Source organism: Pseudorca crassidens, chromosome 2, assembly GCF_039906515.1.
Source record: "Pseudorca crassidens isolate mPseCra1 chromosome 2, mPseCra1.hap1, whole genome shotgun sequence".
Lineage (NCBI taxonomy): Eukaryota > Metazoa > Chordata > Mammalia > Artiodactyla > Delphinidae > Pseudorca > Pseudorca crassidens.
Window position 1 is genome coordinate 21,494,930 of NC_090297.1, and position 65,753 is coordinate 21,560,682.

Sequence of the window (65,753 nt, forward strand, 5' to 3'; positions counted from 1 at the left end):
AGTAACCTGCCTGAGTGCCCCCCCCGGAGCTGGGCCAGGACTCAGCATTGTGTCTTTCTGAAGGCCATTGTCAAGGAGAAGTCCAAAGGTGATTAGCATGTCCGGACTTGTTGCACTAGTGAATTCTGGTTTGTATTCATCATTCTGTCTCATACTTTGTAGACAAGACAATTGTGGTCCGTGAAAGTTGACAAGGGCCAGGATGGGTGAAAGGAGATGGGGGCGAGGAGGTGGTGACAGGGAGGGAGAAAGGGGGTGATGGATGCTTTGGGGGGGCTCCTAGTTTGTACGCTATGGGCTCCAAGTACGTAGGAACTGGGTCTCTTCCACTGCAGTGTCCTTAACACTTGGCACAGTGCCTGACACAGAGTGAGTGCCCAGCAAACCGCTGCAGAATGAAAGCAAAGATTTATCCTGCACAGGCCCAAAGGGATCCTGCGGTAGGCAGAGGATCTCCTTAAAGACAAGTCATTGCCAGTGTCATTCAGCTTGAGAATTGCTGAGGCCTCAGATCTAAAATCTGGGGGTAGAGCTGTCCATTTCTCTCTGGCCTTGATGCTGTGCAAGGCAATATGATGTCTAAGGATGGTGTTTGCCCCTGGGGCAGGCTGCCCGCCCTTAGGAGGAAGGAAGAACAGGGGCTGTGAGCCCCAGAAAGTAAACCCTGCCTCCACAGTTAGAGCATCTCATTCTTGGCTGTTGTTTGGCTCTTTCCTCTTTGCTTCATGCAAGTCCTTAATCATAATAATAACGGACATTGACTGAGTGCTTACTATGTGCCAGCGTCATGTTAAACTCTTTCTGTTCATTATTTCATCTAATCTCATAACAAAAACCCCCACGAGGTAGATGCTATTATCATTCTCAGTTTACAGGGGAGGAAACTGAGGCACAGAGAAGTGAAGGAACTTGTGCCAGGGCATGCAGGTAGGAGATGGCAGGGCAGGTTTGAACCCAGGTCTGTGGGACTCCAGAGGGACATCCCTAACCACTCTGCTCCACTGCCTTATTGAAAACCCAGCCTCATCTGTGCTAGAGAATATTGAATAAAAGGTTAGGGGCCTGTGTTTACTTGACCACAGTGTTAAAGGGGGTTGAGGTCCCCTCTCCGAGGCCTGCATGGCAGTGACAGTGGGTATTATCAAGGGCTCCCCAGGGAAAGAACAAGTGGTCCAGTCCCTCCTTCTCATGAAAGTTGGGAAAGGTAAAGGGACAGGTAGATGGGCGGAGACTAACCTCAGGTTCAATTCTACCCACATATATTGAGCACCTACTGTGTGCCAGGCACTGGGGAGGAGAGATGAATTAGATGCAGTGCCCGCCGTGAAGGGGCTGAGGGATACACGTTTCTGTCTCTGGGATATCAACTCTACAGACTGGGGTGCAGTTACCAGGCCTGGGAGAGTGTGATGCTTGAGACCCCATCCCCTCCTGGGCAGAGGTCCACTCCATCTGCCCCTCAGTGAATGGCCCGAACAAAGGCAGGACTCAGCTGAGGCCCAGTGGTGATTATCAGGGCAGGGGACTCAGCTCAGCTTCCGCTCTTGGACACAAGCTGTGCAGACAGTGTTTGAGGTGCAGATAGTGCCTCCACCACCTGTGTCCCCTCTTCCACAAACACTGCTTCTCTGGGGGCCTGGGGCAAGCCAGCTGAGGCAAACCATTGCCACCTGCAGGGGTGGCGCTGGACCTGGGGATGGGAGCAAGCACGAAGGAGCCTCTTACCCACCTCCATACATTTGTAATCGAAGAAGAAATTCTGGATTAGAAGTGGGGCTGGGCAGGGGAGGCCTGAGGACAGCTGGCTTGGCCTTTTAGTGACCAGCTTTTGTAGTTCACACATGGCCACTTCCCAGGGGTGCAGATCTCTCTAGAAGGCTGGTCTGGTATCGAGGCTGGTACACCCACTCAGACCAGAACCACAGCACGATTGGTGCTAGAACCAGCCCTAGCTTTACTACCAAACAATTTCCAGGGCCTTTTTGCCCTCCCCCTGCCTAAGTCCTGGCACTCTCGTTCACTGAACAGGCCTCCCAAACCTCAGATCCTCCCAAGGGCTTGGCCTTCCCTTCCCCCTCAGAAGGCATGTAGGCTCCGCATGAAAACTGCCTACCCTGTCCCCAGAGTTTTCTGAGGGAAGGGAGGCCTTGTTGACCCCCCAGAAGCTGCTGTTACACCGTTTCCCCAAGACAAATGTCTGGCCTTCTATCCTGCGCCTGAGGGAGACTACTCTAGCACTTCTTTGGAGAATGGAGATCTGGCTTCTCCATCTCTGCCCAATCAGGGAAGTAGTTGGAAACTTCTCTCACCGAAAACAGAAAGAATCTGCCTCCCCAGGAACCCTGAGAAATAGAGCCTGAGCATTCAGGCTGTGACAGGAGTAGCAGCTCTGCTGGGAAGGAGTCCCGGAGGAGGAGATGTCTGCGCTGGGTTATGAGCTTCAGAAGGACATTCTAGGCAGAGAGAACAGAATACGCTGAGGCTCAGAGGCAAAATCAGCTAGTTTTGCCCCAGGAGCTGTGATGGCCTTTGGGGGAAATGCGGGTGGGGTGTGTGGATGAGGCAGCCCAGAGCCAGATCTTGTGGGGCTTCTCATAGCCAGCACGACTCACAGCAGGACAGAGTGTTTTCTGAGAGACGTTTATTCTGTTTTACCTAGGTCATTGCCAAGTGTGAAAGAGGAACCTCTGGACTGCAGCTGGAAAAGGAAGACAAGGAGGAAGGAGGGGGGTCCAGGGAGCTGCTAGCTACTCCTCATCCGCTCTCTCCTTCCCTCTGCTTTCCATTTGCTTGTGGACAGTATAGCCCAGAAGGGCCCCAATCTTGGCCATGAGGGCACTGCCACCGTTAGCCCCTGTAAAGCAAATACAGTTGGTGAGAGAACAACCACCTTATAGCACAGGACTGTTTCTAGCCTTGCCCACACCCTTCACCTCTCACTGCTGGGGTGCAGCCTGGTCTGTGTCTTCCTCTCTGCCCCCTCTGAGAAGGGCTGTGTCCTTTTGGGCTGGTTCTTTGGGCTTTTGCCATCCAGAATTGAGGGAAGATGGAGGGTTCAGAAAGGCAGAGGGGCAGTTTGTCAGGGGTGGTTTTTCTGTAGGATTTTGGATGCCTCAGAGGGGGAGAGGAAAAAAAAAAAAAAAAAGAAAGGGCTGGAAGAAAGAGAGAGAGAGAGAGGTGAAAGCACGTTTTTTAGAAGCACCATTCTGTGCTCTGTATCCATCCCCTTCATGATGTTCAAGAAATGCAAGAGCAGGGTTGGTATGAGATTGAATCGGGTCGCTTCACCACATTTCCTTGGCACTCTGGTTCTCTGGGATTGAAGAGATTCATAAAATGTTAAATTGAGGATGTTTATCCTGGTTAACGCATGAGGAAACTGAGAGACTTGTGACTTGGCCAAAGCATTAGTGAAGGCTCTGGCCTTAGAGTCTGAAAACCAGAAGGCAGACTGACTGGGTTTGAATCCTGGCCGTGGTGCTAACTATATGGGAGAATTTGAGTAAATTCCTTAATCCCTGGGTGCCTCAGTTTCCCCATTAAGTGGTGGGGATTAGAAGAAGCCCCACCTAGTAGAGCTAAGTTAGCCTGTGAAAAGGGCTCAGGACAGAAAAGAGGGCCACCTGGGCCGGCCCACACTCACCCAGGCTCTGCAGCGTGGCCACCAGCCCCCCGGCGGGCACTCCGCCCCCGTTCGCCACGGCCGACCAGCTCATCAGCGAGGCAGCCACCGAGTTGGCGGCGATGCCTGTGCTCGTGAAGCCCAGCGCGGGCAGCGCCACGGCCATGAGCCCTGGAGGAAGAGGAAGCAGTGAGGGACGCCAGCCGCAGGGCCCGCCCCACCTTCCGGGGCTCCCCGCCCTCCAGACCCACCTCCTCCGACGGCCATGTAGGTCAGCGTGCCCCAGAACCCGGACTCACTTTCTTCTGGAAGGAGAGTGGGCAATGTCCAGTGGGGAGCAGGGTCCCCCTACTCTGTGCCTGATGCTCCGGACCACCCCCGGAGGTGGGGCCACCATCCTCCCATTTCGGAGAGCCTCAATGAAGGGAAGGGACTTTTCCCAGGGCGCTCTGCCTGGTACAGAACTGGCATGAACTCATTTAGGGAGAATGGAAGAATTGACAGAGCAGGGATTCGAATCTGGGACTCTAGCTACAGGGACCCCGCGCCGCGCTGTCCATTGGAATAGCTTCTCTCGTTCAGAGGCACGCCTGGGTCTCGAAACCAGGGATCCTGAAACTCTCCGCTTCTTTATCCCGGAGTCCCCAGGTGCCCCAGGATCCTTACCTGTCTCCTCGCAGACGCAGGTGTTGAGTAGCAGGTAGCACAAGACGAGCGATACCGCCTTCTGCCGCATGGTGGCACAGCGCAAGGCTTTGTCGCCGTACTTGGGATGGGGGAGAGGGAAGAGACGGTCCCCAGAGCCCTATTGGAGCCACTCCCGCTCTATTGTATTCCCTTTAGATTCGAGGAGGAGTCCACAAAAAGCAGCAAGATGCTCTGGACTGAGCCCAGGACCCCTCTAAGGAGCCGCAGGCTTTCCGTTTCCTCACGGCACCAGCGGGCTGATGTTCCTGCCACACCGGTGGTTATGAGAATTACAGGATGGAATCCTCTCTGGTACAGTGCCTGGCATGCACTGTGCACTCAGCGGAAGTCAGCTAGTATCATTACTGTGGTTTCTGTTTCTGGCTTTGTCTGGTTTTGTCATAAGCAGGATACCTGGGGCTTCTCTGAGCCTGTTTCCTTATCCCTAAGGTGGGCCTATTAATAAAGCCTATTTCGGAGGGTGGCTGTGAGTTTTGCAACTGTTCACCACTATATCCCTAGCAATTAGAACAGTGCCTGTCACACAGAATGTTCTAAACGATGGTTGATGATAGATTTATTCTCCCACTGCATTGAATATTTACAGGCCCCAAACACTGGCTTCACATCAACTTCCTTTCTCACAAAGAAAGCAGAGAGGGGTAAAGGAGCTTGCCCAGGGTCACACAAGAAATTGTGCAGCCTAGACACAAACTCAAGACTGCAGAATCCAAAACCTATGCTCTTTCCATTACACAGCAAAATAGAAACACACTTCCCTTCCCCCACCACAACTCACCTCTAATGTGAACTTTGTCCGCTCAAAGCATTTTCCTTGAATTGAAAACGACCAAAAAACCCAAACAACTTCCCCTCTACTGAGCACTTCCTCAGCACTTTATGGTACAAGGTTATTTATACCCATAGCAACCCCATAAAGTAGGTACCTTTGTTCTAAACCACACGTTATAGATAAGGAAACTGAAGCTCAGAAAAGTAATAATCCGAAGCCTGCTAAACTAGGGAGTAGCAGTCAGGATTTAAAGCCACAATTGACTAATGCCCAAACCCACACTTTGAATATCTACTTCAGATCACTTCATCTATCCTCAAAGATAAACTCACTGTCACATTAGATTCTGCAATAAAGGGGTTTCAGAAATCGTCCAGTCCTTTGGACAGGTAGCTTGATTCTCATTTTACAGATGAGGAACTAAAGCCCAAGGAGGTGAAGTGGCAGGGTTAAGGCCAGAGACTGCTGACATGGCAGCTATAAGCTAAGTTTCATGACTCTTGGGGTTTTGCAACCCAACCCCCTAAAAGCCCACCAACACATCCCCTCAGACCAGTCTGAGTCCAGGGCACTCAGGGGTGTAGACTCCCTGAAGAATGGGCATCCCGGCTCTCATGGCATGAGCCTCAAGGGCAGGCAGCCTGGCAGAGGTTGGCAGCTTGACACCCACATCTCATAGCTTCTGGGTTTACCTTTGAGGAGAGCAGAGAAGGAAGCTTCCTGCCTGCAGCCTGCTGATAGACGGGAACAGCAGTGAGGTAACAGCTCTTAGGCTTGTTTTTTATAGCCCTTTCAGATTGCCCCCAGGTGGCCAATCCCTGTCAGAGTTTCTAGTTTTGGTTTCCCGGAGCTCTGCAGAATCTTTTCTCTTCCCCTCCAGCTCTGCTCAGTGACAACATCTCTGCTGAGCTGCCTACTGGCCAAAAAGTGTAATTCAAGTCGGAGACTTTCCGAATAGCTAAGAGTATTCAAAGCAGGTCAAACTAGAGTGAGATCCACAGCCCTACTGGGCTTAGTGAAGCCCGATCACCAGCTCCTCCTGGGGCAGAAGGTCTTTCACAGTTTAATTCAATTAATAATAATGCCTACCACTTATTGAGCACTTGCAGCATACAAGGGCCAAGAAAGACATCCAATCCCACAACAGTCTTGTGAAGTACTAGAACTGTTTATAATCCTATTTTGCAGAAGAGGAGATTAAAACTTGTGGAAATGAAATCACTCCATTCCATTGTTCTCTCAGGCTGGCTGCTTCTGGGTGATGGGCATATGGTAAGACCAGTGAAGCCCATGTTCATGAGGCCATTGTCACATATCCTTTGCCATAAAATGAGTCTTCTGGCTCTGGGTAATGGATTGAGCATTCTTTCAACCTTTGGATGGCGATGCTTGCAGAACTAGAAATGCAAACCATATTTGGAGTACATAATTCCAGTAAGGATGAATCATTGCTTTCTGCAAGGTGGAAGGGGGTTGATACAATTGACCTGCCCACGGGGGGCTGGCTGCCCTCCCTGACCAATGTTTCTATGCTGCTGCCTGCTGCTGGCTGGTTGACTAATTGTTGGCCGTTGTCAGATCAGCCTCGATGAAAGGGAGCCCAAGTTGTTGGGTCCATTCATAGTCTCCATCCTTGCCACTATGGCCACCATTTTATGGGTCTTTTGCAAAGCAACAGGGTGGCTAACTTTAGAGGCTGGCTGACATCCATAAGATGGGACATTTGGCCATCTGGCTGGAGAGCCTCGATGGTCTCTGGTGAGCATTAATGTGAGACACAAGATCTGCATACTTTGCACCCACTCCGATAAGTTCATCTATATGCCCCTTACCCAGACCTGCTTGTCTCTGAAATTCTGCTCTTTCTCTTTCCATGCCCTTGACCAACTGGCCAAGCCATTTGCCAGTTATTAGGAATTAGTGTATATCTGTGCTTCAGTCATATCTTCCTCCATACAAAAGGAAGGACAAAGTATATTGCTTGGAGTTTTGCCCCCAGGGAGTTTACCGCCGTCCTACAGGGCTACCCCCACTTGGGGTTGTAATAGAGTGGTTCATTTCCAGCTTGTGCCTATACTGACTTGCGTGTAAATTGGCTTCTACTCCCTTCCTCCTTTATCAGTTTGCTATAGGGAACCCTCCATGAGGCCATAGGTATGAATTAAAGCAGAGGTGTCAGATCAACAGGGTTAGATGCCATGAGAGTCTGAGCTACCTGTTCATTTGATTTACTCATGCCTCTGAACTCTTTGAGCCCAGCCCTGAATGTACCACTTCCATCATATTGGATTGCTGCTGTGCCTGTCTGATAACATCTAGCTTTAGACATACAGCCACCTGACATCTGGTGGTCACATGCTCAGTCACTACTGGGGCCCAGTGACACATCAGAACCTTTTTGTTCAAATGGACCATGGTAATTATGGCCTTACTCCAGAATCCTAGGGGTCCTCGCTGCAACTCTCCTATTTGAGCTTTCAGAGACTCCCCACAGAAACTTTGTCCACCACAGATTCCTCAAGCAACATTGTATCTGCAGGATCATATAATCCAAAGTGGCCGCATTGCCTGTTTTATGATCTGAACCTGCTATACAGTCCTCTGTTGGTCTGGGCGCCACTCAGAATTGGCAGCTTTCCAGGTCACCTAATAAAGGGTTGGAGAAGTAGTTCTAAGCGTGTCTATTCTGTCTCCAAAATCTAAAGAGGCCCCCCAAAACTGTGCATTTTTCTAAGAGATATGTGAGGTGAGATAACTTGTCCTGGCATGCCCCAAACCACTGAACCCCTAAAAATATTCCCAGTGTGGCAGGACCATGAATCTTCATGAAGTTTATCTTCCACTCTCTGGCAAATATGGTGCTTACCATTTCCTTTTCATGTCCAATGAGCATGATGTCATCAATATAGTGGACCAATATGATGTTCTGTGGGATGTCAAGGTGATCAAGTTCCCTGAAGACTATAGATAACAGAGAGCAGGAAAGTTAACAAAGCCCTGAGGGGAGAGAGTGAAGGTGCTCTCACTGTCCTATTGTGATGTAAAGGCAAACTAACTGCCTTTGATCATCTCTTCTCTCGGGTATTGAAAAGAAAGCATTTGCTAAATCAATAACCACACACAAGTTCGAGGTTGTGCTGATATGCTCCAGTAAAGATACCACATCCAGGAGAACATCTCTGATTGGGGCTATCACAAGGTTAAGTTCACAGTGATCTACCCATCTTCTACCTGATCCATCTGTTTTCCTGGAGGTGAATTGAATGGGGATACGATGGGGAATCCAAGCTCAGCTAAAGTATTAGATCAGAAATAATACTGCACAAATCAGCTATAGGGCAGTGTAATGGTTAATTTTACGTGTTAACTTGGCTAGGCCACAGTACCTGGATATTTGGTCAAACGCTACTCTAGATGCTGCTGTGAGGTAGTTTTTACATGAGATTTATATTTAAATCAGTATACTTTGAGTAAAGAAGATTACCTTCCATAATGTGGGTGCGCCTCATTCAGTCAGTTAAAAGCCTTAAGAGCTAAAAAATCCTGACGCCCCCTTGGAAGAGGGAATTCTGCCTGCGGTCTGCCTTCCGGCTCAAGCTGTATTATCAATTCTTCCCTGGGTCGCCAAGTGGCCAGCCTACCCTGAAGATTGTGCACTTGCCGGCCTCCACAATTGCATGAGTTAATTCCTTAAAATAAATCACTCCCTTACTATATATGTACACATCCTATTGGTTCTCTGTTTCTTTGGAGAACTCTGACTAATACAAGGAGTTTCAGGAGCTTCTGCTTGGCTTTTCCTATCATTATATCCTTTACTCTGCAGATCGTGGAATCAATGAAAGGATTCTGTCAGCTTCTTTGGGACCCATTGGACTTAAACTCCATCTATATCACCTGCGCTCCTTTACCCCCTGCTCTAGCCAGAGAACTCTGTTTTGTGTCAATTCAGACTCCATTTCTTTAACAATCTTTCAATATTCTGAATATTGTCCTTTTTCCAATGCACAGTTATCCTGGTAAATGACAGCAGATTCCTTTGGGGAAGGATTGGAGGAATATTTACTATATATAATTATGGTATCACTGGAGAGTTGTTTCTTTAGGGGGATGGCCTCTGCTGTAGTCAAGGGGTTCTGGCTCTGTGAACTTAGATCTAGAATCTAGATGAGGGACTGTGGTTATCCATTGTAGCAGCTGATGTCAGTCGTCTGCTTACCAGCTCCTGATTTTTTAAAAAATATGAAAATAGAGGATCCCCCAGTCAGCGGTCCATCCATTCCGTCTCCATAACAACTTGCCATAGATTCCTGCAGATCGAGGCATCCTCATTGTCACTCTGGCCTTGCTGCCCTTGACAGTAATTATATTCACCTGGTCTTGGATGCCACCTCTGCCATTCTGGAATCCCAACATTAGTATTGATATTAAGGGTCCCAATTCCATGGCAGCATCTATTACTCTTAATCCCAGGGTACCCAAAACAGTCACCACTGAGCTACTCAGAAGTGCTGGTGTCCCTTTTATCAGTGAGTTCCTTTTTGACTTAGTGCAGAGGGTGTCGTGTGGGCCCTCCTAGAGAACATGGGTGCTGAGTGCTTAGATCTTACATTCCCACCTCCCTAAACTTTCTGACCTCTTCTTTTTTTTTTTTTTAATTTTTAAAAATTTTTATTTATTTATTTTGGCTGCGTTAGGTCTTTATTGCTGCGTGCGGGCTTTCCTCTAGCTGTGGCGAGCAGGGGCTACTCTTCATTGCGGTGTGCGGGCTTCTCATTGCAGGGGCTTCTCTTGCTGCGGAGCACGGGCTCCAGGTGTGCAGGCTTCAGTAGTTGTGGCTCTGGGGCTCAGTAGTTGTGGCTCGCAGGCTCTAGAGCGCAGGCTCAGTGGTTGTGGTGCACGGGCTTAGTTGCTTCGCGGCATGTGGGATCTTCCCGGACCAGGGCTCAAACCCTTGTCCCCTGCATTGGCAGGCGGATTCTTAACCACTGCGCCACCAGGGAAGTCCCTGACCTCTTCTTAATACTCTACCAAGGAAGTTCTAGCATCTTGACCTCATTTATTGTAGGTCATCATCCTGCTTTAAGGAACCATCCTTGCAAACTATTAAGATCAGATTTCAATCATCTATTGCTGAATAACCACCCACCCAAAACTTAAAGGCTTAACACAACAGCAATTTATTATTTCTCACAATTCTGCAGCCTGGGTTAGGCTCAGCTGGGTGTTCGTACGCTTCATGTATTGTTTGTAGGTGTTGCAGGAGGCACAATGTCCAGGATGTCCTTTTCACTTACATAAATGGCAGCTCAGCTGGGATGGACGGAACATCTGGGGCTGGTCAGGCATCTCTCTTTCTCAGCATGGTGTCTCTTCACAGTGTAAGGGCGTCCGTGTGGTTGGATTTCTTACATGGTGGCTGGCATCCAAGAGGGAGGAAATGGAAGCTGCCAGTCTTCTCAAAGGCCAGGTCTGGAACTGGAACAGTGTCACTTCTACCATATTCTGTTGGTTATGGCAAGTCATAGGCCAGTCCAAATTCAAGGAAAGGAGGAAAATAGACTCCATCTTCTGATGTGAGGAGTGGCATGTACATAGAGGGAAGGAAGGAATTGATGGTGACCCTCTTTGGAAACTACCAGAGACCAGCTCAGGCATCCTTGCAAGCATATGAAAGCCTGACTTACTCAAGTGTGGTCCATGACAATGTATTCCCCATTAGCCAGTCTTATATTCTGCCATGCCTGCCCCCTCACTGCCATGTCTAAAACTCCCAAGATCACTCCCACATATATTAGCCAGGCCTTTCGATTCCTTTGATGTGTAGCTTATTTTTCCTGGGTCAGGACTTAAATCTCCCCACTTAGGATTTGCTAGGAACTGATCCCAGTTCTTTGAGTGTGTTTTGGGAGTACATTTGTATTAAGGAGAACAAATATCTTATGAAGGACCTGCTTCATGTGAGATCATTGTATAGTCTCAAGGAAGTGAGAAACTGTTATTCCTTAGCAAGAGGGCAGGGGCTGCTTCAGCCACCCAGGAGAACTTATGAGATACAGATTCTTAGGTTTGTCTACCCTGATGTCCCTAGCCCAGGTCTCAGGATCCTACTCTTTCCCTATCAGGGCCTCGACTATGACGGAGGAGGCCTACTGACACTGTACATTTAGAGACCTTTGAAACTCTGCCACTTATAATGTGATTGGCTGTGATTTCTTTTTTCTACATAGCCTTCCCTTCACCACAAGTGAAAGCTTTACTAATTGTGATGCCAGCTGAAGGGCAAAGTTATTATCACTCCATCTACTACCAACAATGAGATTCCTATTGCTTTCACATGGGTGAGAAATTCAACTACAAAATCACACCCCGGAGGTCTGTTTTCTAGGACCTCTTCTGGTACTAAATGTCAACCTATGTTCCTTAGAAAATGGAGCCTGAATCAAAGGTTGTACACTGATGCTTTCTTGGGTGTTACAATCCCAAGGAAGCAAAAGTGAGGGGGAGAACAGAAGTGAAACAAAAAGAAGGAAAGAAATATAAGATCTTACATTACTTAGCTGGCCAGAGCCCCACAAAAACCAAGGCCAGTTGCTCAGTCACATGGGATCTCTTCAAAGAGGTCACATGGAACCATTATGTCTTGAAATAGTCCATAGTAAGGCAGAAGAGTGAGGAATTTATCTGTCATCAATTTTTCATTGTCCAGTCTCATGGTTGCCAACAGGGTCTTAACAGTCTGCCCTTTGGAACCGTGTTAACTCCTTCCACTGGGCTGTTGCTGGGGAAGCCAGAGCCTTCATAAGCCCAGTTGGGTCAGACATGAGTGCCAAAGCTTCTGGTGTTCCTACTGTAGCAGGCTTAATTGAGTTCATGCCAAAGACTAGCTCTTGCCTCCTGATGATGCTGAGGCAGCCAGTAACGTTCGGCAATGAGGCAAGGATGTTGACTGCTGAGAGACATCTAAACTGAATCTGGTACAACTAAAGGAAAGACTTTGGCATTTACTTAGAATGAGATGGGAAGCCATTGGAGAGATTTGAGCAGAGGAGTGACATGTCTGAAAAGCTTTCACAGGATCACTCTGGCTTCCCAGGAGGGCAGGGACAGAAGCAAGGGGACCAGTTAGGAGTCAGTTGCAATAATCCAGATGTATCCATCAGGGTTCCATCAGAGAAGCAGAACCATTAAGAGTGGTAAGAATAAGGGATTTATTATACATATTTGATTATATGCAATTATGGGTGCTGGTTACACAGTTTATGTACAGCTGTTGTTTGTGCTTCTGCTGTTGGGTTAGGAGTCAGCAGGGAAGTCCTAAATGATGGGTGTTCTGAAAGACGGACATGAAGTGGTGGAGGGCAAGGTCAAGCTGGCACCCATGAAGATGAACTGGAATCTATGAGGACAAACTAGACCTCCACCCCCGCATTTCTCTCTCCCCACCTCTAAGCCTCCAATTTTGATGATGACCGGCAAGAGAATCTGGTGCCTTTCATCAACACACACCTACCCTGGAGCTGGAGAAGCTGGGGCGGGGAGGGGGTGCTGGAGGAGCTATGGCCCAGCCGCTGCCTTACACCGACAAGGGGAGCCAACAGATCAGTGAAAACATGTATGAACTGCAGCAGCACTTGACCCTGTACTAGCCTTCCAAGCGTAAGCATGTCTACAGCTTCACTTCCGCCTCCTAAATCCTGCCTAAATTTCCCTCTGTGGTCAATTCTCATCCAAAACTATACAAGAAAAGGAACTCTGGGAAACATAGTTGCAGCTTGGTTGAGTTGACGTAATACAAAGCCCACCACACCAGATGAGAAATTGAAATGGCTTGGACCAGAGTATTGGCAACAGGGGTGTAAGAAGTGCTTGAATTCTGGAAGTATCCTGACTATCCCTCACTATCTGAATCTATGTGGTTTCTGAGCTTGGATGGTGAGCTCTGATGTGAGAGTGGTCATGTCACCTTGAGTTTGATGAGGGAGAAGCAAACAGGCCCACCACTCACTTCTACAGGGCCTGGGACAATGGTATAAATGGATGCTCACCTACCAGATGTCTAAATATTTAAAAACTCTAAATCAAGACAAAAACCTATTATTTAAGGTATATTCTATCTTCATACCTTAACAAATATAGTTTCATAACAACAAAATGAAAAATATGTATAGAAACCTATGGTTTTTATATGACTGAAAGTCTGTTAAAATGACTGAATATTAGTACATACCTGGGTGTTCTACTGGTGGACTGGAAATACTTGGATGAGGAGTAAGAAAATATGTACACAATTAATAAATTATGTATTTATTCCATTTAAGAAAGAAAAAAAAAAGGAGGCTGGCCTGGCACTCCGAGCTAGGTCATGTTATTAAACATAAATGACCACACAGAATACCAGTCTTAGACAAGATTGCTCTGACACCATGATAAAATGAGACAAAACAAGGCCACTTTATATTTTGTCTAAGCATAGACAACAAGTCAAAATATCAAACAACCCCACCTTAGCTAAAATGAGTGACTGCTACTTCTTACCAATTAGTTTTACCCTTGGGCTAGTCTCTTCCTTCTATAGATCAAACTTGCATCCCCAATCATAGCATTGTCCTTGCTTTCTATCTTTTTTTCTTTTTTAAAATATTTATTTATTTATTTGGCTGCGCCAGTTCTTAGTTGCAGCATGTGGGATCTTAGTTGTGGCAAGTGGATTCTTTAGTTGTGGCCTGTGAACTCCTAGTTGTGGCATGCAGGATCTAGTTCCCTGACCAGGGATGGAACCTGGGCCCCCTGCATTGGGAGTGCAGCATCCTAGCCACTGGACCACCAGGGAAGTCCCTGCCCTTGCTTTCTGACATCCAATCTAGAGCAATCCCTCACTTTCTTAGACCTTCCCCCAAGTCACTCAACCTTAGCCCAGATCCTATAATAGGTTCTTCCTAACACCCTCTGAGACATCCTATGATTCCCAGTGATGTGTATTCTCCCTCACTGCTGGGAGTTATAAATCCAATTCATTTAACTACAGGTGTGTTTCTGCTGGTCTTTGGCTGAAGGGTACTGACACACCTACAATGTATTTTTCTTGATTTTGTTTCAGCAAAATTACTAATATTTTTTCATAATTAAAAATTTCACATAATTTGTGTTCTCTTGACAGCACTGGAAAACTATAACCTGTGGACCAAATCAGGCCTTTTGCCCGTTTTTGTAAATAAAGTTTTATTAGAACACAGCCACATTAATTCATTTATGTATTGTCTATGGCTGCTTTCATGCTACAATGGCAGAGTAGTTACAACAGAGAATGCAATGACCAACAAAGCCTAAAATATTTAGTATCCCTCCCTTTACAGAAAAGTTTACCAACCTCTGATTTAAAGAATTAAAATTAAAATGTAGGGCTTCCCTGGTGGTGCAGTGGTTGGGAGTCTGCCTGACGATGCAGGGGACACGGGTTCGTGCCCCCGTCCGGGAGGATCCCACGTGCCGCAGAGCGGCTGCACCCGTGAGCCATGGCCGCTGAGCCTGCGCGTCCGGAGCCTGTGCTCTGCAACGGGAGAGGCCACAGCGGTGAGAGGTCCGCGTACTACGAAAGAAAAAAAAAAAAAAAATTAAAATGTAATTGTTTTCAGAATACACAAAATTTGAATATATTTTCATCAAAAGATTAGCTAAAAATTAATATTTTATTATATATTTTAAAATTTAAAAAATTACTTCAAAAGATTTAAATCATATATTACAAATAAAAAAGCAAGCTATACATATTAATATAACATTTTTTTTTTGCGGTACGTGGGCCTCTCACTGTTGTGGCCTCTCCCTCTGTGGAGCGCAGGCTCAGCGGCCATGGCTCACAGGCCCAGCCGCTCCGCAGCACGTGGGATCCTGTCGGACCAGGGCACGAACCCCTGTCCCCTACATCGGCAGGCAGACTCTCAACCACTGCGCCACTAGGGAAGCCCCTAATATAACATTTTAAATCAAAATTTGAAGCTGATATATTTTGTTTTGGTAAAGTTTATCAAATCTTATTTTTTTAAAATAAAACTTTCTACCATTTTAGTATTCAATATCTATCTAAATGCTAATAGAAAGAATTTGTACTATGCTTCACATATAATCTAGAGCTATACATACCCAGGTGAGTAATAATTGTTTAATTGGAAAACATCCCTTTGCTGCCATGTGCAGCTGTTGTGAATGTTGAGGTAATTTATGAGTACGTCTCATTTGGAATTGAAACTGGAAGAGAAGCAAGAAAATGGATATTGGGCACTACCGGCAAATGATGCTTTGTCATGCAAGGATTTATAACTACATTCATGCTATCGGAGAGGAAGGATTTGGCAGGTCAACCAGTTTGTTGTTTCTCTTACCTAAGCTCTTCCATCTCTCAATCTTCCCCAGACACTGTAGCCGTGTCTGTCCCTGATGTTGGCAGCAACGCAACCTGTAAACTTTTACAGCAATCGACACAGTCAACTTTTGTTTTGAGGACATAGGGCAAGAGATTTTAGAAGCATTCCCCAGGGCCTGAATGGTGCTAGTCCTAGAGCGGATGTTTATGATTACGAGCTGTGCTGTGCCAGTGCTGGGCTTCGGATCCTGGGAGTCAGAGGCACTTGTGTGTTCTTTATTTGATGTGTGTTTGTGATATGCAGGGTCCCCTAAAACACAGGGCCTAGGTGGAAGGCTGGTTGTAGTAGTAAGGGCTCAGATACTGAAGGACTTTTCAAAATAGTTATCTGTGTCTTTTTGGTTTCTGAGTTTGGATAACAGGAGTTCAACTAGTGAGGGATACGTAGCCTTTACTGACTGTCCAGATGTGAGATATGAGAGAAAGAGAGGAGTAAAGGATGACACCAAGATTTTTGGCCCAAACAACTGGAAAAATGGAACTGTTGTTAAAAGAAAGGGGGAGGACTCCAGGACTTTTTCTGCCAGTTCAACTCTACATGAACTACCCTGTGGAAGGAATCTGGGTGCCTGGATGACAACAGAGAGCACAGCCACCAGACGACTTGAATGTTAGTCCTTAGACCGTGATTGTCAGTTCAGGCTGCTATAGCAGCAGACCATAGACTGGGTGGCTAATCAACAACAGAAATTTATTTCTTACTGTTCTCTAGGCTGTGAAGTCCAAGAGCACGGTGCTGGCAGATTCAGTGTCTGATGAAGACACCTGTTTCCTGGTTCCTGTCTTCTGTGTCCTCACATGGTGGAGGGAGAAAGGGAGCTCTCTAGGGCCTCTTTCGTAAGGGCACTAATCCCACTTGTGAGGGCTTAGCCCTCTTGACCTAATCACCTCTCAAAGGCTCCACCTCCAAATACTATCACACTCAGGATTAGGTTTCAACATATGAATTTTGGGAGGACATATTCAGTCCATTGCAATTATACAAGAGAAAAAGAAGCTTCTATTTCGTTCAAGCCACTGAGTGATTGTTCATTCTCTTTGTAACAGCAGCCTAGCCTTAGGTCCTCACACCCAACCCAGTCCAGGAGCAGTGGAAAAGGAATGGTTGGAGAACGTGACTCCTCATGTTTGAGGGTGGCACCGGGAGCAGTGGAACATTTTCTCCAGTGGCCTTGAGCAGAGTAGGTGTGGCACATATTGCTGGCAGGCATGAAGAGGAGGACACAGTAGCAAGCCACATGGGCAGATGACTTCACACCAGGTAGGAAGGAAGATGTCAGTAAGGACAGATGACCAAGACTAGATATTTCTTACCCTGCTCCATTCCACCTGTGTTTGTGGTTCAGAAGACTCCTAGAACTTAGATGCAGGCCCTGGGAAGTGTGTGGGGAAAACTCTAAATTATTCCTCCTGCTATGCCTATAGGCAACTTTCAACTTATACACTGGATCCCATCCCCACTCACCTACTCAAAGACTTTGCTCCTGCAAGTTTCTCCTCCTTCTCCTGTATCACTAATTTCCCCTTTACTGTCATAACCCCTATTTGAGAGAAAGAGGTCAAACTTCCCTTGACCCCCAGGCCCCCCTTCAATTATTATCCTGTTTTTGTTTTCCACTTTTTCTAAATGCTTCTCTATACTCCCTGACTCCACTGCCTCACCTCTCATTCTCTCTCTTTCTCCTCTTCTCCCCCCATTCTGTCTTTAACCCATCCCAAGCAGGCTTTTCTTCCTGCCAACCCAGTGAAACTGGTCATGTCAGGCTCACCAAACACCCTTTACCACAGGTGATCACTTCTTTCTTGAAGCCATTTCTTCACTTGGCTTCTGAGACTCAAAACTCTCCTGGTTTATGGGGCTTTCCTGGTGGCGCAGTGGTTGAGAGTCCGCCTGCTGATGTAGGGGACACGGGTTCATGCCCCGGTCCGAGAAGATCCCACATGCCGCGGAGCGGCTGGGCCTGTGAGCCATGGCCGCTGAGCCTGCGCGTCCGGAGCCTGTGCTCCGCAACGGGAGAGGCCACAACAGTAAGAGGCCCGCGTACCACACCAAAAAAACCCAAAACAAAACAACTCTCCTGGTTTTCTTTCTTCCTAACTGGTTGTACCTTCTCAGTCTCATTTGCTTATTACCACTCTCTCCTTCCTTCATCCCATCCTCAGTTCCCAATCTATTGTTTGGAGCTCCAGGCCTGTCTTTGGAATTCTTTCTTCACTCTTCCCAGATGATCTCACGGCTTTTGAAACCATCTACATGTTCATGACTTCCAAGTTACACTTGCAGCCCTCGCTGATACTCTACACCCCAGGTCTGTATCTCTAACTGCCTATTCATCTTATAATCATCTCAAAATTATGGCCAAAATGGAAGCTTTGATTTTCCCTTCCAAATTAGCACCTCCATGACTCTTCCCATCTCAGTAAATGCCATCACTTTTTACCCAGTTGCTCAAGCCAAAAACATAGGACACACATCCTTCATTCCTCTCTATTGTTCACACCAATGTCCAATTCCTTGGCTGGCCATTTAAGTTCTAGTCTCGAAACTTATCCCATCTTCATGATCTTGGATTTGGTAATAGTTTCTTAAGTGTCACAACAAAAGCACGGGCAACAAAAGGAAAAAATAGACAAATTGGATTGCACCAAAATTAAAAACTTTTATGCATCAAAAGACATTATCTTATTACTCAGCCATAAAAGAGAATGAAATAATGCCATTTGCAGCAACATAGGTGGACCTAGAGATTACCATATTAAGTGAAGTAAGTCAGACAAAGGCAAATATCATATGATATCACTTATATGTAGAATCTAAAAAAATGATACAAATGGACTTGTTTACAAAACAGAAGTAGACTCACAGACATAGCAAACAAACTTATGGTTACCAAAGGGAAATGGGGGGAGGGATAAATCAGGAGTTTTGGATTAACATATACACACTACTATATATAAAATAAACAATGACTTACTGTATAGCACAGGGGACTATACTCAATATCTTGTAATAACTTATAATGGAAAAGAATCTGAAAAAGAATATACATATATACATATATATTATATATATATATATAACTGGATCACTTTGCTGTACACTTGAAACTAACACAATATTGTAAATTAACAATACTTCGATTTTTAAAAATGTTTTAAAAAGACACTATCCAGAGAGTGAGAAAAAACACCCCACAGAATGGGAGAAAATATTTGTAAATTATATATCTGGGGCTTCCCTGGTGGCGCAGTGGTTGAGAATCTGCCTGCCAATGCAGGGGACACGGGTTCGAGCCCTGGTCTGGGAAGATCCCACATGCCATGGAGCAGCTGGGCCCGTGAGCCACAACTACTGAGCCTGCGCGTCTGGAACCTGTGCTCCACAACAAGGGAGGCTGCGATAGTGAGAGGCCCGCGTACCGCAATGAAGAGTGGCCCCCGCTTGCCGCAAGTTGAGAAAGCCCTCGCGCAGAAACGAAGACCCAACGCAGCCAAAAAATAAGTAAATAAATAAATTTTAAAAAAAAAAGAACTACTACACGTTAACAACAAAAAACAATCCAATTTAAAATTGGGCAAAGGATTTGAACAGACATTTCTCCAAAGAAGATGTACAAATGACCAATAAGCACATGCAAAGATACCCATCATTAATCATTAGGGAAATACAAATCAAAACCACAATGAGAAGAGCTCTTCAGACCCACTAGAATGACTATTAAGAAAAATAATAGGAAATAAGTGTTGGCAAGGATGTGGAGAAGCTGGAACCCTTATTCATTGCTAGTGGGAATGTACAATGGTGTAGCTATTGTGGAAAACAATTTGGATTGTTCCAATATGTTTAACTTTTCCTCAAAAAGTTAAACATAGAATTGCCATATGATCCAGCAATTCCACTCCTAGGTATGTATCGCAAATGATTGAAAGCGAGGACTCGAACAGGTACTTGAACATCGATATTCATAGCAGCATTATTCACAGTAGCCAAAAGGTGGACAAAACCCAAATGTCCAACAATAGATGAAAGGATAAACAAAATGTGATATAGACATACAATGGAATATTATTCAGCCATTGAAAGGAATGAGGTTCTGATACATTCTTCAATATGGATGAACCTTGAAAATAAGCCAGACACAAAGGGACAAATTTGTATGATTTCACTTATTTGAGATATCTTGAATAGGCAAATTCATGCAGACAGGGGTTAGAATAAAGGTTACTGGGGCTGGAGGGAGGGGGAATTGGGGAGTTATTGCTTAACGGGTACAGAGTTTCTGTTTGGGATGATGAAAATGTTCTGGATATAAATATATAGATGGGTGGATATAAATAGTGATAGTTGCATAACACTGTGAATATATTTAATGCCACTGAATTATAGATGTTAAACTGGCAAATTATACATATTTTACCACAATGAAAGAAAAAAAACTTATCCCAAATCTGGCCACCTTTCACCATCTCTACCTTTTTCTCCTGAGTCCCAGGCATCATCACCTCTGGTCATCTAACTGGTCTCCCTGCTGCCATTCTCATCTCAGATCAGCCAGAGTGATCTTTTAAAATGTAAATCAGATCGCACACTCTGCAGTTCAAAACCGTCCAATGACTTAGCATAACCCTCGAACAACATCCAAACTCCTTATCATGGCCCATAAACCCTGGAGGATATGGCTGCTGGCTGCCTCTCTAACCTATCTCCTACCATTCTCCCTTTCACTGGTCTTGTTACTCGGACATGCCCAGCGCTCCTAGCCTCAGGCCCTTTGCACTTACTGTCCCCTTCCTCTGGAATTCTTTCCCCCAGATCTTCACATGCTTGACACCTTCACTTCATTTAGGTGTCAGCTCATGTGCCACCTCCTCAGGGAAGCCTTCTTGACCATTCTATCTTTCCCATCATTCTCTGTCCCTTTCTCCCACTTTTTTATTTATTTTATTATTTCCCCCACTTTATTTTTTATCAGAGCACTTAGCGTCACTTGAAATTATGTTATACGTTTGTTTACTCGTATTATCGCCTGTCTCTCCCCTCTCTGGAATGGAAGCTTCACAAGAGCAGGGACTTTGTCATATTCATTGCTGTCCTTCCAAGGCCTAGCACTAGATACTAGATGTGCAATTCATGTTTACTGGATAAATAATATAGAAATTAAATTCAGTTATATGTCAATTATATCTCAATAAAGCTGGGGAAATAATTAACTTTAAAAAAATTAATTAATTTATTTTTGGCTGCATTGCATCTTCAATGCTGCACGCGGGCTTTCCCTAGTTGCGCTGAGTGGGAGCTACTCTTTGTTGAGGTGCGCGGGCTTCTCACTGTGGTGGCTTCTCTTGTTGTGGAGCACGGGCTCTAGGTGTGCGGGCTTCAGTAGTTGTGGCACGCAGGCTCAGTAGTTATGGTGCATGGGCTTAGTTGCTCTGCAGCGTGTGAGATCTTCCCGGGCTGGGGCTCGACCCCGTGTCCCCTGCATTGGCAGGTGGATTCTTAACCACTGCGCCACCAGAGAAGTCCAATAATTAACTTTTTTAAAAAGAAATTGAATTCAGTTTTTTTTTAAGTGTGTTGGTATTTGTTTTCACACACACACTGTATTTTATTTTTACAAGAGATAAATAAACTGACACCAAGCATTGTAAATGGATGACCACAACAAAAGCAACAATGATTGCAATTACCAAACACGAAACACACTCATACTATGTCATAATATTGACATTCACTCCAGTAATCCTCCACTGTAACAGGTCCTTTACTTTGCAGTGAAAATTGATTTGAATATTTTTTTGCCTCTGAGCCCTTGTAGGATTTTTCTTTTATTCAAAAAGAAAGTCACAAAAATTATAATCATCCTCATCAGTTTGCTCAGACCCATGTAATTAATTTTTTTTATCTTGATCTTTTGTTAGCACTTTTATGAATTCATCAGTTTTCCATTAGAGTTCTGAAAATGCTTATTCATTCAGTTCAGCAGTATAGTCAGTTACCAGAAATCTGTACTTGTCAGAGTCTTTTCCATGAATTCCTTGAAGATGAAACCCTTTTATAGGAACATTTTTGCAAAAGCATCAGAGTACACCCAGAACTCTCTGTAAATGACAAAAGACTTTAAAATGACCACGTTAAAGATTTGATGAAAGTTCATAATAATGCAATTGACAAGGAAATTTAGTTATTTCTTAGATATACATTTTAAAGTAATAACTAGAATTATGACTTATAACATTATACCAGAACATATAAGATTTTTAGAAATTTCATGTAATGTCTGAAACATTTATATTAACATATTTCCATACAAATAACCCAAGGAAAGTTTAGTATGTTTTTTTGTTTGTTTTTTTATACTGCAGGTTCTTATTAGTCATCAATTTTATACACATCAGTGTGTACATGTCAACCCCAATCACCCAATTCAGCACACCACCATCCCCACCCCACTGCAGTTATCCCCCCTTGGTGTCCATACGTTTGTTCCCTACATCTGTGTCTCAACTTCTGCCCTGCAAACCGGTTCATCTGTACCATTTTTCTAGGTTCCACATACATGCGTTAATACACAATATTTGTTTTTCTCTTTCTGACTTACTTCACTCTGTATGACAGTCTCTAGATCCATCCACGTCTCAACAAATGACTCAATTTTGTTCCTTTTAGGTCTGAGTAATATTCCATTGTATATATATATCACATCTTCTTTATCCATTCGTCTGTCGAAGGGCATTTAGGTTGCTTCCATGACCTGGCTATTGTAAACGGTGCTGCAATGAACATTGGGGTGCATGTGTCTTTTTGAATTATGGTTTTCTCTGGGTATATGCCCAGTAGTGGGATTGCTGGATTATATGGTAATTCTATTTTTAGTTTTTTAAGGAACCTCTGTACTGTTCTCCATAGTGGCTGTATCAATTTACATTCCCAGCAACAGTGCAAGAGAGTTCCCTTTTCTCCACACCCTCTCCAGCATTTGTGGTTTGTAGATTTCTGATGATGCCCATTCTAACTGCTGTGAGGTGATACCTCATTGTACTTTTGATTTGCATTTCTCTAATAATTAGTGATGTTGAGCAGCTTTTCATGTGCTTCTTGGCCATCTATATGTCATCTTTGGAGAAATGACTATTTAGGTCTTCTGCCCATTTTTGGATTGGGTTGTTTATTTCTTTAATATTGAGCTGTATGAGCTGTTTATATGTTTTGGAAATTAATCCTTTGTCCATTGATTCGTTTGCAAATATTTTCTCCCATTCTGAGGGTTGTCTTTTTGTCTTGTTTATGGTTTCCTTTGCTGTGCAAAAGCTCTGAAGTTTCATTAGGTCGCATTTGTTTATTTTTGTTTTTATTTCCATTACTCTAGGAGGTGGATCAAAAAAGATCTTGCTGTGATTTATGTCAAAGAGTGTTCTTCCTATGTTTTCCTCTAAGAGTTTTATAGTGTCTGGCCTTACATTTAGGTCTTTAATCCATTTTGAGTTTATTTTTGTGTATGGTGTTAGGGAGTGTTCTAATTTCATTCTTTTACATGTAGCTGTCCAGTTTTCCCAGCACCACTTATTGAACAGACTGTCTTTTCTCCATTGTATATCTTTGTCTCCTTTGTCATAGATTAGTTGACCATAGGTGTGTGGGTTTATCTCTGGGCTTTCTTGTTCCATTGATCTATGTTTCTGTTTTTGTGCCAGTACCATATTGTCTTGATTACTGTAGCTTTGTAGTATAGTCTGAAGTCAGGGAGTCTGATTCCTCCAGCTCCATTTTTTTCCCTCAAGACTGCTTTGGCTATTCAGGGTCTTTTGTGTCTCCATACAAATTTTAAGATGATTTGTTCTAGTCCCATAAAAAATGCCATTGGTAATTTGATAGGGATTGCATTGAATCTGTAGATTGCTTTGGGTAGTATAGTCATTTTCACAATATTGATTCTTCCAATCCAAGAACATGGTATATCTCTTCATCTGTTGGTATCATCTTTAATTTCTTTCATCAGTGTCTTGTAGTTTTCTGCATACAGGTCTTTTGTCTCCCTAGACAGGTTTATTCTTAGGTATTTTATTATTTTTGTTGCAATGGTAAATGGGAGTGTTTCCATAAGTTCTCTTTCAGATTTTTCATCATTAGTGTATAGGAATGCAAGAGATTTCTGTGCATTAATTTTGTATCCTGCAACTTTACCAAATTCATTGATTAGCGCTAGTAGTTTTCTGGTGGCATCTTTAGGATTCTCTCTATATAGTATCATGTCATCTGCAAACAGTGACAGTTTTACTTCTTCTTTTGTAATTTGTATACCTTTTTCTTCTCAGATTGCCATGGCTAGGACTTCCAAAACTATGTTGAATAATAGTGGTGAGAGTGGACATCCTTGTCTTGTTCCTGATCTTAGAGGAAATTCTTTCAGTTTTTCACCATTGAGAATGATGTTTGCTGTGGGTTTGTCGTATATGGCCTTTATTATGTTGAGGTAGGTTCCCTCTATGCCCACTTTCTGGAGAGTTTTTATCATAAATGGGTGTTGAATTTTGTCAAAAGCTTTTTCTGCAGCTATTGAGATGATCATATGTTTTTTATTCTTCAATTTGTTAATATGGTGTATCACATTGATTGATTTGGGTATATTGAAGAATCCTTCCATCCCTGGGATAAATCCCACCTGATCATGGTGTATGATCCTTTTAATGTGTTGTTGGATTCTGTTTGCTAGTATTTTGTTGAGGATTTTTGCATCTGTATTCATGAGTGATATTGGTCTGTAATTTTCTTTTTTTGTAGTATCTTTGTCTGGTTTGGGTATCAGGGTGATGGTAGCCTCATAGAATGAGTTTGGGAGTGTTCCTTCCTCTGCAATTTTTTGGTAGAGTTTGAGAAGGATGGGTGTCAGCTCTTCTCTAAATGTTTGATAGAATTCACCTGTGAAGCCATCTGGTCCTGGACTTTTGTTTGTTGGAAGATTTTTAATCACAGTTTCAATTTCATTACTTGTGATTGATCTGTTCATATTTTCTATTTCTTCCTGGTTCAGTCTTGGAAGGTTATACCTTTCTAAGAATTTGTCCATTTCTTCCAGGTTGTCCATTTTGTTGGCATAGAGTTGCTTGTAGTAGTCTCTTAGGATGCTTTGTATTTCTGCGGTGTCTGTTGTAACTTCTCCTTTTTCATTTCTAATTTTATTGATTTGAGTCCTCTCCCTCTTTTTCTTGATGAGTCTGGCTAATGGTTTATCAATTGTGTTTATCTTCTCAAAGAACCAGCTTTTAGTTTTATTGATCTTTGTGATTGTTTTCTTTGTTTCTATTTCATTTATTTCTGCTCTGATCTTGATTTCTTTCCTTCTGCTAACTTTGGGTTTTGTTTGTTCTTCTTTCTCTAGTTCCTATAGGTGTAAGGTTAGATTGTTTACTTGAGTTTTTTCTTGTTTCTTGAGGTAGGCTTGTAGAGCTATAAACTTCCCTCTTAGAACTGCTTTTGCTGCATCCCATAGGTTTTGGATCATCGTGTTTTCATTGTCATTTGTCTCTAGGTATTTTTTGATTTCCTGTTTGATTTTTTCAGTGATCTCTTGGTTGTTTTGTAACGTATTGTTTAGCCTCCATGTGTTTGTGTTTTTTACGTTTATTTCCCTGTAATTCATTTCTAATTTCATAGCGTTGTGGTCAGAAAAGAAGCTTGATATGATTTCAATATTCTTAAATTTACTGAGGCTTGATTTGTGACCCAAGATGTGATCTATCCTGGAGAATGTTCCATGCGCACTTGAGAAGAAAGTGTAATCTGCTGTTTTTGGATGGAATGTCCTATAAATATCAATTAAACCTATCTGGTGTATTGTGTCATTTAAAATTCGTGCTTCCTTATTTATTTTCATTTTGGATGATCTGTCCATTGGTGTAAGTGAGGTGTTAAATCCCCCACTATTATTGTGTTACTGTCGATTTCCTCCTTTTTAGCTGTTAGCAGTTGCCTTATGTATTGAGGTGCTCTTATGTTGGGTGCATATAGATTTATAATTGTTATATCTTCTTCTTTGATTGATCCCTTGATGATTATGTAGTGTCCTTCCTTGTCTCTTGTAATATTCTTTATTTTAAAGTCTATTTTATCTGATATGAGTATTGCTACTCCAGCTTTCTTTTGATTTCCATTTGCATGGAATATCTTTTTCCATCACCTCACTTTCAGTATGTATGTGTCCCTAGGTCTGAAGTGGGTCTCTTGTAGACCGAATATATATGGGTCTTGTTTTTGTATCCATTCAGCAAGCCTGTGTCTTTTGGTTGGAGCATTTAATCCATTCACGTTTAAGGTAATTATCGATATGTATGTTCCTATAACCATCTTCTTAATTGTTTTGGGTTTGTTTTTGTAGATCCTTTTCTTCTCTTGTGTTTCCCACTTAGAGAAGTTCCTTTAGCATTTGTTATAGAGCTGGTTTGGTGGTGCTGAATTCTCTTAGCTTTTGCTTGTCTGTAAAGCTTTTGATTTCTCCATCAAATCTGAATGAGACCCTTGCCGGGTAGAGTAATCTTGGTTGTAAGTTCTTCCCTTTCATCACTTTAAGTATATCATGCCACTCCCTTCTGGCTTGTCGAGTTTCTGCTGAGAAATCAGCTGTTAACCTTATGGGAGTTTCCTTATACATTATTTTTCATTTTTCCTTTTCTGCTTTCCATAATTTTTCTTAGTCTTTAATTTTTGCCAGTTTGATTACTATGTGTCTTGGCGTGTTTCTCCTTGGATTTATCCTGTATGAGACTCGCTGTGCTTCCTGGATTTGGGTGGCTACTTCCTTTCCCATGTTAGGGAAGTTTTTCACTATAATGTCTTCAAATATTTTCTCTGGTCCTTTCTCTCTCTCTTCTCCTTCTGGGACCCCTATGTGAATGATGTTGTGTTTAATGTTGTCCCAGAGGTCTCTTAGGCTGTCTTCATTTCTTTTCATTCTTTTTTCTTTATTCTGTTCCACAGCAGTGAATTCCACCATTCTGACTTCCAGGTCACTTATCCGTTCTCCTCCTCAGTTATTCTGCTATTGATTCCTTCTAGTGTAGTTTTCATTTCAATTATTGTATTGTTCATCTCTGTTTGTTTGTTCTTTAATTCTACTAGGTCTTTGTTAAACATTTCTGGCATTTTATCGATCTTTGCCCCAATTCTTTTTCCAAGGTCCTGGATCATCTTCACTATCATTATTCTGAATTATTTTTCTGTAAGGTTGCCTATCTCCACTTCATTTAGTTGTTTTTCTGGGGTTTTTATCTTGTTCCTTCATCTGGTACATAGCCCTCTGCCTTTTCATCTTGTCTATCTTTCTGTGACTGTGGTTTTTGTTCCACAGGCTGCAGGACTGTCTGAATTCAGTTTTTTAAAGTTTTATTTCTGAGTTTGCAGATCAAGAATTTACACCTGCCAATAGAAGGCAGTTTCGATTTTTATCAACTCCCCCCTTCCACCCTGGACCTATACCATCCTCCTTAGCATGAAGATTTTTCTGGAGATTGTGAACAGGAGGCAAGCAGTGACACTCTGGGAGAGCTGACCCCGTTGAAGCTAAGTGTCCCCTCCGTGTACTTCCACGATACTCTAAGCACAGCACAATTCAGTCATCCATTATTCTGTCCATGGTTATTCCCTTTTTGTCCCCCTTTTCTTTTGCTACCATGAATAATCCTGCTAGAAATACCCTTTTTTCCTACTGTTCCCACAGGGACACACCCAACTGCTGTTGCCGAAGACACATGGAAGGAAACTTGATAAAGGGAAGGAGGGATAAGGTTTGACAGGCTAGACATTCAGCAAACAGGTGTGTGTTCAGATCAGTTCAGGAAACATCAGTCACTGTCATCACTTTAGTCTCCCAGTAGCTGATGCCACTGTTGACTGATGTCTCCTACTCTTCTCTTGGCTTCTGTGAAACTACTCTCCTCTCTGAACTCTCCTGCTCACGGCTCCTTTGCAGGCATCTCCTCATGACAAGATCTCTGTTGGATGGACTTTCTCTTGACTCAGGAAGGGGCACTGCTATCTTCTCTCTCTAGGCTTCCAAGGTAATATCGTCCAGTCTCAGGGCATATATGCTGATCATTTCCCCAGAAACTCTCTTCATCCCAGACCTCTCCTCTAAGAGATATACAGACTAGAGCCGCCACCTACATAATGTCTCCCTCTGGAGGTCCCATAGGCATTTAGAACTTACTATGTCAAAAATAAAACTCTTGGGGATTCCCTGGTTGTCCAGTGGTTAGGACTTCATGCTTCTACTGCCAAGGGCCCAGGTTTGATCCCTGATCGGAGAACTAAGATCCCACAAGCCATGTGGCGTGGCCAAAAAAAAAAAGCAAAGAAATAAAACTCTTGGTTTTGTCTCTGAAACCCGTCCTTCTAGTCTTCCCTTTTGCTGGAAATGATACCATCATCTGCACACAGCTGGGCACATAGACCATAATTTCTTTCTTTCCCTCACCACCCCCTAAATCCACTCCACCCCTAAGTCCTGTTGACTCTATCTTCAAAATATATCCTGACTCTTTCCACTTCTCTCCACTGCAAACTTGTCATCATCACCTCTCACCTGGATGACTGCAATAGCCTCCTCACTGATCTCTGTGCATTTATGCTGGCCCCCTACAGTCTATTCTCCTCGTAGCAGCCAAGTAAATTGTTAAAAAAATTTATATCTGTCACTTGACTGCTTAAAAACTGCCTATGGCTTCTTTCCCATTATACTTCATACGCTGTACTTTGAAAAAAAAATCATATGCGCATCAGGGTCTACAGGCTTTGCACATCTGGCCCCTGCTGACTCCTGCCAACCTCTCCACTTGCCCTCTGTCCAACTAAGCCCCAGCTATACTGGCCTCTCCTCCATTTCTTGAAGATGCCAAGAAATATTCCACCTCAAGGTCATCACCTTTCCCTCTGCCCAGAACATTCTTGGCTAAGTCATATGTCTAAGTCCTTCTCAACCTTCAGGCCTTGGCATCCCCTGGCCTTCTCTCTACCCAAGTGACTCCCCCTACCTTCTCCCTATCCCAACTTTGTTGTTTATCCCTGCAGCATGTTTATTCGTTCATAGTCTTTGCTATTTAACTGTCTTTGCCACTAGACTGTTGGCTTCACAAGGGCAGGGATCACATCTGTTTTACACACCAGCGTATGCCCAGCGCCTAAGCCAGAGCCTGGCACATAGTAAATATGTAAATATTTGTTGAATGAATGGGTTAATTAGCCCTGCACTGGATGAATAGGATACAGAGGACCCAGATATGGTCTTTCTGTTCCATAATGCCATAATCTGATGCATGAAAAAGAAGTAGATAGGTAATTGCAAAACTGGTAAATAATAGAGACCAGAACTGGAGGCAGTAGAAACATAGAGGGGCCCATACCCCAGTGTGGAGTATGCATGTGAGCAGAGAGGAGGCTGTGTTTCCACGATCGATGGCACCAGCATCTCCCTAGAAGAAATTCAGTTTCTCCTAATAGCATTTATTTAGTGTACCAAGTTCCATGTACTGTTTCTTGTTTGTTTGTTTTTAATAGGCCCAAAGTCATACAACTTCTAAGTGATAGAATTGGGATTCAAAGCCAGGCAGTCTGGTTCCCAAACCTGCATCTTTTAAAAATTTTTTTAAATTAAATTGTTTATTTATTTATTTTGGCTGAGCCACGTGGTGGCTTGCAGGATCTTAGCTCCCCAACCAGGGATCGAACCCAGACCCCCCTGCAGTGGAAGCGCAGAATTCAAACCACTGGACTGCCAGGGAATTCCCTGCATCCTTTTTTTTAAAAAAATAATTTGAGGTGAAATTCACATAATATAAAATTCATCATTTTAAAGTGAACAATTCAGTGGCAGTTAGTACATTCACAATGTTGTGCAACCATCTATCTAGTTCCAAAACATTTCCATCATTCCAAAGTAAAACCCCTTATCCAGGAAGCAGTTTCCCATTACCCTCCATGTACAGTTTCTGATCCCCACAATGACCCAATTGTACAATTGAGGAAAGAGGCTCTGAGAAATTCAGCTATAGTGAGAAGTTCAGAAGTTCAAGGTTACCTAGCTAGTAGAAATGGAGAAGTGATTTTTGAACCTTTGTTTTCTGACCCCAGAGTCTAAATCTTTGATTAATACGGGTCTTTGGGCAAAGTCACAAGTAGCGGGCTGGATTTGGGTATCAAAGAGAGTAAATTGGGGGGGGGCACGGATTTATAAGTCATAAATGCGCCCTCGGTTGTTAAAAAACGCACGTTTAGGTAAAACTGCAATTAGCATCGCTCAGGCGAGCACAGTCAAAAGTAAGAGCAGGCTCTTCCCTGGTGGCGCAGTGGTTGAGAGTCCGCCTGCTGATGCAGGGGACACGGGTTCGTGCCCCGGTCTGGGAGGATCCCACATGCCGCGGAGCTGCTGGGCCCGCGAGCCGCGCGGGCCGCTGAGCCTGCGCGTCCGGAGCCTGTGCTCCGCAACGGGAGAGGTCACAACAGTGAGAGGTCCGCGTACCGCAAAAAAAAAAAAAAAAAAGTAAGAGCGGCTATAGGGCAGAGACCTGGAAAGGTCAGCACTGCCGGAAGCTTTGCCAAAGCCTCAACAACAAGTTTGTAATTCCTTGGACAGCCTCTAGATGCACCACGCTGGGACCTGAAAAGAGGCAGAGTAGCTGGGAGGGTGTGGCTTGCCTTCCTGTGGCCAGACCTAACCAGGAAATGCCAGGGAGTTGTTCGACAGAGAAGCTGAGGGTGCAACTGGATTAGGCACAGTAGGAAGCAGTCCTCAGGCCAATTGCATCCCACTCAGAGTGGGCCTCCTGGGCACGAGTACTCTCAGGGGTGGAGGGCCTCGCCTTAGTACCCGTCTTCTCCTTCCGGGAGGAGCTGTCATCACTCTAGCACCCCTCTTCCACAAAATAGGGGTGCTCTCTCTGGGGCTTCTTTCTTTCTCTCGGGAAGTCAGGGACCCTTGGAGGTCCCTCTTTTTTAGGGATCTCAGACAGAGGGCATCCCTCTAAGTTGCCTCTCACGTTTCCTCTCCTCCCTCGAGTGAGAGGGCTGTGCGGGCCCCTCCTACCCCGACGTTGGAGGCGTTTTCTCAGAAGCCCCCATCTCCTTCAGGCTCGGGGTGGCGGCCGAGTTCTAGTTCAACAATGCACCGCGCTCGGCTCAACCAGCTGCGAGAGGGCAACTCCATGGAAACCAAAACATCACAACTCCGTGGAGATATCGCGAGAAGCACGGTGGCTCCAGCTGCTGAGAGAGGAGGAGCGAGGGCGGGAACAGAGAGCGAAGTGGGAGGAGCCTAGGCACTTCAGAGTCCCCCGCGGGAGACCTTCCCTCCCAGCGGCGCCCCCTCGTGACTGCGCTTTACATAATCGAGGCCGCGCGCGTCATAAGTGGCGTACTCCAGTCCAGACCGAATCAGAGTCGTAAGAAGCTCCGTGTTCCGCCCCTTCCTCCTTGATAGACGTCAAAATGAACCAGTGAACGGGCGTCCAGCGCCGCCGCGCCAGCCCTGGTCCGCTCGCACACGAGAACCCGCCCGCCTGCCGCAGCCCGCAGCCTGCCGCCGCCAGGTTGTGCTTCAGACTGTCAGATAAAGCGGCGGGCCGGGCCGGTAGGGTTGTGAGCACGGCCCGGGCCGGACATGGCGGCGCTCTACGCCTGCACCAAGTGCCACCAGCGCTTCCCCTTCGAGGCGCTGTCTCAGGGGCAGCAGCTGTGCAAGGTGCGCGGGCTGGGGCGGCAGCCGGGAACTGGGACGCTGGAGGCGCGGCCCGGAGCTCCCGGTTCTGTGGGAACGCCCGGCGGGGTCCCCCGGGCAGGGCGTGGCAGGCCCGCCTAGCTGCGGAACCGCACCCGCTCCGCCGGGGGCTGGCGGGGCACGTGGGGGAGACCCGGGCCGTGTCCAGGCCCCAGCGGCCGGCGTGTCCGGGTGCTTAGCAACAGCGAGGGATTGTTCTCGGACCCCGTGAGGTCGGGGGAGGGGACAGCTGGTCCCCCGCTCGCCCTCGACCAGCCGCGGCGGAGATCCCTTTTGGGCTGGCTTCCTCCCGCGTCGGGGTCTGCCGGGTTTCAAGCTTAGGAACCTCCTGCCCCGCCTGGGACAGAACTCCAGAGTTGGGTGCTGTCTGGGACGATCGTGTCGAACTGGGCGCTTCACGGGCACTTTTCAGCCAGTTCCAGAGTCGGAGGTAGCCAGGCTTTATAATAAAGCCCCACAGTCAAACGCACGAAGCAAAAGGATGATATTTCAGCTTCTAGTTAGTGACCTTCTGTCGTCGCAGTAACCAGCTGCTGATCAGTTTTTACCCCTGAAGGTCCAAGTTCTCTTTTTTTCTTTTAAGTTGTTTCATCTTGCTTTGCCTATATAAATGAATAGAGGGGCTGTGAAGCGACAGTTAAAAGTCACCAAGCCGGCTGGAGAGTGATGTTGAGATATCTCCAGATAATCCAGAGTTTGTGTCTCTGGTATGGCTAACTCATAATTGTGTGTCATCAGTGCTTTCAGTGGCCATGACTTTGTCTCTTTTGTTTACTAGGTATGAGAGAACTCAAAAAGTCAAATGTCTGAATGCCTTTTTGGCCTTAAAAAATACATATTTGATTATATGTTTGTATATGTATATATTTATTGATTTTAAGGGAGTTTTATATATGTAAGCAATAATGATTTTAATTCAGTACTTTGATTTCACAAGTGAACCTGCTCAAAAATCACACAGTGGCGGAGGCAGAACTGGACTAGAATCCAGGGCTTCTCATTCCCTAGGTCTGAGGCTTATTCATACCTTTGTTTTACAATTTATGACTAGTTCCATATAAATTCTTACTTAACTCCCACATCAATGCAGGGTGGTGGTGCCAGTTTTACAGACCAAAAAAATTAGTCCCAGAAAGTTTAAGTGACTCACTCAAGCACAGTGGCTATGCTTGGAATAGTACCCAGGTCTTCTGCCTCCTACTGAAGACTTTCCATTTCTGACTGCCTTTTAAAATTATATCCTCATTTCATTTCAGGAATGTCGGATTGCACACCCTGTTGTGAAGTGTACCTACTGTAGGACTGAGTACCAGCAGGAGAGGTACAGTTTTCGTTGACCATGAGCTTTTCCTTTGAAAATCTGTAATCGATTGCATTTCAATATACAGATTTGTAATCAGTTGCATTGTAATATATAGATTTGTAATCAATTGCATTATACACAGATTCTGCCATTTCCTGTTATAACACAATGGAAGTAAAATACACATATTTTTCCCTAGTTATTCATTAATTGCTTAAATTATTAGTTACTTATTTTTCACATCCTTGATAATTTTATATTGTGGGGTTTTTAAAATAAATTTATTTATTTATTTATTTATTTTTGGCTGCATCGGGTCTTCGTTGCTGTGTGCGGGCTTCTCATTGTGGTGGCTTCTCTTGTTGTGGAGCACGGTCTCTGGGCACGCGGGCTTCAGTAGTTGGGGCTCGCTGGCTTCAGTAGTTGGGGCTCACTGGCTTCAGTAGTTGGGGCTCGCGGGCTCTAGAGCGCAGGCTCAGTAGTTGTGGCCCATGGGCTTAGTTGCTCCGCGGCATGTGGCATCTTCCTGGACCAGGGATCAAACCCGTGTCCCAGGGAAGCCCTGTATTATGGTTTTGACATTTTTGACACTAAGAAACCAATCCCACAACAGTAAAACATGAGCCTTGTGCTCTAGTATATTTATATGCAGAGTTTGAAGAACTTATAAGCCAAAAGAAGATACTTTTGAAAATGTGACAATCTGATAAAGAGTTTGTTAGCCCTAGTCACATTTGAAAAAACTCACTTGCCTTTACACTTGCCTTGTGTGAATCTCATTTTGAAAAGTGTGAAAAATATTTAGGTGTGAATGAGCACACATCTTTGGGGGACTTTTTAATAGCAGCAAAGTGGTTTATTGGTATAGTAAGTTAAACTTTTGGGGAACCGTGGCTGTAGGTAATATTGCCTTAAGCAGGATGGGGTCTGTTTGCCAGCTCACACATGGACCCAGAAGCCTAATTTTGGTCAGCTTCATTTCAATTCTAGGAATATTTTCCCTGATATTTCGTTATGTATATTTTCAAAGAAAAAAAAGCTAAAAAAACTAGATAGTAAACACTCATCTACCCACTACTTAGATTCTACAATTTACACTTACTACTTTTGCATCTATCCATCTCTCTATCCATCAGTGTATTAATCCATCTTATTTGTGATGCAGTTTAAAGTTGGGGACATCAGTGTACTTGACCCTAAACACTTCAGCATGCATATCATTAACTTAGAGTTCAATATTTGTTTATGGTTTTTAAATTTTTTTAGAGGTAAAATTTGCACACATTGAAATGCTCAAATCTTAAGTGCATCATTCAATGAGTTTTACAAACAGTATATATCTGTGTAACCCTAAACCCCATCAAAATATAAAACATTTCTATCACCCCAGAGATTCTAACCCCAACCCAGTCAGTCCCCACCCTCCTTGCTTTTTCCAAGCAACTACTGTTCTGATTTTCCTTTCCACCATAGATTAGTTTTACCTGTTCTAGAACTTCATGTAAATGGAGACACACAGAATATACTCTGGAAGGTTTATATTTTAGCTTTTACATTTAGGCCTATGATCCCTTTCAAATTTATTTCTGTGTGTAGGGTGAGCTTTGAAGTATAACCCTTAATTCACACCATACATAAAAATTAATTCAAGATGGATTATAGAAATAGGTTTTTTTGCATTTTTTTCTAAAATGTCAAGAGCATTTGTATATATTGATATATATGTCCCACTCCTTGAGTAATAAATCTAAAATAAACCCAAATGTTCAACATCACAGAATCACTGATGCTAATCCTCTTTCTAGAGGTCTCTTTCAATGTACTTCACTTCCTGAACTGCCTTTTTTTTTTCTTTTTGGCCACCCCGTGGCTTGTTGGATCTTAGTTCCCCACTAGGGCCACGGCAGTGGAAGTGCTGAGACCTAACCACTAGACCCCACTGGACCACCAGGGAAGTCCCTGAACTGCCTTTTTAAAATGGCAGAAAATTGCCCTGGGAAATATTTTGTTTGAATATCTCATTTTAATTTAATGATTTTTACTTTGAGGTTTTTCTTTTGTCTTTTAAGTTTGTAGTCACTTTGATAGGAACTGTATGGGAAAAAAATCACAAAGTAACAATATACTGGATTTTTATGTGATTTTGTTTTTAGCCCCCAAATATTGTTTAAACTGTTGTTAAACATGAAGCATTCGTTTGTACCTCCCTTTGTGAAGGGTTAGACTTTATTTGAAGATAATATTTTTTCCCCAAGGCAGTTTATCAGTTTAGGCATGTAGGTAATATTATGACTTGGATCTTCACAAGGGAAAGGGCGTGTTTATTTTTGTCAGTGCTTAGCTCTTAGAGAAATTGGAAATATTGAAAAAATATTTGGTGTTAGCATCTATTTCCCCACATCAGGGATTTTCACATACTTTTACTTATAGAGGAGAACATAGAGTAAGGTCAACATGGATAGAGTCTCTGAGCTTATATCCCAAACACAAATACTTTACTCCTCATCTCGAATTTCTCAGCTGCTCATCTGAATTGAGGAGAATTAATTTCTTTTTTGCTAGTCCATTTTGGTCTAACATAATATTCTTTTCAGGGTCCTTTGCATATCTGATAATTTTACTTAGTGGTACTTGGAGATGTCATAATCATAAATAACTCACTCTTCATTTTAACCAAAGCCTCCTTGTATTTGAGCTAATAAAATTTATAACTACAGAATAATTAAAAGAGTTACTGGCCAGATACTCACCCTTCAGTTAATCAAATGTCCAAACCATATTCCACCTTGGCACTTAGTAAGGAACAAATTCCTTGGACTTAAGGAAGAATCAGTTTTCAAATGTTGTAAGTAAAACGATTTTTTTCTTATAAAGCCTTGTGTCTCTTTCTTCCTTAACAGTAAAACCAATACAATATGCAAGAAATGTGCTCAGAATGTGCAGTTGTATGGAACGGTAAGTAGGGTTTCTCTGTACCTAACAGTCAGGTCTCTTGGGACCGTACATTCTGTGGACTATTAATATAATTACAATATTTTTATTAGAAGACCTAGTTATGCGTAAAAATGTTCTCAGAAAAATTTATGTAGTGTTTTAGCTTTCAAACTTAGCTAATACTTAGTATTAAGGAGTTCTGTGTTTATAGTCACTGTGGCAGGATTGTGATTATAATTTTCCTTGAGAAGCTTCAGTAACCAGTATGTAAAGAGAAGGGGAATGATGAATCCTATGACGTGACCTCTTTGTTTGGTAACAGTTGACTATTCATTTTGATGAATGACTTTTTTTCTTTCAGTGTTAGGGTTCAGCATACTGTGTCCTTGCAGGCATTCTCCCCACATGTTTATACACTGATAATGTCAAAGAGGCCTTTTCAGAAATTTGGACGCACTTGCTCATTTCTCCAAGAGCTGGTTCTGTTGAATTGGTTAGAGAAGTCCCAGCATATATGCTAATGGGTTTTTGTTATTTGTTTGTTTATTTAAAAATCAATAGTCCTGTGCAGAAAAACACTTTATGTGGTGTTAGGAATTGGGCTTTATTGGATCAGTGTAAAAGGAAATTTATGAAGTTGGGAATGCATTTTTACCATGACTAATGAACTGTGTATAATAGAAATCATTGCTTTAAAAAATGCACTGGAAAAAAAAATGCACTGGTATTTTACAACATACTTACTTGACACTTTTTTTTTTCTCTTTAAGCCCAAACCTTGTCAGTATTGCAACATAATTGCAGCATTTATTGGCAACAAATGCCAACGCTGCACAAATTCAGAGAAGAAGTATGGACCACCATATTCTTGTGAACAGTGCAAGCAGCAGTGTGCATTTGACAGGAAAGATGATAGAAAGAAGGTAAATCTCTGTGTTTTTCTGGATATTTTTTTCTTTCAGAGAAATTCAGGTGGGCCAATTGTGTTAAAAAGACATATAACCAAGATTGATTTCTCAGTTCCTCTCCAAATTCTGTTATTGACTTTGAAGAAGATATTCAGCCTTTGTTTTCTTCATTTATCAAATGTGGACCATTATATTATAACATTTCATAGGTTAGTATTTCATGAGAATTTGAATTACAGTGTTCAACATCCCTTATAAGTGAAGTGGTGATTGGCAAAATTCTACAAAACTCTTTAAAGGAGAGATTGTGACTTAAGCAGGATATAGTCTGTTACCAGTTTTACTATCTGGCTCTTTAAATGTTTCTATCTGTTGAAGTTAAAGACCACAAGAAGATGATATAGATAAACCTCTATGTGGAATGATGGTACCTTGGTGGAATTAAAATGATTTAGATTTGGTCTGTTTAAAACCCTCAACTGGCTTCCAGTTGCACTTAGAATGAAACCCAAACTCCTTCCATAGCCTGCAAGGCCCATACCTGACTCTCAGTCTCATCTTCCATCACACTCCCATCTTCCATCACACTCCCCTCCTCCTCCCTTGGTCCAGCCACACTGGCCACCTTTCAGTCCTTCAGATATACCAGTCTCATTTCCACCTTTGTGCCGGCTGGATTTGCCTGATACACAGCCTTCTCCAGAGTGTCATAACTTGTTCCTTGCGTCAAGTCTCAGCTCAATTGCCAGCTTCTCACAGAGACCTTCTTTACTAACTCCTCCGATCACTCTATCATAGTACCCTGTTTATTGTCTTCATAGCATGTAATGTTATGAGAAATTATCTTGTTTGTTTACATGTTTGTCCACCCCCACTAAAGTATGAGTTCTTTGTCCATCTGTTTTCATGCTGTATTACCAGCAGCCTGGCACATAGTAGGTACTCGATAAATTTTTTTTGAATGAAAGAATGTAGTACAGAAACTCTCAGTTTCCAGAGATGCTTTTCAGAGATGCTTAGGCTCTCAAAAGCTGATTCGTGGTAACCAAATTCATTAATTTACAATGGGAGGAAGTAACTTTCCAGTGACCAGAATACTCCTGCCTGCCAACCAGGGCACCTCTTCCCTGAATCAAGATACTAGAGAAGCTGAATTAGTAATCAGAAGGTAACATATAATAATAGTTGGAGCACAAGCTTTTTAGTCCCATAGATCTGGGTTCCAGCCCACTTCTGGCTTAGCTGAATGATCCTGGGCAAATTATTTACTCCTGTTATGCATCAGTTTTGTCATCTTTACTGTGGGAATAACAGTAGCTACTTCACAAGGGCATAGGGAGATTTAATTGAGATAGGTATATAAAACAATTTTGAGCCTAGCATATACTATACTTCATTAAATGGTACCTATATTATTATTATTTGGATTACACTAGAATTCATTGTTTCTACTTTCTAGTTACAATCCTATCATAAGAGTTTGCGTATTTGTAGGCATCCTCAATCATCTATTTATAAACTTTAGGAGGACCAAGCTTAGGGATTGAGAGTGGATGATCTGGACTCAGAGTGCCTGGATTGAAATCTTTGTCTGTCACTTATTTGTTGTGTGACTTCAGGTGAGTTAATCTATCAGTGCCTCAGTTTCCTCATCCGTAAATGAGGCTGCTCAGACCTCATCGTTGTTATGAAGGTCAAGTGTAAACCCCTTCAGAAGGAATCTGGCACATGATAAGTACTCAGTGTTATCTATGATTATTTCTTTATGATAGTTTAATTCTGAGAGGGTGATTTTATATTTTTAAAGTTTGTGAAGGAGAGATCTGAAATAAAGTGTCCTGTGGTTCAGTGTGTGATTTTCATGTTTAGTGTTGGCTCTCTTTCAGTGCAGTTGCTTTGTTTTCAAACCCTTCTTCAGTGAAAGCTCTTTCGTGGAGAAGGTCTCCTATTTTTTTTTTTGGGCTGCATTGGGTCTTTGTTGCTGGGCGCAGGCTTTCTCTAGTTGCGGCGAGTGGGGGCTACTCTTTGTTGCAGTGTGTGGGCTTCTCATTGTGGTGGCTTCTCATTGCAGAGCATGGGCTCTAGGCACGTGGGCTCAGTAGTTGTGGCTTGCGAGCTCTAGAGCGCAGGCTCAGTAGTTGTGGCGTATGGGGCTTAGTTGCTCTGCAGCATGTGGGATCTTCCTGGACCAGGGATCAAACCCGTGTCTCCTGCATTGGCAGGCGGATTCTTAACCATTACGCCACCAGGGAAGTCCTCCTAAAGTCAGACCTTCAGGCCATATCCCATAACCATGAAATGCAGCAAATTGAAGTTTGGTTTCAAAATTCATTTATACATTCGTTAACAAATAATTAGATGCTTATCATGTCTCAGACACTGCTCTGGGTGTTGGAAATACACTGATGAACTAAGCAGAAGAGACCTTATTCTCTCAGAGCTTTTATTTATGTGTGTGAGATGGATGAGAACAAACAAGGAAATAAATGAACACAGATTTTAGGTGTAAGTGCTATAAGGAAATAGGGTATATGGTAGAGAGTGACTGGGGAGGCCAGTTTTGATTGGGCAATCAGGAGGACCTGCATGGAGATAAAATCTGAGCTGAAACAGGAAAGATGAGAAGGAAGCAGCCATGGGAGGCCCTGGAGGGCAAAGATCCTGGAAAGAGAGACCAGCTATGAAAAGACCCAGAGGCAAGAATGAGCTTGGCAGATGGGAAGAACAGAAAGAAGGCAGAGTGAACAGAGAATGAGATTATAAAGGCAGGCAGAGGCTACATTTAAGTCAACATAGGCTATGGTAAAAAGTTTAGATTTTATATTTTAAGGCGAGGAGAGACATAATCAGATTTACATTTAAGGAGCCCTCTTTGGCAGCTATGTGGAAATGGTTGATCTGGAGAAAAATAGTGAGATCATTTGGGTGGGTCTTGCAGTTGTGACAAGTAAGAATGGCTTTGCTTGGGTGGAAGCAGTGGAGTTGGAAAGAAGTGGATAGATTTGGACGGATGACTTGCTAATAGGTTAGGAGAATAAGGTGCAAAGAAGCTTTTGCTAACAAGACAAATACTTTAGGTAAATGATGGTCTGGCTTACCCATGTTCAAGATGGGGCAGAAGATGTAATTTAGAGGCAAGACATGAAAACTAAGATTCCATGAAATATCAGCACACTCCCTCCTCAACCTGAGTAACTGCAACCAGCTCTGCTGCCCTGCCACGTGTACCAGGCCACCCCACAAACTTACTTTTGCCATCTGAGTGCTGTACAGAGGCACCCCAGCTTCAGAGGATTGTGGAAGCCCCATTCTGCTTTCCTAGCCCTGTGCCCTGCACCCTGGTACAGAGCTGCTTCTGCCCAAAGTGATCAACTTTTTCTAAATCAAACAAAGTGCCATGGTAGGCCACCAGCAGGGATTGGGGCCCTGGAAGCTACTTGCCCATCAGTCTTTTTCTGGAGACATTTTTTTTTTTTTAACAGAAGATATTGGGGGTAGGAGTTTATTAATTAATTAATTGATTTTTCCTGTGTTGCGTCTTCGTTTCTGTGCGAGGGCTTTCTCTAGTTGTGGCAAGCGGGGGCCACTCTTCATCGCGGTGCGCGGGCGTCTCACTATCGCGGCCTCTCGTTGCGGAGCACAGGCTCCAGGCGCGCAGGCTCAGTAGTTGTGGCTCACGGGCCTAGTTGCTCCGCGGCATGTGGGATCCTCCCAGACCAGGGCTCGAACCCGTGTCCCCTGCATTAGCAGACAGATTCTCAACCACTGCGCCACCAGGGAAGCCCTCTGGAGACATTTATTTCCATCTGAGAAAAGATATCCAGCATACCATTTTATGAGCCATTTATAAGGTATTAAAGCTAAAGTATAGGGCTTCCCTGGTGGCACAGTGGTTAAGAATCTGCCTGCCAAGGCAGGGGACACAGGTTCGAGCCCTGGTCTGGGAAGATCCCACATGCTGCAGAGCAACTAAGCCCATGCACCACAACTACTGAGCCTACGCTCTAGAGCCTGCGAGCCACAACTCCTGAGCCCATGTGCCACAACTACTGAAGCCTGCGCGCCTAGAGCCCGTGCTCCACAACAAGAGAAGCCACCTCAATAAGGAGCCCATGCACCGCAACAAAGAGTAGCCCTCACTCACCACAACTAGAGACAGCCCATGCACAGCAACAAAGACCCAATGCAGCCAAAGATAAATAAATAAAATAAATTAAAAAAAAAAAGAAAAGGAAAAGCTAAATTATAAATTTTATGTTTCATCTTCTGTCTTCTCTTTTCCCTGCTGTGTTTTCCGTGATGAGCACCATAGAGATATTTGTGTCTTTTGAAATTCTTATGGGAACTTTGCTCTGGTCTCTGTTAAGTTGAAGAAAAACAAAATAAAAAAATATATAAAATTAGCAGCTCATTTTTATTTTATTTATTTATTTAAAAAATTTTTTGGCCATACCACACAGCATGTGGGATCTTAGTTCCCCACCAGGAATCAAACATGTGCCCCCTGCAGTGGAAGTGTGGAGCCTTAACCACTGGACCGCCAGGGAAGTCCCCAGCTCCTATTTTATTGAGCAATTTTTATGTACCTTGCACCATGCTTTACCTACATTATGTCACTAGATCCTTGCACCAGCCCTCTGAAGTAGGTTCTATTATCCTTCATTTTATAGATGAAGAAATTGACCCCATGAGTATCCAGCTGACTTCCGTAAGGTCACACAGCTTGTAAGTGGCAGATCCGGACTTAACCAGAGGTTCTAGCTCCTAATACCCATGTTCTTAGCCACTGCACTAGCACATTCCTTCTTCTTTATCTTTGTCTCCTCATCTTCCAGGTAGATGGGAAATTGCTATGCTGGCTGTGCACACTTTCATACAAACGGGTCCTTCAGAAGACCAAAGAGCAGAGGAAGCACCTGAGCAGTTCTTCCCGTGCCAGCCACCAGGAGAAGGAGCAGTACAGTCGACTGAGTGGTGGCAGCCATTATAACAGGTAACCCCGAGATGCATGAGATAGGACTAGAGGTGCTGGGAGGTCAGATGTAATACTCACACAATTAGCCATGGAAGCTACCATTTTGTCTAAATTTTCCTATTTTCTCTCTAGTTATTAGTCTATAGAGGGAATCTCCTTTGTCGTAGTTTGTAATTCATGTATCATCCAAGGGCCAGAGAGACTTCCATAAGGCATCAGGATTTTCTGACTTGGTTTCTGTTGTGTCTTAAAAGTTTGTGGAACTTACTCCACTTTAACATGTAACGTTCTCCCCTCCGTTAGAGTGGGTTATCTCCCTAGAAGATTGGACATTTCACAGTCTGAGGGATGCAGCTTTTTTATGCATATTGGCTAGGAGATTGATAGATATTCTAGGTTTGTCCTTGTGAGATCCAGTCAAAATGATGTCCTTTCATTATTGTCTTAAGCTTCGTTTCAGAGTATCTGTAGAATTGTTAAGAGTTCTGGCTTTGGATTGAATCCTGGGTCTGCCAAGTTTTCTGTATGGGATATTGGGCAAGTTTTTTCATCTGTGAAATGAGGGAAATAATAATATTACCTCATGGAGTTGTTGCAGAAATAAATTATATAGTATGTGCATAGTGATTAGTTTTATAACCGGCGTATAGGAAGCTTCAGTATATTTTAGTTATTCGTTGTTATTATTACCATTGTGATTTTCTTTGTTCATTGTTAAGTACTTTCATGAGCCAGGTTCTCTGCAAGGAATGCAGAGATAAGTAAAAGACTCACGCTGCTATCCAAGAGTATGCAGTCTGGTAGGGAAGACAGACCTGTAATCAAATCATTGCAGGATAATTCGATAGGCATCACAGTGGAAACATGTCAAAATACAGGCATAAGAGGCAGTGGTAATTAACTGCCTCGGGAGGTTAGGGAACGAAAGATCAGAGAAATGCTGGTGTTGGAGCTAGATCTTAGGATGGGTCAGAATCATCAGATAAGGAATGGGCAGAGACATTCTAGGCTGAGGGAATAGCATTTGCAAAGACATGGAGGGCATGAGACCACACGGAACTTGGGAACAGCAAGTCCTTTTATTTTGCTGGAGCTTATAATTGGGAGCTGGAAAATGGGAGGAAAAGGAATCCAGCAGACCTGGTAAGGAGCATGGTAAGGAGCATGAACGGGAAGCCACTGAAAGGATCTATGCAGGGGAGGGGCCAAATCTGCATTTAAAAAAAAATTAACCCAGACTACCAGGGAGAATGCATTGGAGGAAAAAGAGGCTGGGGCCTAGTTAAGAAGCTTTTTTGGTAAGAGTCCAGATAAGAGATGTTAATAGAGAACCTCAACTTGAGGCACTGACACTGAAGAGGCAGATTCAGGAAGATACTTTAGAAGGAGATTTTTGAGTAAATTAGATAATGTGATGAACAGATAGATCGGCAGGAGCTGGGTGAGTAAAGGACAATTCTCAAATTTCTTACTTGGGTGAATGGGTAGATCCTTATCTGAGAGAGAGTATAGGAGGGGGGAAAAAGAAGTTCAGTTTTGGAAAGTTGAGTTTAAAGCATCAAGAAGAATTATTTAGCTCTTTTCCGTAGCACCTTGGAGGTGAACGGCTGCTTCAGGATGAAGCTGAACATCTTTCCCAGCCACTGTCTGCCAGAAACTCACTGAAGTGAACTATGAACGCAAACTTTGTACCATCTGTGAGAAGTTTATGGCCATGGAAATTGCTGCTGATGCTCCAGGTGAAGAATGGACGGGTTATGTGGTCCAAATCAGTGGTGAGAGTGACAAACAAGGGACCATGAAGCCGGGTGGCACGACCCACAGCCGCGTCTGCTTGCTACTGCGTAAACAGCATTCCTGTTACAGGCCAAGGAGGACTGGAGAAAGAAAGTGCAGATCTGTACAGGGTCGCATTGTGGATGCCAATCTGAGTGTCCTGAATTTGGTCATTTTGAAAAAAGGTGAGAAGGATATTTCTAGATTTGCTGATACAACTGTGCTGCATTGCCTGGGGCCCAAGAGCTAGAATCCGCAAACTTTTTAAGCTCTCTAAAGAGGATGATGGGGCTTCCCTGGTGGCTCAGTGGTTAAGAATCTGCCTGCTAATGCAGGGGACACGGGTTCGAGCCCTGCTCCGGGAAGATCCCACATGCCGTGGAGCAACTAAGCCCGTGCGCCACAACTACTGAGCCTGCGCTCCAGAGCCCATGAGCCACAACTACTGAAGCCCACGCACCTAGAGCCCGCGCTCTGCAACAAGAGAAGCCACCACAATGAGGAGCCCACGCACCGCAACGAAGGGTAGCCCCTGCTCACCCCAACTAGAGAAAAGCCCGCGCGCAGCAACAAAGACCCAAGGCAGCCCAAAATAAAAATAAATAAATTTATTAAAAAATAAATTAAAAAAAATAAAGAAGATGATGTCTACCATTATGTTGTGAGAAGGCCCTTAAACAAAGAAGGTAAGAAACCTAGGACTAAAGCACCCAAAATTCAGCGTCTTGTTGCTCCACGTGTTCTGCAACACAAACGTCGGCATATTGCTCTGAAGAAACAGCATGCTAAGAAAAATAAGGAAGAGACTGCAGAATATGCTACACTTTTGGTCAAGAGAATGAAGGAGGCCAAAGAAAAATGCAAGGAACAGATTGTCAAGAGACAGAAGCTGTCCTTGGTCAAAAAGAAGATGTTCTAAGAGTAACAAATAAATAGATATGACATCCAAGAAAAAAAAGAACTATTTAGTGGAAGTTTAGCCTAAACTCACAAGAGAGGTTTGAACATGAGCCATTGGTAGCACATAAGAGTCAGTGGTAGCAGAGATTAGTTTAAAATGTGGATTTCTGTGGCCCTACCTCAGAGTTTAATTCAGTAGAATCTAGGATAGAGTCCAGGAATCTGCTTTGTTTTATAAACATCTCAGATGATTCTGATGCAGGTGATCTGGGGAACATCATTTCTAACCACTATGATAGATAGTTGTTAAAACCATGCTCTTTAATGACACGACTCAGGTTGGAGGCTGAGAATAGATTCTAGAAGCACTCAAGAAGGATGGAGTGAATATTTGAAAACCAAATATCTGATCAGGGTTAATATCCAAAATACATAAAGGACTCAACAGTATGGTGTTTCCTGAAAAAATTAAAAACAAAACTATCATATGATCCAGTAATCACTCCTGGGTATATATCTGAAGGAACTGAAATCAGTATCTCATATTCATTATAACTTTATTCATAATACCTAAGATATGGAAGCAACCTAAATGTCCTTCGAGGGATGAATGGCTAAAGAAAATGTGTATATACATACAATGGAATATCCAGCCATAAAAAAAGAAGGAAATCCTGCTATTTGCTACAATAGATAAACCTGGAAGGCATATGCTAAGTGAAGTGAGCCAGAGAGAGAAAGACAAACACCATGTGGTATGACTTTTATGTGGAATCTTAAAAAAAATAAAGCTGATTTCATAGAAGTAGAGAATAGAATGGTGGTTGCCAGGGGCAGGGGGAGAGGGAAATGGGGAGGTGTAGGTCAAAGGGTACAAACTTTATAAGAAGAAGTAGTTCTGAGGATCTAATGTGTAGCTTAGTGACGATAGTTAATAATACCATGTTGTATGCTTGAAAGTTGCTGAGAGTAGATCTTAAGCATTCTCACCATTAAAAAAAATAAAAGAGGGAATTCCCTGGGAGTCCAGTGATTAGGACTCTGTGCTTCCACTGCAGAGGGCATGGGTTCAGTCCCTTGTCGGGGAACTAATATCCTGCAAGCCACATGGTGCAGCCAAAAAATAAAGTAAAAGAATTAAGTATTCGAGGTGATGGGTGTATTAATTATCTTGATCTTGGTAATCATTCTATAATGTACATGTATATCAAATTGTCACCTTGTACACTTTAAATATGTACAATTATATTTGTCAGTTATTCCTCAATAAAGTCGGGGGGGAAATGGATGGCATGGTCAGTGGTATCAAATATTGAAAAGAGGCCAAGTAAGAAAAGGTCTGAAACATCCTTTGGGCTTGGCGATTGGACATCCATCAAAGTAAAAGGGTTGCAGACTAGTTTTAGGGGGTCAACTTATTGGGGCTAAAACTGATCTTTAGTGTTGTTGTGGGACTCAGACACCAGAAGATTCACAGAAATAGAGTGAGGAAGAACTGGACTTGGAGTTCAAATATGTCAGCCTGGTGTCTAGTCCCAGCTTCACTGCTAACTAGCTGTATATCCCTGGGTAGGTCAGTTAACCTTGATGAGCCTCAGTTTACGCAAAATAGAAACAATCCCTTGTATATACCTCACGGTATTATAAGATACATGTGAGACAATGAATGTGAAAATACTTTTTAAATTGTAAGATAGATTATACTTCTGAGGTTTTATTGACTCTATTCTCATAGTTATTAATAAAGCAGATAATATTTAATCAAGGCCAAGAATTTGGGGGAGGACTATAGAAACGAGCTACCCATGCATCCAGGACCTATGAAATCAAGACTTTGGTGGATTTTGATGATCAAGAATAATTAGCTCTTAGATCTTAGATCAGGCCACCTGGACATTTGTGCTTGTTGTCTGTTTCATGCGGACAGCGTGCCCCACCTGACCTCAGAATTGAAAGCTTTACCCCCTTTAAGTAACAACACAGCTTCATGTGTGTTCCTTGTGTTATGCTATATTTTTTTAAGTAAAATAAATGAAAGAGAAAAAAAAGAATAATTAGCTCTTGCATAGAATGGGTACAGTATTACATTGGTCCCATTTGACAAGACTTTCATTGTGATGTTTTATTAATCTTTGATTTCTAAAGTGTGTGTATCTCTCTCTCTCTCTCCTTTTTTTTTGCCACTAAAAGTCAGAAAACACTTTCTACATCTTCAATTCAAAATGAAATCCCAAAGAAAAAATCCAAGTTTGAGTCGATCACAACCAATGGAGATAGGTAAGCCAATTCAAGTGTGTGTGCATGTTTCTGTTTGAAATGCATACACAGTTCCTGAAACAGGAATACATTTTAGGGTGTGTCATGGAGCTAGTCTGTGGTTGTCCATGAACTTCTCAGGTTCGCTACACTAGCCACTTGATATCTTATAAATAAACAGTACTGATATTTGTTTATAAATCTAATCTTGTCTAGAACATATAACTGGATTTCATAGCAATTGAATTCTGCAGTCCACAAATAACTTCCTCACACGAATTCAAAGAAGTCAATAGCTAGATGCTTTTTATTGTGATCTGTGCCTGTAGCCTCCTCCAGGCAGGGCAGGAGTTGGTCTCCAGAGGCAAAGCAGAGACAAGTTGGCATTTTTTTTTTTTTTGGCTGCACTGCACAGCTTGTGGGATCTTAGTTCCCCGACCAGGGATTGAATCTGGGCTACGGCAGTGAAAGCGCTGAGTCTTAACCACTGGACCGCCAGGGAATTCCCGACAAGTTGGAATTAAGGCAGTATTGCTCCGTCTGTGAGGGATAATCCATGCTTCCTTAGCATTAACAGAGATAGCCCAATGCAGATGCTGGCTCAGGAGAGAAGGAGATGTGTTTAAATATTTTTGTTTCATTTTAAGCCTTTCTAAATGCATTTTTATTCCTCACTTTCCCCTCTCCTTCTCAGTGATGCTTCGCTTACGAGCTACTTTCTCCTCATATCCAGGGTGCCCCATCCATGTTGGTGCAGTGGGCGGCTTCTCAGCAGAGTCTTGGGGCCACCTGTTTTCCTGTTCCTCCAGGCCTGGGCATCCTGAAGTGAGACCACCTGACACACTGTTCCCTAAAATCCTTGGAATCATCTCCATTCTGAAAACTTCCATTCTTGGTTCTCCCTCCCAGGCAGTGGTGGGTATGGGAGCAGACCAGCATATAGGCTTACCAGCGCTGAATTTTATTTATTTAGCTGGTTACACAGCGTCTATGAAGTTGGCTTTTTCATTAACTTGATTTGAGACTCTGCAAGCTGTCTTCTTAATGCTAGTATTAGTGACTTTAAACTTCTTGAATTGATCCTTCTAGAAATGCTTAATTTAGATATTTTGATTACATAGGGGAAGGAACCATAAAGACCATCTTTCTGGTCAGCTTTATTGTTTATTCTCTGAGCAGCTAGTTTGACCATTCTGAAGAAAATAGATATGGCACTGATTGTCCCATCACCTCTGCCAGGATTCATGATCCTGTAAAAACTACTTTTTAAAAGAGTGAACCATTCTGAATGCCCTGCTTTATAAAGGCCTAAGCCAAGACCTACAGCCTTTAGATTCATCATTTCTGTTTTGTGCTATTTGTGACGCAGGCTATGTTTGAATGACCCAGAAAAGCTCATTTAGTTTAACTTTTAGTTTAACCAACAGTCCTTAAAGTTTGCCTTCTATTAGCTCATTTTGTTCTTGAGATACTGCCACTATTCTTTCTGACTATTGTTATGGATACACCAAGCCAAAGACTTAAACTTTCTGCTCAGTGTTTTATTGCATCCGGTTACCAGCAATGATTGTTTTCCTCAAGTAGGATGCCGATCCTTAACTTAGGTCTGTAGTCTTTCATAATGTCCTCTGGGAAAGATCTTTAAAAATAATTTTTCCTTTAAATGTACATGGTAATTAAAAAAATAACTTATCCTAATAACTTGAAAATTTGGAAAAAAATTTTCTGCTGCCAAAAAAATTATTTTCATATACAAGTTCCATTTGAATGTTCCTGTATTAGCAATCTTAACAATCTATTCCACTTGTTTACATTTCTGTCTTTTAAAAGTTCATATACAAGGTAAATTACATTTTTCCTTTTCTTTTTACTTTTTGTGTTTTTTTCCCTTGCTTTTCCTTCACTTAGAAAACATTCTGACAAGACTTTTTTTTAACAGTCCTTTTTTTAATGTCATGCAAACCAAAAATTTTTTCCTGAGTATCCATTTTGAATTCAGTTCTGTAGTAAATGTTACCAGTTTTGTTTCCTAACTATCTATTGTGACTGCCTCCCAGTTTTTAATTAATCACAATCCACTTTGCTTGTCCCACTCTTAAAATATCCATATACTTTTTATTTTACTACAGTAAAGTTGCTTTACAATGTTGTATTAGTTTCTGCTGTACAGCAGAGTGAATCAACCACACGTAATATACATATACTTTTAAATTTATGCTTTTATTCTTTCATTTTTATCCCTTCATGTCTTCTGCAGGTTGCTCTCTAACAGTTTTCCATTGACCTTTCTATACTACCATATTCTCCTCTTTTTTTTTTTTTGGCCGTGCTGCACGGCATTTGGGATCTTAGTTCCCCAACCAGGGATCAAACCCGCGCTCCCTGCAGTGGAAGTGTGGAGTTGTAACCACTGGACCATCAGGGAAGTCCTCTTTTTTATTTTTTAAATATCGAGGAATATTTGATTATTTTTTCTCGTCTTTTTCTTTTTTTTTTTTTTTGCGGTACGTGGGCCTCTCACTGTCGTGGGCTCTCCCGTTGCGGAGCACAGGCTCCGGACGCGCAGTCTCAGCGGCCATGGCTCACGGGCCTAGCCGCTCCGTGGCATGTGGGATCTTCCTGCACCGGGGCACGAACCCGTGTTCCCTGCATCGGACTCTCAACCACTGCGCCACCAGGGAAGCCCTCTTCTTTTTCTTTATTCATTAGCCTTCCATATCATAGAGAACCCATTACTTTAGGGTTTTTTTTAAAAAAATAAAACCATTTTTCTCATGGTTTTATACTTAGAAAATGCCTTAGTCTTTTTATTTTTTAGTATCCTATAAAATTCACAGCCTCCATCTCAATATTTTATAGTTTGTCAAAATTGTAACAGAAACTCTTCAATTTGAAGAAAATCGGAGTTCATTTCTAGCTTTCCTTCCCTGAGAAATGCACTTTTTGATCATATTTGTTTATTGTTCTATGGGCAGTAAAAGCAGTGGGTGGCCTCCAGGCACACCTTGTGGTTTATTGTTTCTAAAGGACATTCTTTTCCTTTCCTTATAGTTTTATTTTATTCTCCCTCTGAAATATGCCTGAAAGATTAGACTTACTCTGTGTGGCCTTTGAGGACAGACCCAGGACTAATGGATGGGACTGATAGGGAGGCAGGTTTTGGCTCAACCTGAGGAAAGGTGTTCTCTTAAGCTTTTGGAAAAGACAAGACGCTTCCTGGAGAAATAGTGAGTTCCCTGTCTTTGGAGATATTTAGAAAGAGACTGGATTTGATTTTCTGCGTTGGTAACCTAGTCATCTTTTTTCATTTTGATACCCAGCAGTTCTTATTAATCAGGAGTTACAGAGTTAGAGAGGTCAGGACCTAACACAAGAAAGACACAACTAGTTTTGTCAACGATTTATTGGTATAGGAAGACTCCTTCCTCAAGAAGCAGGTAGAGCCAAAGCAATCTTGAGAATGAAGAACAAAGTTGGAGGTGTCATGCTTTCTGATTTCAAACTGTACTACAAATCTGCAGTAATCAAAACAGTATGGGATTGGCACAAAAACAGACACATGGACTGATGGAACAGAATAGAGAGCCCAGAAATAAACCCACACTTATATGAGCAATTAATCTACAACAAAAGAGGCAAGAATATACAGTGGGGAAAAGACAGCCTTTTCACTAAATGGTGTTGGGAAAATTAGACAGCTACATGCAGAAGAATCAAACTGGACTACTTTCTCACACTACTTACAAAAATAACTCAAAATAGATTAAAGACTTAAATGTAAGACCTGAAAGCATTAAACTCCTAGAAGAAAACATTGACAGTATGCTCTTTGACATTGGTCTTAGCAATGTTTTTTGGATATGTATCCTCAGGCAAGGGAAACAAAAGCAAAAGTAAACAAATAGGACTACCTCAGACTGAAAAGCTTTTGCACAATGAAGGAAACTATCCATAAGGTGAAAAGGCAACCCACTGAATGGGAGAAGATATTTGCAAACGATATATCCGATAAGGGGTTAATATCCAAAATGTACAAAAAAATCATATATCTCAACATCAAAAAAGCAAACAGTTCTATTTAAAAATGGGCAGAGGGGACTTCCCTGGTGGTGCACTGGTTAAGAATCAGCCTGGCAATGCAGGGGACGTGGGTTCAAGCCCTGGTCTAGGAAGATCCCACATGCCGTGGAGCAACTAAGCCCGTGCACAACTACTGAACCTGCACTCTAGAGCCTGCGAGCCACAGCTACTGAGCCCGTGTGCCACAACTACTGAAGCTCGCCCGCCACAGAGCCTGTGCTCCACAACAAGAAAAGCCACCGCAATGAGAAGCCCACGCACCGCAACTAAGAGTAGCCCCCGCTTGACACAACTAGAGAAAGCCCGCACGCAGCAACGAAGACCCAATGCAGCTATAAATAAATGAAGTTTATCAAAAAAAATAAAATGGGCCAAGGACCTGAATAGATGTTTTTCCAAAGAAGACATACAGATGGCCTACAGTCACATGAAAAAATGTTCAACATCACTAATCATCAGGGAAATGCAAATCAAAACCACAATGAGATACCACCTCACACCTGTCAGAATGGCTATCAAAAAGACAACAAACAACAAGCGTTGATGAGGATGTGGAGAAAATAGAACCTTGTGCACTGTTGGTGGGATTGTAAGTTGGTGTAGCCACTAGTATGGAGGTTCCTCAAAGAATTAAAAATAGTACTGCCGTATGATCCAGCAATTTCACTTCTAAGTATTTATCCAAAGAAAACAAAAATACTAATTCAAAAAGATAGGGCTTCCCTGGTGGCGCAGTGGTTGAGAGTCCGCCTGCCGATGCAGGGGACACAGGTTCGTGCCCCGGTCCGGGAAGATCCCACATGCCGTGGAGCGGCTGGGCCCGTGAGCCATGGCCGCTGAGCCTGCGCATCCGGAGCCTGTGCTCCGCAACGGGAGAGGCCACAACAGTGAGAGGCCCGCGTACCGCAAAACAAAAACAAAAACAACAAAAAGATATATAGACCCCAATGTTCATTGTAGCATTAGTTACAATAGCCAAGATAATGAAAGCAACCTAAGTGACCATTAATAGACAAATGGATAAAGAAGCTATGATGTGTGTGTGTGTGTGTGTGTATGTATACACACACATACACACACACACACACACACACAGTGGAATATTACTCATCCATAAAAAATGAAATCTTGCTGTTTGCAACAACATGGATGGATCTAGAGGGTATTATGCTAAATGAAATAAGTTGGAGAAAGACCAGTACTGCATGATCTCACGTATATGTGAATCTAAAAAACAAACAAAGCAAAATAAAAACATGCTCATAGGTACAGAGAACAAACAGGTAGTTGTCAGAAGGGTGGGGGTAGGGGATGGGCAAAATAGGTTGAAGGAGATTAAGAGATACAGACCTCCAGTTATGTAATCAGTAAGTCATGGAGATGTAATATACAGCATAAAGAATATGGTCAATAATATAATAATGTTATATGGGGACAGATGTTTACTAGACTTCCGGTGATCATGATATATGCAAATGTCAAATCATTATGTATGAAACTAACATAATATTGTACGTCAGCTATATTTCAGTTTAAAAAAAAGAAGAAGCAGGTAGAGCAGAGTATTAGGAGCTGTGAGGACAAGAAGAAGTTATTTATACTAGCCCATTACTCTATTTCATTTGTTGCTCTGCTTATGGGTTTACCTAGATTCTGTTGGGTTGAGGGAAGACAGTCCCTTGGTGAGCATGAAAACCGGTGGAGACAATGATGGGTCCTTTCAATATTTTCTCCTGCATGCCTTGTTTTATTATTTTACATTTACTTTTTGTTACCCAGTAATTCTGCATGTTTATCAGTTAGAAAAGCAGTGATCCATTCTTCCTCTGACATTCTTCTCATATGCTTCGTGTAGACAGAGGGGGAACATTCTTATCAATGGAGTGTGTCTTCCCATTCTAGCCATAGAAATGTTTGACTTGGTAACTATGAGGAAGTTTGTCCAGTGGTTCACCTTGTTATTTGGAGTTTCTACCTGTGTAGAGAATTATTAGTTATTAGATGTTGTTTAAGATGTAGGAAAGAACCAACAGCAGGGGGTATCTAGAGTAGTTGCTATATTGATATAGGGAGTTGGGAATCAGTATTGCAGTATCTGTTAGGAGAAACAGGTTTGTGTTTTACTTTAAAGGTTGCCCTGGGAAAAGTAAAGAGCTTCCTTTGGGAAGTCTGTAGAGAAGGGCAGGATTTGACTCTCTTGGCCATGATTCCTTAACTTGTTTGGGTCTAAGACACCTCTGACCAGCCTTAGAAAGCTGTGGATCCTCACCCTAGAAACCATCCATTGTATGTATACGTAGAATTGTACATACAATTTCAGAGCTTTACAGATTCCCTGAACGTGTCCTGGTTACTCTACTAAAAGGATGGAGTTCACCTGGCACTTTGACAGAGTGTAGTGCTCAGAGACTATTACTGGGAGGAATCTATTGAAAACCCCAGGTTGTGGTGTGGCTTTGCAGTTTGCCACCTCTTTGTTCTTTTCCTAACTAAATATTGCAGAATTCTTGATATTGGAAGTGACAATGAATAGGCCAGTTGTAGTGGGGGAAGTTGGCTTCTTTCCTATTAATTTCATCTTCTTTCTATCACTTTTTAAAAAAGACTGACTGCTCCTGGGGCAGAACACAGCAGCTGCACCACATCGTGGGCTTTGGAGCAGAAAACAAAGAGTCAAAAACTCTATGGGTAGCTTTAAAGAAAAACGCATGAACTTACAATTGATAATTTATCCAGATTCTAGGGAAATTATCTAATCACAAAAAAATTATGACTCTCACCCATAAATAATCGGAGATCTTCAGTGAACCTGGAACAGAATATCCTTGGCTGTTGTGAGAAGGCATTTATTTTAGTCCTGAATGTGAGCAAAGATGCTGCAGGAATGCTGTGGGTTGTGGCTTTGGTTGGTATAATTATCTGATGGCTACCTTACCTGTGCAGTTTAGCAAATACTCTCAAGTCAGGTGTGTATTTTGCTTGATGCTGGGAATTCACATAGTTGCTCCTGCTCTTGCCCTTGCAGTCAAGTGGCCTACGATGTGTACTCAGGTAGAAAAAAGTTTATCAATCCAACTGATTTTCTCCCCCTCCATTTTTCCACTCAGCTTTTCCCCAGACCTGGCTCTGGACTCACCAGGCACTGACCACTTTGTCATCATTGCCCAACTGAAGGAAGAAGTAGCCACTCTAAAGAAGATGCTGCATCAAAAGGATCAAATGATTTTAGAGAAAGAGAAGAAGGTACTGTTTAGTTAGTGCTTCCCAGGTCAGAATGAGACAGGCAGGTAAGATATGTGGTGCAGGGCATGATGCTGTTTTTTTGGTTTTGTTTTTTATAAATTTATTTATTTATCTTTGGCTGCGTTGGGTCTTCGTTGCTGTGCACGGGCTTTCTCTAGTTGCGGTGAGCGGGGGCTACTCTTTGTTGCGGTACATGGGCTTCTCATTGCAGTGGCTTCTCTCCTGTTGTGCGGTTTCTCTCTTGCACCTGGGCTTCAGTAGTTGTGGCATATGGACTCAGTAGTTGTGGCTCGCAGGCTCTAGAACGCAGGCTCTCAGTATTTGTGGCGCATGGGCTTAGTTGCTCCGTGGCATGTGGAATCTTCCCGGACCAGGGCTCGAACCTGTGTCCCCTGCATTGGCAGGCGGATTCTTAACCACTGTGCCACCAGGGAAGTCCCAAAAGTTGATTTTTCTTTCTTGCATTTGGAGGAAGCTTCCACTTCTAAGGGAGGACCGATGTTGACCAAGCTTACAGAGATGATGTGTAAAACTATAATGTCTGCCTCTTAATTCACAACTATAATGTCTGCCTCTTAATATAACAGAGTACTACTCTTTTCAGCATAAGCTGTCTAGGAAGCTTGTAATCAGAGGGTGCTGAATGAGCACGGAGTTGGGACAAGAGGAAGTAGTTACATAATTGGAATTTTTAGTGCTCTCAGGCTAGGAGAACCTGATGCCTCTGTCTCTATTATTGGGATGGCTGTGTCCAGGGGACAGTAATACTCAAAATATGTGGACCAGGTCTCTCTCCTCCCTGGACAGTGTTCAGGTAGGCCTTCCTCTGTAACTGCATCACTTTGTTTCTATTGCTGATAACTCCCTTACTGAGTGACCTACTCTTTGAGCTCATTAATATCTTCAGTAAAGCCTTACTCTGGTCTAAGAGCCATCTCCCCCTCTTGCGGGGAATTTTTTATGTCCTTGTTCTGATTCATATCTATTGTTTCTTATTTTCAGATTGTTAGAGAATATCTCATTTTTGCCTTAATATTTTAATAACAATAAAAATAATAGCTAACTTTTTTGGAGGCTTACTGTGTGCCGGACGCCATTCTAAGTGCTTATATATATTAACTCATTTATCCCCATAACAACACTTTGAGGTAGGAATTATTATTATCATCATTTCATAGGTAAACAGTACCTTCAGTATTTTTCCCCTTAGGGTTCCAGTCCCTTCCTCTAGCTCTGTTTTCTTCCGGAGGCTGTTATGTTGTTTTGCACTGTGTTCGGAATGCTATGATTCATTCTGAATGGCTAACAAAGACATTTATAATGTTAAAATCTTTACGTGCATTCTTTGCATCTGATTTCTACCTCATCTTACAGATGAGGAAGTGGACCCAAGAGGATTAAACGACCAAATTAAATGTCCGAATCACACAGCTGATAAATGACAGAACAAAGGAATGAACCCAAATCTTCCTGACCCTACTGTGCTGTGTTTCTACTCTGCCAGTAAGGTGGAGATTCATGGGAAGAGACCAATGTTCTTTCCAATTTACTACATGACTGTCAGATGAAAGCAGACCCAAGTATATTTTCTTCATGAACTAGATCAGAATGACACATAAAAGGATTTTTGCAAAATAGAGACAAAATGAACACTTGTTTCTAGTGCTTTGCAATTGCGGGATCTTAGTTCCCTCACCAGGGATTGAACCTGGACCAGGGCAGTGAAAGCGCTGAGTCCTAACCACTGGACCGCCAGGGAATTCCCACAAAGTTAAGGTTTTAGAAAGAGCAAAAACAAGTAGTAGATTATTTCCCATAACTTTCAGGATCAAGGTCACACTCTTTGGTTGGAACACAGGCTCTTCCACATCATGCCTGCCTATCAGTAGCCTCATCTCCTGACACTCTCATCAGTCATTTGAACACGCTCTCAATTATCTCGCACTCTGCCTGTGCCCATACTGTTCCCTTTGCTCGGATGGCCTTTTCCTTACCTCATCTGCCAGTTGCTGCTTGTACCTCAAAACTCAGCTCATACATCACTTCTCTGATTTAGATACCTCTTCTCTGTGTTCCTTGAATAGCATAGTCAATAGAAGGCCTGGAGTTTGAATTCTAGCTCTGCTACTTGCTAACATGTATGATCTTGGCCACTTTACTTAACCTTTTCTAAGGCTTTGATGTTCCCATCTATAAAATGGGAAGAGTAACATTACTGTCCCACAGGGTTGTCATAGGATTGAATGAAATAATATAATCAAACAGTTTGCCTGGAACAAGGTAAAAATTCAGTAAATGGCAGCAGCTGTTATTCTCATGGCTTCTCTCAAACTGTCAGTCATATTTGTTATAATCACTGATTTATTTGGAGGTATTTGAAAGATTATTGCGTATATTAAATACATGAAATATCTAAAACCTTCTAGTAAGTGGTTAAGTATCAAACATGCTATTTCAGGATTTTGTGTAATTTTCAGGAAATCATTAGAAAGAATAGGATACACAGTTCCCTGGCTTTGATTTAGGTATGAATCTTTAGGAGAGCCCTGGATTTCGTTAATTTGGGGGACCATTTAGCACTCTGGTACCAAAACATTTCTCATTGCACAGAGATTTCTTCTGGTCACTCTGCCTTTTTTTCCCTCAGATCACAGAGCTGAAGGCTGATTTTCAATACCAAGAATCTCAGATGAGAGCCAAAATGAACCAGATGGAGAAAACCCACAAAGAAGTTACAGAACAATTGCAGGTGACTCTTCCTATTTAATATGGTAACTCTGGTTTATTTAGCTGATGGTATTTTAAGTGGTCATCTCTTAGATTTCTTTTTTCTCAGAGAATTGACAAATCACATTAATCCACCTTATAGCTGTCTTTTAATATTTTCTCTTGGATGTGTTCTGATCTTTTTCTCTCAAAAACAGTGGAATTAATAAATGTATTCTTTGATTTTTGGGTAAACCAGATGTGATTCCAGATGTCTGAATTGTAAATTCTGTTTATCCAGCACATTAAGGCACTCCACGGTTCGTTTGTGTTGCATAAAGCATCCTTTTGTAATAGTGGATCCCAGGAGATTGAAGTACACTGATTAATCTCCAGCAAATACTTTCTTCCCTCTGAACCAAACCCTAGAGCTTTCTGTTGTTTTCTGCCTCTAGAATTTGTTCACCTCTTCCTGACCTCTGCATTGTCTCCCTTAGCATCTGCATGAAAAACATAGCCTATCCTGCTAAAACGTCTTGTGTGCACTGATTTTTTTTTTTTTTTTTTAAAAGGCCAAAAACCGAGAGCTCCTGAAGCAGGCAGCTGCCTTGTCCAAGAGCAAGAAGTCAGAGAAGTCAGGAGCTATAACCTCTCCATGAGAGACCACAAGGACGCTCCTGGCAATAGCAATGGATTCCTGGGTTAGGGTGGCAACGTAGCTGTTCTCTGGGAATTGCAAGCTTTCTTAAGAAATCTCTATTTTACTATAGTTATCCTTCTTTGTGCGATTGCAGTGAGGCTGAGTGGAAACACCTGGTTTGTGCTATATTATGACTGCATGCTTGAATGTTTGGGGTTTCAGGCTCTCTCTCTCTCTCTCTCCCACTCTCTCTCACTCTCCCTCACTCCCCTCTCTACCCCCAACCCTCCTCTCAGTACTACTGTCTCTCTGTCTGTCTCTATTTTGTTACTTTTTTATGTGTGTGTGGTGTTCACTGCTCAGTGTTATGTGCAGAATGGTTTGGTTTTTTTTGTTTGGTCCATCATGGCATCCTGCCATACCCATGAGCAAATAGTTGGCATTAATTACATATCACTGCCACCCTCTGAACTTTGAAAACTGCCACCTTAAGACTTGGTACAGTGGAAGAGAATTTTTCTCTCCAGTAAACCTTTTGCTTCAGGGTATACTCTTGGGTTTTTTTCCAGGTGTATTATGTACTTTGTACTATGTATAGCCAGAGTTTTATTTATTTTTTAAAAAAAGAAACTTTTTCTTGATAAAGGAGTAATGGTAGCCTAGCGTGTTCTTCTTGTAAAAGTGATGCCTCTTAAAAAAAAGTCCTACTCTCTAGCGTTTAGTAAAAGAATCAGATCTTTTCTTTCTTGTTACCTTGGAGTCTTAAAAACTGATTGCTAAGGTGAAACAATTCAATATATAAGTATGGAGTTAAGTGCCTTTTGGAGGATTTCTTGGAAGACCATGTAAGAAGATACTTAAGGAAGGTAGCAAAGATTTGGGCAGTCTGTCTTTCTAAGTAAAGGCAGAAAGAAGGGTTGTCCAGGTTGTACTGGACACTTCTCTCCCCCACCCCTTTCTTGATTGTTTTACGTGACTGATTTTAAATTCTCACACTGCCACCTCTTTTTTAAAAAATGCCCTTTACTTATATCAGTTGTCATACTGGGCCATTTTCAGGTAACTTTTTTTTTTACATGATTCAAAATGGGATAATACTCAGACTACAGAGCATTTTGGAGGTTAGTATGAGCTGCTCAAGTATGGACTGTAAGTCCTGGGAGAATGATATCACTGTACCTTTTCCCCACTCCTCCTCACCCACCCCAGCCTGTACACTCCCTGCCTTTAATGGAAATGTGTTGAAAACAGCTGCTTCTCAAAAGCAGCTTGGCCGCAGCCTGAACTGTGTCCTGTTTTCCCTTCTTGACCCAATAGGCACATGGATTCTCTTTTCCAGGTGAGAGGATAGATTTGCATTTCTAGCTGTACTCTCAGGTCCTCTAGATGATGTTTGTGAAAGGAACTAGAGATGTGTAGTGTGCCATGAAACAGTAAAACCAGCTACCTTGGAATCATTGATGCAGGGGGTGGTACTAGAGTTAGAGGTAATCATAAGGGCAGATGACATTTGTACCTCAGTCTACCAAAAGTGTAGCAGTAAGTTTAACTTGCTAGGCATTTCCTAGGAGCAAATGCTTCTAATCTGTGAGCATTCTCACAAGTGGAGCCATGCACATAATTGGACAGAGATGTGGCAATGAGTGGCTTCCTTCTGGTAAGAGGAACAATGGACCATGTTACTTATCTATCACTCTAGTAGAGGATGTAATTTTCCCTTCTAAGCAAGGGAAATGGCAGTGCTAAACAGTTTTGTAACTTTTTGAATGAGAAACTTTTAGGTAAAGATAAACTGTCAGATAATATTTTCAGCTGCATTTACATTGACTATGGGGAAAAGATTGTGAAAAAAGTTACAGTCATTTTTTTTTTAATTTTAAAGACTTGAGAAATTCTGTTACGTGAAGTGACAATGTAAAAACACATTTAGTTTTATACTAAATCTTTTTTTAAGGTCTTGGCATTTAATATAAAGCAAATCCACACATTTTCTAACTTTCCACAAGTTCCAAAAAGGGAAGGAAGAAACCTCAGTCTTGAAATTTTGGTTTTTAAAAATCATGACACTGTTTTACCGTGAAATTGGGTAGCTAACTTTTGGTAACACCTTTTGTTTATTTGTATGTTTGTAATAATGGACCTTTTAAAACACAGGAATGTTTTGGTTTGTACAGACTTTGAAAAATGTGTGTTAATAAAAATTCATATTGACTTAAGTATAATTGTTTTTTTTTTTCATTTCTTGCTGGTTCACCAATAGACATATCCCATAATCCCCTTCAACCTAGAAAAGAGTCAGTTTGTCTTGCTTGTAGAATTTAAACAATTAAAAACCTAACAGTGCTAATAGGGAGTTTTGTGTCCATAAAATCATTCTCTTTCTTCTTTGAGTTTATTTATTCAGTTTAAGTGCTTGCTTTGTTATAAGCATTGGTAGGCAATGAGGATACAGCAGTGAAGACAATTGACAAAGTTACTCTCCTCATGAGGCTCCCATTTAATGGAATATTGGACTACACCATTGTTCCTTGATTTTATATTTACCATTATTACTCAAAATTAATACGGGATGAATCTTTGTAAGGTATGAGTGAAAGGTTTTTGAGATGTCATCTCAAGGAGAGGAATGTATTGGTTTGAAACATTGGTGCTAGTAGGTTTCTAAATAACAGGTGCCTTTCAGACATTATCACTGTCACATCCTGGTCATTCTGTTCTATAGGTGCAATGACAACTTACTTTCTCTAAATAAAGATAGTTTTATAGGTGCTATGGTCTGAATGTTTATTGCCCCTCTCCTCTCCGCCAGATTCATATGTTGAGATCCTAACGCCTAGAGATGGTAGTGTTAGGAGGTGAGGACTTTAGGAGGGGCTTAGGTTCTGCCCTCGTGAATGGGATTAGTGCCCTCATAAAGGATGCTCCAAATAAATCCCTTGCCCCTTCTACCATATGCCAGCTATGAATCTGGAAGAGGGCCCTCATTAGAATGCTGACCCCTTGATCTTGAACCTCCCAGCTGCCAGAAATGTGAAAAATAAATTTCTGTTGTTTATAAGCTACCCAGTCTGTGATACGTTGTTATAGCAGCCCAAACAGACTACAACAGTAGGTTATGTTTATGACCGCATTTATTGTGTGAATTACCTTAATTTACCCATTTACACAGCCGTATAAACGGCTGTAGGGGAAGCATATAGTATAAACAGAGAAAGGTATCGTCTAGTTCTTCAGGAAGTTCTTCAACCACTCTAACTAACCTTAAAAGCAACTTAGCAGGATTTTGGTTGCATTCTTTTCAGTTTAAGACCGTATGTTACCTGCAGTATAGCTATCTTCAGCTAACGGTCAGTTCGAGGATTTGGGGGGAGGGGCCGTTTTCGGGAAGGTCCAAACTGTCAGGACCTACAGAGTGTTGTGGTTATTATTCCTGCATAACAAATCACCCCCAAATTTAGGTGTTTTGTTTTTGTTTTGTTTTTTGGCTGTGCCGGGGGCTTGCGGGATCTTAGCTCCCTGACCAAGGCAGTGAAAGCACTGAGTCCTAACTACTGGACCGCCAGGGAACTCCCCAAAATTTAGTGTTTGAAAACAACCATTTTAATATGCCCACAAACTCTGTTGATCAAGAATGGGCAGGGCACTGTGGGGACGACTGGTTTTTGTTCTTTAATGTCTGGGTCCTCAGCTGGGAAGATTCAAAAGCTGAAGGAAACTTATTGGAACTGAAATCATCTCTCTGAAGGCTCTGCTTACTTGTGTATTTAGTGCCTGGACTGAGATGACAAAGTCTAGTAATGCTGACTGAAGCACCTATGTAGGGCCCCTCCATATATACCTTGCCTTCTCCAGCATGATGGGCTCAAGGTAATCAGACTTCTTCCATGGTGGATCAAGACTCCAAGCACAAGTGAACAAATCTGAAGCTGTGTTTCATCATCTGACCTGTCCTCAGAAGTCACATTACCTCACTTCTGCAGCATTTTATTGGTCAAAGCAGTCAGGAGTCCATCCAGACTCAAGGGGAGGGGACATAGATCCCTTCTCTTGATGAGAAGGTGACAAAGTAGAAGAGCATGTGGGATGGAAGCTACTGTGGAGGCTATTTTAAAAAATATAATCTGGCAGACTTCCCTGGTGGCGTAGTGGTTAAGAATGCGCCTGCCAATGCAGGGCACACGGGTTCGAGCCCTGGTCCGGGAAGATCCCACATGCCGCGGAGCAACTAAGCCCGTGTGCCACAACTACTGAGCCTGCTCTCTAGAGCCCGAGAGCCACAACTACTGAGCCCATGTTCCACAACTACTGAAGCCCGTGCGCCTAGAGCCTGTGCTCCGCAGCAAGAGAAGCCACCACAATGAGAAGCCCGCGCACTGCAACAAAGAGTAACACCCGCTCGCTGCAACTAGAGAAAGCCTGCACACAGCAACAAAGACCCAACGCAACCAAAAATAAGTAAATAAATTTTTTTAAAAATTACTGACACTATTCAATGTGGAATGGGACTACCCATGTGCATTCATATCAGGAGGCGGAACCACTGGGGTCCATCTTGGAGACTGGCTACCACATTGACCTTTGACCAATAAGATTGATTAACAACTATGTGAATCTCTGGATTTTGAAGGCAGGAATGACAGTTGGCATTTGGGGGAAAGGAGTTCATATTTCTTAGTTATGATTGGAGTCAAATAACCACTTTGCCTGCCAGTGCTTGTCAGGCTGTCACTGAAGCAGATTATCAACTCTACTTGAAAAGTGAGACTGTGTCAGGCTGTGGTTAGCTCTAAAGTCAGACTGCCTGTGTGTGAGTTCTATCTCTACTTAGGGTTGTTGTGAGGATTAAATAATGTATGTAGAAGTCTCTAAAACAGTGCTTGGCACATAGTAGGCACTCGATTTTTCAAGCTATTATTATCACAGAATCTACATTTTCTGTTTCTTGAGAGAGAAAACAGTGACAAAATAGAGTGAACATATATGTTCACTTTTTTAAAATTTATTTTATTTATTTTTACTTTTTTGGCTGCATTGGGTCTTCGTTGCAGCGCACGGGCCTTCTCCAGTTGCGGCAAGCAGGGGCTACTCTTCGTTGCAGTGCGCAGTCTTCTCATTGCGGCGGCTTCTCTTGTCGCGGAGCATGGGCTCTAGGTGCGCGGGCTCAGTAGTTGTGGCTCACGGGCCTAGCTCCATGGCATGTGGGATCCTCTCAGACCAGGGCTTGAACCCGTGTCCCCTGCATTGGCAGGCGGACTCCCAACCACTGCGCCACCAGGGAAGCCCTGTTCACTTGTTTTTTGTTTCCAAAGTTACTTTATCTCCAGATCACTTTATCCCCAGATTCACGCAAGACACAACTTTTATATCTTTTTTTCAACTCCACATTACCCACCTCATGCGTGCCACTTCATTACACTGATCCTTAGAGTGCCATTTTTCTTTACGTTTAATAAGATATAACTTGCATATGGTAAAATTTATCCTTCTCAGTGTATAGATCAAAAAGATTTTGATGGATGTATGCAGTCGTGTAGTCACCACAATCAAGACATGGAACATTTCCATCAGCACAAAAACTTCCCTTGTGCCCCTTGGCAGTCAGTTCCCTCCCCCAGCTCCAGCCCCTGGCAACCATTAATCTGATTTCTATCCTTATAGCCTTGCCTCTTCCAGAATGTCATATAAATGGAATCAAACAGTATGTAGACTTTCATGTCTGACTTCTTTCATTTAGCATATGCGTTTGAGATTCATCCACGTTGTTTCACGTCTCAGTAAATTTATTCCCTGTTTCAGTAGTTTGTTCCTTCTTATAGCTGAAAAGTTTTCCATTGATAGATGTACCACAATTTGTTTATCTATTCAGCAGCTGACGGATATTTGAGTTATTTCTAATTTTTGGTTACTATGAATAAAGCTAACACATTTGCATATACATCTTTATATGAACATGTGCTTTCATTTCTCTTGGGTAAATACCTGGCAGTGGGATTGCTGGATTGCGTGATAAATTTATGTTTAATTTTCTGAGAAACTGACAAACTTTTCCAAGTGGTTGTACAAGTTTGCATTCTCACTGGCAATATATGATGAGTGCTAATTTTAACACAGTCTTCTTTGCAAACTTCTTTGAATTTCTCCACTGACTCTTCCCTACATTTCCCAGAAAGCTTGTTATATTGGTGATAATGATACTTTATTTTTAAAATATGAGATGTATTTACTGAAGTGTAGCATATATACAGAAGAGGACACACATCACAAATGTATGACTTGATGAATTTTCACAAAGTAAACACAGTTATATAATCACCATCCGGATCAAGAAAGACTGCTACCAGCACCCTAGCCCATCTCATGTGCCCATTCCTAGTCACTCCCTCTCTTCCTCAAAACTGAGCGTTCCATGGTGGCCTAATGCTTAGGATTCCAGGTTTTCATTGCCGTGGCCCGGGTTCAATCCCTGGTCGGGGGACTGAGATCCTGTATAGCTGCACAGCAAGGCAAAAAACCAAACAAAACCAAAAAACTAACTACATGCTACTCTGAATTTTAATAATATAGATTCATCTTGCTGGTTTTGAACCTAATAAATATGGGATAATACAGAGTGTACTCATCTTTGTCTGCTTCTTTTGCTAGACGTTATGTTGGACAAGGTCACCCACATTGCTCACATAGCAGTGGGCCATGAATTTTCATGCTCTATGATACTACAATTTATCCATCCTACTGTTGATGTACATTTGGGCTGTTTCCAGTTTGGAACTTGTAAAAATAAATGCTGCTCTGGCCATCTTCATAATAGCTTCGAACTGGAAACTATCCAAATGCCCATAAATAAGAGAATGGATAATCAAATTGTAGTAAGATCATATGATAAAATACTACTCAGCAATAAAGACCAAACCACTGACATATGCAATATCATGGATAAATCTCAAAAACATTATGTTAATTGAAATAAGCCAACACTAAAGAATACATAACGTATGATCTCTTCTTGATGGAGCCTGAGAATAGGCAAAACTAATCTGTAATGATAAAAATCAGACAGTGATTTCTGGGGATGAGGAGAATTGATTAGAAAGGAACACAGCCTGGACTTCCCTCGTGGCGCAGTGGTTAAGAATCCAACTGCCAATGCAGGGGACACGGGGTCGAGCCCTGGTCCGGGAAGATCCCATATGCCGCGGAGCAACTAAGCCCGTGTGCCACAACTACTGAGCCTGCTCTCTAGAGCCCGCGAGCCACAACTACTGAGCCCATGTGCCACAACTACTGAAGCCTGCGCACCTAGAGCCCATGCTCCACAACAAGAGAAGCCACTGCAATGAGAAGCCTGTGCACTGCGACGAAGAGTAACTCCTGCTCGCTGCAACTAGAGAAGCCTGCGTGCAGCAACGAAGACCCAACAGAGCCAAAAATAAATAAATTTAAATAAATAAATAAAAATAAAAAAGACATTGGTGACTTACAAAAGAAAAGCGTCTCTTAAAAGAAAAAAAAGAAAGGAACACAGCCTGAGGAAACTTCCTTGGGTAACAGTGAAAGTGTTTTATTTCTCAGTTTGGATGGTTGTCACGTGGGTATATACAAATGTCAAAATTCATTGAAATGAACACTTAATACCTGTGTACTCTATTGTGTGTTAATTATGATGAAATAAAAATTAATACAGAGAAATGCTGCTTAGTCGTAAAAAATGCTGTCATGAACTTTCTGATACTTGGTTTTTGGAACACATATGGATGCACATCTGTTGAGTATACAGGTAGGAGTAGAATTGCTGGGTCATAGAATATGTATGAATCATGGCTCTGCAATTTAATAGCTGGATGACATTGGGCAAGTGCCCAGAACCTCTAGAGAACACCAGTTTCCTTATCTGTTACCAAGGAGCTAATCTCACCTTGATGGGTTTGAACCATGAAAACTGTTTTTGTCAATTAGCAAAAAGACATAATGCTGAGAAACCTCATTTTCTAAAAGCACTGCTTTTTCAGAAAATTTGCTATTTGAAATGTCAGTAAGAACGGAATATTCCACTCTCGCCTGGAGGATCTGAGTTACTTTGACACAGAGAAGCAGCCTCAATTTCCAACCCAGGTGCAGAGCTTCAGATAAGGGGTTTCCAGATACAGCATTCCACATTTATCTTCACGCTGTAGTTTCCAAGGAAACAGGATTCTGAATCTTCTTGTTAGCTCAGGCCTGACGATAATCCCTTTACACATAGCCTGGTGTGCTTTGAGGCTATCAAAAACACTGCTTCTTTTAAATTTTACCTACACTCCATCTTTCCAAATCCTGGAATAATTCTATCTCTCCTGTGCTTGGTGAGATACCCCATGATTCCTCTGGTGTGTAGTCCCCCTTGCAGCAGTAAGTTAATAAACCTAACTTTGTCAGACCATATAAAGATAGAGCCACTTTATCAGATGGGCTTTATCTTGGGTATTACCAATAACTTCGTAAAATGTGTTCACATTACCTGGATGGACATTAAGAAATGATAGTTATTTTTTATTATTCATGTATAAATTCAATATATGTTCATTTGACATCTAGTATTTGCGAGGCACAAATGTATTGCTATGAGAGATAGCACAAGATAGCCATGGCACAGATGGAAAACCACTTTTTATTTTAGCTGGAGAAAGAAACCAACAATAACAACCACCACTATGTTTTCAATCCTAGGAGAAAAATACCTTTACTGAACTTCACTTTAAATAGAATCAAA

General features: G+C 42.5%; 2 protein-coding genes, 1 long non-coding RNA gene and 1 pseudogene across 10 annotated transcripts in view; 3 read left to right on the top strand and 1 right to left on the bottom strand.

The window, feature by feature from the left end:
• Positions 1–4,788, top strand: part of LOC137218376 (uncharacterized) — a 5,010-nt gene extending 222 nt beyond the window's left edge. The window contains exons 1-2 of one of the 2 annotated variants that reach the window (XR_010940683.1): positions 1–128; positions 2,660–4,788. The exon at positions 1–128 is cut by the window's left edge and continues 222 nt beyond it. This is a non-coding gene — a long non-coding RNA (uncharacterized lncRNA). The remainder of the gene's footprint in view (positions 129–2,659) is intronic. The other variant, XR_010940684.1, reaches the window with a different exon arrangement.
• The window catches only part of IFI6 (interferon alpha inducible protein 6), a 9,029-nt gene extending 3,074 nt beyond the window's left edge, over positions 1–5,955 (bottom strand). The window contains exons 1-6 of one of the 6 annotated variants that reach the window (XM_067725017.1): positions 5,795–5,955; positions 4,289–4,388; positions 3,874–3,927; positions 3,644–3,793; positions 2,934–3,152; positions 2,625–2,854 (exon numbers count right to left, since the gene is read on the bottom strand). In XM_067725017.1, the coding sequence (XP_067581118.1) occupies positions 2,748–2,854; positions 2,934–3,152; positions 3,644–3,793; positions 3,874–3,927; positions 4,289–4,358 (600 nt within the window). In that variant the 5' untranslated portion in view covers positions 4,359–4,388; positions 5,795–5,955 and the 3' untranslated portion in view covers positions 2,625–2,747. Of the gene's footprint in view, positions 1–2,624; positions 2,855–2,933; positions 3,153–3,643; positions 3,794–3,873; positions 3,928–4,288; positions 5,770–5,794 lie in introns of those variants that run through there. The other 5 variants (XM_067725019.1, XM_067725021.1, XM_067725018.1 and 2 more) reach the window with 5 other exon arrangements.
• Positions 5,956–31,045: 25,090 nt separating this feature from the next.
• On the top strand, positions 31,046–59,223 carry FAM76A (family with sequence similarity 76 member A). Of its 2 annotated transcripts, XM_067725023.1 has the most exons (9): positions 31,047–31,250; positions 32,543–32,607; positions 35,490–35,544; positions 36,294–36,446; positions 41,267–41,424; positions 46,273–46,359; positions 53,526–53,661; positions 56,309–56,410; positions 56,940–59,223. In XM_067725023.1, the coding sequence occupies exons 1-9, from the start codon at positions 31,170–31,172 to the stop codon at positions 57,024–57,026; spliced, it is 924 nt and encodes a 307-aa protein (XP_067581124.1). In that variant the 5' UTR covers positions 31,047–31,169; the 3' UTR covers positions 57,027–59,223. The 2 variants fall into 2 exon arrangements, with proteins under 2 accessions (XP_067581125.1, XP_067581124.1); XM_067725024.1 differs by lacking the exon at positions 46,273–46,359 and having other exon boundaries at positions 31,046–31,250.
• On the top strand, positions 43,024–46,255 carry LOC137218378 (small ribosomal subunit protein eS6-like; annotated as a pseudogene).
• Positions 59,224–65,753: the final 6,530 nt, after the last annotated feature.

Excerpts from the sequence above, each read along its gene's own strand:
- FAM76A (XM_067725023.1), top strand. The coding sequence starts at position 31,170 with ATGGCGGCGCTCTACGCCTGCACCAAGTGCCACCAGCGCTTCCCCTTC. Across the intron at positions 31,251-32,542 it reads AGGGGCAGCAGCTGTGCAAG|GAATGTCGGATTGCACACCC; the intron begins GTGCGCGGGCTG and ends ATTTCATTTCAG. Across the intron at positions 53,662-56,308 it reads TTTTAGAGAAAGAGAAGAAG|ATCACAGAGCTGAAGGCTGA; the intron begins GTACTGTTTAGT and ends TTTTTCCCTCAG.